The following is a 72,089-nucleotide window of genomic DNA, read 5'->3' on the forward strand; positions in this document are numbered from 1 at the left end:
CTGCAAAAACTTACAATACACAGATCTATGTCTTTAATGGAATAGAAAGGGAAATGGAATTATCAAACACATTCTAAGAAGCTAGAATTAGACTCTTCCCTAAATCACATAGGGACTCACCAAAGAAAAAAAACTATAAATCCAACTCTTTGACAAGGAATGATGCAGAATTTCTTAATAAAATTCTCACCAACCAATTTCAGCAACTAACAGAAAAGTCATATTGTATATTCAAATAGAATTCATCCTGAGATACAATTGGATTCAATATTCTTGTCAATAAACATCATACAAACCACCAGCAGAAGAAGGGACAGAAACACATGATTGTCTATATGGATGTAGAAATAGCTTTTAACAAGCTCCAATACCACTTTATGATTAAAAGGTCTGAGAAGCTAGGAATACATGGAATATTCCTCAATATAATACATAGTATGTATATAACAGAGATAATTAGCATTTACCTAACAGTGGAAGCATGAAGACATTAAAATCAGGAATGAGAAAAAGATGTCCACTTGTAGAGCACATGGGCAGCAAAGATGGCGCTGAGAGGGGGTTGAGTGGGCAGAGCCTAATTTACTGTGAGCTCATGGGCAGCAAAGTTGGCGCTGGGAGAGAGTAGAGTGGGCAGAGCCCAATTTACTGTAGAGCACATGGGCTGCTAAGATGGTGCTGGGAGAGAGTAGAGTGGGCAGAGCCCAATTGATCTTCCAATCAGTGCCTAACCAGCCTGTGAAGGCTCAGGTGCATGATAGGGTGTGACCTTGACAGTAATTGGTTCCTCTTCCTCCTTGCTATGCCACCCGCCCTTTTTGGCTTTAAAAAGGGCTGCTCTCTGTTAATAAACGAGTTTTCTTCCTGCTGGATTTGGCTCCCCGCTGTGTCTGATTGCCTCCCAGGCTGAGGGAGGCTGGGGAATGGGCGAGCGCCGCACTTACCTTTCCTCGGACCCGTCCGTCTTTCATGGGACGGACGAAGACCCAACATCTACTCTCTCTACTTTATAGCAAGAGCAATAGGCAAGAGAAAAACATAAGTATTCAAATGATTTTTTCCCTTTCATGCAATTGTTTCTAACATATTTATAGGAAGATTTCTTTGTTGCTTTGTATGTCCCATGGTATAACTCATGCTTTCACAGTATTTGATGTTGGTACAATTTGTGGAGGGGAAGGGAAAAACGAAATCATTTAACTAGGGATACAGGTTGACCCATTGCAAAATGAGATATATAAGTCATTATGTCGAAAAACGAACTTTACAACATTGGTGGGGGGTGGGGGGAGGTTTGGGTGGGGAGAGGAGGGAGTATGGGAAGGTATTGGAAGGGGAAACACAGAGGAGGCAACAATGCTTGATAAGAAATGTACTTGTTATCTTGCCCATGTAATTGTAACTCTTCTGTACGGTATTCTCACAATAAAAATATAAATAAATAAATAAAAAGAAAAACATAAAGGAGATCCAAATAGGGAAGATGTAAAACTATCCCTTTTTGCAGATGAAATGATCCTGCATTTAAAGGACCTTATAGCTTATTTCAACAATCTCCGATGAGTTAATTGCTTTCAGAAATATTCATTTGTGCCAACAAATACAGATTTCCTTTGATTTTAAGTACGGTCTGCTATTAGGACTCCCACAGACACCAAAATCAGAGGATGCTAATTAATCTGATGAAATGGATAATAAATTTTTTATAATTAATATAACATGAAGACTTTAATATTAATAACATTAAAAACACTTATATTCACATTATATAATATATTGAAATCCTTTAGTTTCATCAAGTTTTAGAATATTTATAACTAAATGTAAATTGTTTGCCAATAGTTATTTGATGATGTATAAAAAATGAGAAAAAGATTTGCATACATATTACTACAGATGCAAACAGATTCATTTGGTTATTTATGATCCTTCATTTGTTGGTTTCATTCATGCATGGAAAACATGCAAAGAAGTTAAAATTGCACACTTGATTTACTAAAGGCTTAATTACATGGAGTTTATGTTGGGCTAAATAGATTTTATGAATTAAATTGTTTTGTCCCATCCTTTCTCCCTCCCTTTCTTCTTTGCTTCCTCCTTCCTTCCCTCCATCCCTACCTCTCTCTTTCTCTCATTCCTTCCTTTCTTGCTTTCCTTCTTTCTTCCTTTCCTTCTTTCTTTCCTTCCTTCCTTCTTTCTTTCTTTCTTTCTTTCTTCTTTCATCCTATATTCCTCTGTTCCTTTTATTCAGAATATTTCTTATGGCTATAGAAAAAATCCCAACTGTTGTACTCTAAGGTGTTATGAGTAATTATAAATATTAACTAGATTAATAATGATTTTAATAACCCATGTTATATCTTAAGACAAATCATACTAAAAACAACTTCTCAAATGTTCCAAGATATGTAACAAATATTACTTTTCATGATATTGTTTATTTCTTCAAACTAAAATAAGCATTTAGACATAATATTGTATGCGTGTGTGTTTTGTTCTTGTGATTTTAACTCAAGACCTATCCCTTAGTTGTTGTTGTTTTTTTCCTCAAGGATATTGCTCTATCATTTGAGCCACAATTCTATTTCTTGCTTTGTGTGTGTGTGTGTGTGTGTGTGTGTGTGTGTGTGTGTGTGTGTGTGCGTATGTTGTGATGTGTATGTGTGATTAATTGAGATGTTTCTCACAAACTTTCTTGCCAAGGATGACTTTGAACCCCAGCTTCCTGAGTAGCGAGGATTACAAGCTTGAGACAGCCATATTTAGCACAGATTTAATATATCTAAGAATAAAATAAATTGTATTATTTGAATTCTAGAGGCTCAATTTAACAAATTAACATTTAGATATTTATTCAGTTATAAACCTGAAACTGCATTGTGAATAATATTTTTCATTTTTATGAAAAAATATGCACTGAAAGGTTTAAATGACAGAATCTTTTGACAAATTGCAATACTCTATTATTCAAAAGCAAAAAAGGGATCGTTAATCAAATTTCTCATGTAAGCTAAAAGCAAAAGGCTCTGTCAAGCTGAATGAAGCAATTTTTCATTAAATTAAATATTATATACTATGGTCACATGATTTTCTATTCTTTTAAACCTAAACTTTTTTTAGGTTTTGTAGATTCATACATTTTGTGAGTATATAAAAATCTTAGTTACTAGTCATGTATTTCTGAGGTTTGATTACTAAGTCATTTCAGAGAAACACTGAATTTCATGTATTTTATGTCAACAGTGATTTTTAGAAATTGAATCAACTTCAGTATAAGATAACTAAAGCAAGATATTTAATCACTTATCCAATTATTCCTATAGACTTGAAGATAACTAATTTTTGAATGCTAGGAAATTCATATTATACCTACTCTAAAGAATAATTCTGATAAATGATTGTGATAGTATTTATTTTTCCTTCAACTTGAAGGAAAGAACCTCACTATAGATGACAAATACTTGAATGGAAACGCCATAAAATTGTGAAAAATTCAAGTCATTATGAGTTAGATGAAATAGTGATTTTTGAAGATCACAAAATGAAACCTCTAGGAGCTTCCTTATCTGTTAAATAAAATGTATTTGCGCTCAAAATATTTCATTCATCTCTCCAGCAATGTTATAACCAAACCACCTCTATGCCAAATAGCATCTCTGGTATTTAGGAACAGAAGTTATCACAATTGTATAGAAAGATCTACTCACCAGTCTAGAAATTAAATCTGAAATAATAAAGGATTAGGATTAATAATTAGGTTTCACTATGTTGCCATAAAGAGGTGAAACCTTTCACGTGGGCATAGTTATAGAGATTAGGTCACTGACAACTTGTGATCAAAGAAGATTTAAGATCCTTTCTTCCTCTTCCTTTGTTTACTTCTCTGTCTCCTTCTCCTTTTCCTTCTCCCTCCCCTTCTTCCCCTCCTCCCCTTTCTCCCTTTCTCACTCCTATTCTTCCTTTTCTTTACTTCCTCGCTTCCATGAATACAAATACTCCATCACATGTTCCTGTACCACCACCAACCAAAAGCAATGGGGATAAGAAATGTAAATTGAAATGTATAAAATCAGAAACCAAGATTAATCTTTCCTCCTTTGAAGTTAATTTTATGAAGTATTTTGTCATATTAATAGGAGACTGACACAGCATATTCTCATTTATTATAAGGGATAAGATTTACTGAAAATAAATCTGGCCACCATTGTTCTAATGAAATAATTGATTAAATTAATATTATATTTGGACAAATCTACTTTAAAATTTCAGATATACTTCAATAAGAGGCAAAAAAATGTGTTCAGAGGGAGAGAGTGGAGGAGAAGCTAGAGGCTAAACAAGTTCTCACATAGAAAGCAGTTTTACTGTTCCAGTGAACAGTCCTGGGCTAGGGAATCACACCAAGTGTCCCATCACAGTACAGAGAATTTGGCAAGAGAGGGAAAATCCAGGCAAGGAGACAGATCATAGCACTTGCTTGTAGCCGCAGTTGTGGCAGCTGCAGCAGCAGTGGCAGCGGCCATAGTGGCCATACCTATAACACAGAGTCCAGGACAAAGATGCCAGACACAGCAGGACAGCAGATTATACTCAACACCACTAAGAACTGACAAGGAGCAGATATCTTCATACTGCAGATCGCAAACCAGAGACAGCCCAGGAACCAAGACTCTGATGTGAGTCGAACTCTGACATCCTCACTCCTTCTCAAGGAGCAGAGGAAGTAAGGCCATACCTCCCTGCCACCACCCCCGGAGATCTCCATCTTTGATACTTACAAAGGCCCATTTAAACAGCTATCTCCAACTCAGGTCTTGGGAGAAAACAAGATCCATTTAGGAGGTCACAGGAACCAGACCTGACTTGCCAGGCTCAGTTCCACCCAAGAGAAGTCACCCAGTCCAGGCAAAGAAGCCCCACCCTTGGAGGAGTGACTTTCTTCACTCTGTAAACAGAGCCAGAGGCTGCCCCTCCCTGCAGCAGCTGAGACAATCAATTGAAATTCAGAAAACATAAACGCTGAGAATGGCTCCAGGCTAGGCTATGTCTCAGGAGCTAGCACCTCAGGGAAAAGCAAATGTTTGCTGAAAGGCCTCAACCCTACCCAGAACCTAGCCTCATCACAGCATCTCCAAACTAGAAGAAACAGCCATCTCCCTCTTTTGTGATAGTCAAAGCAGATCTCCCTCCCACTGAACTAGCCTGGGAGGAGGATCACAAAATTATGGGTATTGCCGAGCATTTTTCTGCCTGCTCAAACAAACTGACTTAAGCAACTAATCAAGCCACAGGAAAAACAAACACCACAAGCAGACCAGAGATTCCACCAACAGACTAGTTATGGACACAGGGGAGATAGAGTATCTTCACATTCTACCCCCCCCAAAAAAAAAAAATCAGAGAAATCATTTTTGTACTTTTCTTCAATTTAAAAATTTTTAAAAATAATGTTTCTATTAATCTTTTTTTCTTCTCATCATTATTATTTTAGGTGTAAGTATGTGTGTGTGTGCTTTTTTAAAAAATCTCTTCTGACCTTCTGGTAATTATTTTTTTATTCTTTTCATTTTTTCTTTCTTTTTTGTGAGACTTAATTATTATTCTGATCATCCCCAGATATTTACCCATCGTCGAATATTAGACCTTATGCCCCGTTATGTACACATTTAATCCAGAAATTTATTACTCAGTTCACAAACTCTTAGGCTAAAATTCTTTAAGAGCAGTATTATCTCTCTTTATACATATATAATTTTCAAGTAACTAATTTTAAGAATTTTTATTTTTTAGTTTTTCATGTCTCCTTTCTATGCCTCCCTTCCTCTCATCCTATCCTTTTCTTCTCTCAATATCATCTTCAAACACATAATTTTTAAGTGTTTCACTTTTTAAATTTAAATTTTTGTATTTACATTTTTTCTTTTTTTTTCTTAATCTCGCTTCTATCATTCTGTCTAATCCATTTCCCTCTCTAAGATTTGGACTTGGTTAAATTCACTCTCATTTTACCTCTCCACATCCCTCTAATCCTATTTTTGCCCACATTTCTCCCTAAAATTAATAATTTGTGGTTTGCCAAATTCTTCTTTGCTGTTCTTAGCCCATTAAGCCATAGTTGTTTGATGCTGACTAAATTGTATGTGTTTAAAAAGATTGTATCTGCAGACTTTTGTCTGTGCAATTACAGAACTTCGATGATGCTTGCCTTAAAATTTTGTTCTAGCAAAAAACTCGTGTTACTTTCATACCAACTGGGCAGAAAAAGCCGGACAAACACAAAGAAAATGTCAAGTCCAGTTATCTGAACTCCCACTCATGAAAATCAGTTGACAGCATAGTTAATGAATAATCCAGAAGAGAGTTCCCAAAATCTCTACAAACACTACTGGTAAACATGGTGAATGAAAAGACAAAACCTGCAAAGGATTCAATGTGAGCATGATAGGGAGAAAGAGGCAAACCAAAGATTAATACTGGAATCTCATGAGAGTGAGGAAGCTACTCAAAGTTTGATACAGGAATTGCATGAGCAGGCTGAGAACAGTCAAAGAGAACTACAGGAAATGCATGAACATGAGGAAGCTAATCAAAGTTTAATAAAGGACTTGGGAGAGCGGGATGACAATAGACAAATATCAACAGATGCATTCATGGAATCCATAAACAGAAAGCTGGAAGAATTCAGGGAGACCACAAAGGGAATGCTGAATGGAGCCCAACAGAAGGAATGGGTACAAGGAAACCATAACCAATCAACTACGTGATTTGAGAATAAACACAACACCAAATTAAGGAGGTAAAGAAGTTCATACAAGATTTAAAACAAAGCTCCAACAAAGAATTTGAAGCCGTAAAAGCTGACCAATTAGAATGAAAAGAAGTAAAAAAAAAAACAAAGTAGAAAGTCTCTAAAGTAGGTTAGATCATGCAGAGGAGCAAATCTGAGGGATTGAGGACAGCCAGGTTATTACAGAGAAAGAACATACAACTATCCAAGACAAATCCAAGAAATATGATAGATCTATTAAACATTTGGAAGACACTCTCAGAAGGCCTATAATGGGTGTAGAGGAGTACCTAGAGACAGAATTTAATGGTCTAGGAAATTTGGTTAACATGACCCTAGCAGAGAACTTCCCAAACATGCAAAAAGATAGGCCGATTCAGATACAAGAAACTTTTAGAACCCTAAATAGACCAGACTAAGGCAGGATATCTCACCATTACATTATAATCCACACAGGATCAATTCCAAGGAAAAAATCCTTAAAGCTGTCAAGTAGAAAAGATCAACTACTTACAAAGGGAAATTAATTAGAATCACCTCAGATTTCTCAGTGGAGACAATTAAAGGAAGAAGAGCCTGGAATGATGTAGGCCATCTCCTAAGGAAAAACAGCTATCAGTCAAGCATATGGTACCCAGCTAAGCTCTCCTTCATAACCGAAGGTAAAATAAAAACGTTCCATAGCAGAGAAAAACTGAAACAAAATATCTCCAACAAACCAGACCAATAAAAATACTTAGTGATGTGCTACACATAGAAAACCAACAAGACCACAATAAAGACAAATAAACCGCACCCAAACTGAGAATCCAAGAACTATAGGAAGAATCCAGTTGCTCCAGCCCCCAAAAAGGCGGATAGCATTGCAGGAACTCCCAAACACCTCTCAGTCCTTACTCTCAACATTAATGGGCTTAACTCTCCAATTAAGTGACAAACTGTCTAATTGGATTAAAAAGCAAGCTCCTTCTATATGCTGCCTTCAGGAATCACACCTTGCTCATACAAAGAAACACATTTTGAAAGTCAAATGCTGGAACAAATTCTACCAAGCAAATGGCCCCCATAAAGAGGCTTGAGTGGCAATCCTAATATCTGATAAAATAAACTTCAAATTACAATTAGTAAGAAGACATAAAGAAGGTTGCTACATACTAATTAAGGGATCTCCACTTCAGGAGGATATTACAATTCTAAATCTCTATTTGGCAATCAACGGATCACCCAGATTTGCCCAAGAAACACTACTTTCCCTCAAATCTTACATAGATCCAAAGACATAAATTGTTGAAGAATTTAAATCACCACTATACCCACGAGATACATCAAGTCGGCAAAAACTCAACAGAGAAACTGCAGATCTAAACAACTGCATGGATCAACTATATTTAACAGACATCTACGAAATATTTCACCCAGCAGCATCAGAATACACGTTTCTCTCAGCATCACACGGAACAGATTCCAAAATAGACCCCATTTTCAGTCATGAAGCAAACTTGTCCAAATTCAGAAACATTGAAATTTTACCATGCATTCTCTCAGACCACAAGGGAATAAAATTAGAACTCAACTCCAAAAGCCACCAAAGAAAGTCATGTAACACATGGAGGATGAACAACATACTGTTGAATCACCAGTGTGTCATGGAAGAGATTAGTAAGTAAATTCAAATATTCATGATATTCAACAAAAATGAACACACAAATTACCAGCTCTTCCGGGACAGAGCAAAGGCAGTACTCAGAGGCAAATTTATAGCTCTGAGTTCCTACATCAACAAATTGGAGAGATCTGAAAACCAACAATTTTATGAGATATCTAAACCTCCTTGAAAAAGAGCACCAAGATAAACTCCAACCCAGTAGATGGAAAGAAATATTTAAAATTAAATAGGAAGTAAACGAATTAGAATTTTAAAAAATCCATAGAAAGAATCCACAAAACAAAGAGTTGGTTCTTCGAAAAAATTAACTAAACTGAAAGACCGTTAGCAAATCTTATCAGAAAAAGAAGAGAACACACCCAAATAAATAAATTCAGAGATGAGAATGGAAACATCACTTCAGAAACAACAAAATTCAGAACATTATAAGGGAATGCGTCTCAAACCTTTATATTAATAAGTTTGAGAACCTGGCTTAAATGGACCTTTCCCTAGCAAATATGGACATGACAAAAATAAATCAAGATGAGATAAACCACTTAACAGCCCCATATCAAGGATTGAAATAGAAGCAGCAATAAGAGACCTCCCATCTAAATCCCAGGACCAGACGGATTTACAGCGGAATTCTACAAGTCTTTCAAAGCAGAGCTCAAACCAATAATCCTCCAACTCTTCAATGAAATTGAAAGGGAAAATTCACTACCGAACTCATTCTATGAAGCCATAATAACCCTTATTCCAAAAACAGGCAGGGACTCATCAAATAACAAGAACTACAAAATTTTGGCCAATCAACTTCAAAAATTCATCCAAAAAATCATGCATCACGATCTAACAGGTTTCATTTCAGAGATGCAAAGCTGGTTCAATATACACAAATCAATTAATATAACTCATCACATCAACAAAGAGCAAGGATAAGAACCACATAGTTAACTCAACAGATGCAAAAAAAGCATTTGACAAGATCCATAAAACCCTTTATGATGATGGGTCTGAAAAAATTAGGAATCCAGGAAACATTACTCAATACAATAAAGGCTGTATATGACAAACCTACAGCCAGCATTATACTTAATGAAGGAAAAATAAAACCATTTCCTCTTAACTCAGGAATGAGACAAGGATGTCCACTCTCTACTTCTCTTCATCTTAGTATTAAAATGCCTAGCTACCGCAATAAGACAAGATGTAAACATAATGGTGTTCCAAATTGGGAAAGATGAAGTAAAACTCTTTGCAGGTGACATGATTTTCTATTTAAAGAATCGCACGGACTCCACTTCCAAATTACTGAAGCTAATTCAAAACTGGCAAAGAAGCATTGTATAAAATTAACCCTCAATAATCAATGGATTATCTGTATGACAACAATAAGTAAAGTGTGGGTGAAATCAGGAAGGCAACTCCATTCATAATAGCCGCACAAAAAATAAAATACGTAGAAATTTACTTAATCAAAGAAGTGAAGGGCCTTTATGATGAAAACTTTACAAACCTGAAAAAGGAAATCAAAACAGAACTTAGGAAGTGGAAAAACCTCCCATGATCCTGGATTGGAAGGATCAACATCGTGAAAATGACAATACCTGCCAAGGCTATCTACAAATTCAATGTGATATCTATCAATATTCCAACCTCATTCTTCAACGAAATAGACAAGGTAATCCAAAAAATTATGGAACAATAAAAGACCCCGAATAGCTAAAACGATCCTCAACAGAATGATCACTGCAGGAGGAATATCAATACCAAATTTCAAACACTACTACAAAGCCATAGTAATCAACACAGCTTGGTACTGACACAAGAACAGACCTCAGGCCCAATGGAATAGAATTGAAAACTCTGAAATGAACTCACAGACCTATAGCGACTTAATCCTCGATAAGGGAGCTAAAAAACTAGAATGGAAGAAAGACAGCCTCTTCAGTAAATGGTGCTGACAAAATTGGTTAAGTTCTTGTAGAAAACTAAAGCTAGAATCTTATATATAACCCTGCAGCAGAATCAACTAGAAATGGATCAAAGACCTCGGGGTCAAAGTAGAAACTCTGAAAACATCACAGGACAGAATAAGAACTACCCTGGGTCTCCTTGGCACAGGACGACATTTTCTTAATAGATACCCAGGAACACAACAATTCAAATAAATGTTGGACAAATGGGATTGCATGAAATTGCAGAACTTCTACATATCAAAGGACATAGCTAGCAAGATCAACAGAAAGCGCACGGATTGGGAGAAGTACTTCACTAGCCATACAACGGAAAAGGGTCTCATATCTAAAATATACCTGGTACTCAAAAAATTGAATCCCCCAACAACAAATCTTCAAAGAAAGAACTGCCCAATAAACAAGTGAGTGAAAGTCTTTTTTTTCTTTTAAAATTAAGTTTTTTATTGTGAAAATACTGTACAGAGGGGTTACAGTTACATGAAAAAGGTAATGAGTACATATCTTTTTTTTGGTTATTATTTTCTTTATTTTTTATTGTGAGAATACTGGACAGAAGAGTTACAATTACATGGGCACGATAAAGGTACATTTCTTATCAAGTATTGCTGCCTTCTTTTTGTTTCCCCTTCCCATCCATTCCCATAGTCCCCCTACCTCCCCCAATCCGATCTTTACCCCCCCTCCCGCCAAAGTTGTAAAGTTCCTTTTTCGACATAACCACTAATGTCTCTCCCCCACAGTATAACCACTGTTTTCACTGTATTTGATGTTGGTATAATTTGTGGAGGGGAAGGACAAAAACAAATCGAGCTAAAGTCTTAACGAGAAAGTTCTCTGAAGAGGAAAGAAGGATTGCCAATAGACACATGAAGAAATACTCAACCTCCCTAGCCATAAAAGAAATGCAAACCAAAACAACATTTAGATACCACCTCACCCAGTTAGAATGGCTATAATCAAGAACTCTAATAAGAACAGATGCTGCAGGGGATGTGGAGAGAAGCGAACCATACTGCATTTTTGGTGGGAGTGTTGTTCAACCACTTTGGAAAGCAGTATGGAGGTTCCTCCAAAGATTCCACATAGAGCTCCCCTATGACCCAGCAATCCCACTTTCAGGCATTTACCTGAATTTTCACAAAACTATAAGCACAACCATGTTTATCACAGATTTATTTACCAAAGGTAATATATGGAACCAACCCACATGCCCCTCAGTGGATGAATGGGTTAAGAAAATATGGTATATATACAAAATGGAATTCTATGCCTCCATGAGAAAGAATGGCATTGCCCCATTTGTAGGAAGTGAAAAGACTTGGAAAAAATTAAATTATGTGAAGTAAGCTAGGCCCAAAGTAATGTAACTCCCATGGTTTCCCTTATTTGCAGTAACTAATTTATGTCTGAGACCAGCAGAAATGGTCATTTAAGTTGATGTTAGGCGAAATGAACCCCAATATAAGGATTCATTTTTTTTCATTCTTGCGATTGTTCCTAACATACCTATAAGATGATTTCTTTGTTGCTTTGTATGTCCATCCTCCTCGGTGTATCCCCTGCTTTCACTGTATTTGATGTTGGTATAATTTGTGGAAGTGAGGGAAAAAAGAGATTGTTTAAAGAGGGATACAGGTGGACCCATTGCAACTATGAGATGTACAATAATTGTACATTTTTTGTACAATATTTGTACAATCTTTGTACAATTTTTGTACAACTTTGGCTGGGGAGGTTGAGGGAGAGATGGGAAGGGTTGAGAAGGGGAAACAAAGGAGTAGGCAACAATGCTTGATACAAAATTTACTTATTACCTTGCCCATGTAATTGTAACCCCTATGTAAGGTACTCTCACCATTAAAAAAAAAAGAGGCAAAAAAATTATCTGTGTGGTTTCCTATGAAAAGAAAGCAGAATACAATCTGTTCCTCAAGGAAATTGACCCATAACTGGCAATACTGTCATTTTCATAAATGATGTAAGAAGACAATAGAACAAATTTCACCTCAAACTTCCTGATATAAAATCAACTTTGTCCCCTGTAAACAACCTTTCAATTCTATCTGTGTCTTGTTCCCCAAATGATTCATATTTTATTCTTATCATAGTTTTTAAATTAACTTTAAGTAGTTGAATGGGAATTGAAGTTTGACAAAGTAGTTTATGAATAGTGTTTAGTGAGTTTTTTTTTTTTTTTTTTTTTTTTTTTTCTCTCCTGAGATTTGAACTCTGGGTCTGGGCGCTGTCCCTGAGCTCCTTTGGATGAACGCTAGAACTCTATCACTTGAGGCACAGCAGCAATTTCACATATTTCTGAGATTTAATTGGAGATAAGAATTTCACAGACTTCCTGCCAGGGTTGGCTTCAAACCTCAATCCTCAGCCTCCTGAATAGCTAGGAAAACAAGCGTGAACCTCTAGTGCCTGGCTTAATACAATGCATCTTTTTTTTATTTTTTGGCTAGTCCTGGGGCTTGATCTCAGGGCCTTGGCAATGTACTTGAGATTTTTTTCCCCATGCTAGCACTCTACGACTTGTGTCATAGTGCCAATTCCAGCTTTTTTTGTTTATGTAGTACTAAGGAATCAAACCCAGGGCTTCATACTTGCAAGGCAAACAGACTATCATTAAGACATATTTCATGGCTAATACAATGCACCTTGAGGTTCATTATCCCTCATCCCTCTCAATCCTATTTCATCTCTCAATTTACATAATTTTGTAGAATATTCACTGGCTCTCAATGTCATACGTAGTCACTCAGAGGATATGTCACAGATAATATTTTATTGATAGTCTTATTCATCAACATACTAAACTCATTCATTACAGAATTCTCTGATTTTAAATTCTAAATTATCACTCAGATTCACCCACTACTATTCTAAAATTTTTCCTAAGGTTAATGTAAACGCAATGTACAATTCTTCCATAAAGTACAATGATTCATAGAATGTCTAAGAGTTGGACTATGAACATCTCCTTCAGTTCTAGAACATTTTATCGTCACTGTCCTCTCAAAATACTTCAATATATAGTAGTATTCACTTCCTGTCATCATTTGAAAATACCCTCCACTTGACCAAACATTACTTCATAGTTACCAATACAGATGTGCCAATTTAAAAAAGCTCATATAATTAGTACATTTCTTATCAAGCATTTTAGCCTCCTCCTTTGTTTCCCCTTCTCATCCCTTCCCATTCTTCCCCCGCCCCCCCACTCAATCCTCCCCGCCCCCCCCCCCCCCGCACGAAAGTTGTGAAGTTCGTTTTCGACATAACGACTTGTACATCTCATTGTAATTAGAAAACGTAGTCTAGGGCTGGGAAGATGGGTCAGTAGTAGAGTGCTTGCCTTGCATGCAGGAGGCCCTGGGTTCGATTCCTAAGCACCACATTAGCAAAAAAAAAGCTGGAAGTGGAGCTGTGGCTCAAGGGATAGAGCACTAGCCTTGAGCTGAAGAGCTGAGGAACAGCGCCCAGGCCCAGAGTTCATGCCCCACTATGGGACGCCCCCACCAAAAAAAAGAAAATGTAGTCTGTTTTATCCATTTTTCACATGCAATATTAGTGTTTCCCAAGTAAGTAAGTCCATGTAAATTTTTTCATGTTGTTTTGCATGCATGTGTATAATTGTATTACATCCTCAATGGGTATTTCAATAATTTATTATATTCTATTGTAAAAGGTTTTGCAATATCTATTCTTGTACATGTGTCTCATTTGACATAAGTTGAAATATATCTTGTATATAAAATTATGATTGAAACTGCTGGATTATAGAGGCAACTCTATATATAATATCTTAAAGATTGCCAGTATGTTTAACAAACTGACTATATCACGTTAAGTGCCAAGCACCAATGTATAAGGATTCCAATTTCTACATAGTGGTTGTGCAAGTCTATCTTATTGATGTTTCTATTTCCATTAATCTCTATATGTATGCAATGTCTAGGCATGATATAATCTTTTCATGTTCTTTGGTTGTTGGTATATTATAACAGAGATGTGTGTTTCAATTTTTTGATAACATATTCAGGAAGGTTAAAGTTTTTCATTGGCATTAATATTTATAAGTTTTTGACAATTTCTAAAAATATCTGACCAGCACTCTTTGACTCATTGACAAAGGAATATAAACTGAAATATATTTCTCTGTCCAATATTAAAGTTGTTAGTGTAAAATTTTTATGTTTCTAGAGGAAAGATTACATAGCTCAATGTGTCTATAAGGCACCAGATTGGATCCACATAATTATTATCAAGGAATATTTAATAAGGAGTAAAACCAAATATTTGTGGAATGATAGTCTCTTTAATAAGTGGTGATAGGTTAGCCAGAATGGGGGAGAATTAAAAATGAACATTGACTAGAACATAACAATTTATTCTAATATTAACTTCAAGCAGGACTAAAACATGGCATATAAAACAAAAAGAGTGAGTAAATGTAAACAAAGAAAGATGTCTTGACAATTTTGGAAATGAAGCATTCTGAACTTAGGCATTAAACTTATAGGAAAGGAAACTTGATATAGTAGAACTCAATAAAAGTGTAAAATAAAATTTGGTCTGTGAAACCTCATATACAAGTAGTGAATATTGGGAGCAAAGGGCTCATGTATCTCATCCTAGCTACTTGGGAGGCTGTGATTTGTGTATTGCTGTTTGAAGCCAGCCCATAAAATAAAGTCCCTGAGAATCTTATCTCTGATTAATTTACAAAAATCAGTAGTGAAGCATGACTCAAAGGGTAAATTGTTAACAAAATGCAACAAATCTCAGAGGCCCTGAGTTCAAACCCCAGGACCATACATACATGTTCAAAATTAATAGTAGTAATACTAAGAGTGATGATGATGCTGATGATGCTGATGCTGATGCTGATGCTGCTGCTGCTGATGGTATTGATGATGATGATGAAGGGTACTCAGAATCAAGGATAAAATATTTGCAAATCCTATACCTGAAGAATACCTCAAATTGAGACTCTACCTAGAACTCTCAAAACCTAATATTAAAAAAATTTGAAACCAGCAAAATACATCTTGTGAAAAATATGCACAAGAAAATCATCATTAGTCATAAAATAAATGCACATTAAAACTAAAATGACATCATAAAATATGGATGAGAATTACTTCATATAATACAATAATGACCATACTAAATGCTATCAAGAAACAGAGAAACTGTGGATGCTGGCAGGAATGTCAAATGGGAAAGCTACGCCTGAAAACATTGTGACAGGTTCCTAGAATATGAAATATGCAACCCATAGCATAGCACAGGAATTGAGCTCTTCAGGCTTTGTCTCACAGAAATAAAATGTAACATTCACTACAAAGCACAAACACAGAGGTTTATAGCAGCATTAGTTCCTCTAAAAAACGGAAATCAATTCAGGCTTTCTTCAGGTGAATGGGAAAAAAATTGTGCTACATTCTTTAATAACAGAACCAAAAGGCAACTAGAGTGAATGCAATACAATATTAAGGCATATAATAATTGGGAATTATCTATCATATATATGAAGGCAATCTTAAAAACTTATTTATTGCATGATCTAGAAGTCAAAGAAAAAAAATGTGTTACCAGAATGAAACAGGTTTGGGATGGGACATTGAGAAGTAGTGGGTTTAATTAGAAAAGGATAGCATGAGACAGACTCATTTTTGGTAAAGAAACGTATCTGTAAATATAGTATATTCATATAGAGTTGATAACATTATATTGGACTTAATATGTGAACAAAATAATTGAAACAACTGAATTCTGCTTAAGGTTCTTTTGAAATATTAATGTCTACTTGTGATGTCTTACAATAAATATTTAAAGAAACTGGGAAAAGTATTCAAGGGATATGTCTGTGTTCTTATAACATCATTAAGATCCATACTAACCTCAATAGAATTTAATGATATCAAGAAAACAGAAGTCAATATTGAATGGTTACATTGGGAACTAATCTGAGTCCACGCTTGAGATGAAATATACTTTGCTAATTAGAAAGCATAGATTTAGAAGATTGATATCAGGGGCAAGTTTTACAAAAAAAGTGAGAAATTACAAAACCAAAGTAAGCTAGATATAGTGTTATTTCCCTGTTACTCACGTTTGTGGAAGCCATAGGTAAGAGCTCATTGCTCAAGGGAGGCTTGGCCTGAAAAATAATATAAAGTGGTTAGAGCCTTAGCAACTTCAAGCACCAGTATTGTCAAAGAGAAAAAAAGAGAAGAAAACAAAAAAAGAAAAGTAAAGGATAGAAAAGGAAACTATTTGCTCTTCATTCTTGTAGTTTCATGTCATTGGGTACAAGAATTGAGAGTATTTTCTTTACTGTTTGAGAATTCAGGCCTCTCTAATATGAAAACATTTATTTCAAGTAATTATTGTATTACTATTATTTATTAACTTTTTATTAGGCCTTTTTGGAGATTGAACCCATGGCTTTGTATATGTTAGTCTATTTCTACAACTGAGCTGTACCCCAGATCTCTTGTATAGTTTTGGGAATTGTTTATGAATTCTTCATTAGTTAACTATTCTACTTTCCATCTTATCTTTTCTCTCCATTTTCTTCTATACATTTTAGTTTATGTGTTGAAAACTTTCCTCAATTTTATCTTCTAAACTTAGAATGTTGCTGTTGAGTTTACAGTGAAGTCGGTTGTTTTATGACATCTTATAAATTATATACAGATATATGTATTTCACATGTATGATTGATTCTTAGAGTTCATTGCAATAAGCATCACTTTATCTGGTCATATGCACATAGCCATTGTGATCCTCTCCTAAGAATAGCTTCAATTGTTCTTGCCATGTGAATGCTTAGAGTGCTGTTAATCATATCCAAGTTCAATTATTTGTCATTTATTACCTGTTGCATTACCTTGTAGATATATGGACATATCTAGTTATGAGAAATGAGGAAAGCCATGCAGCATATATTTAATTGGATCTGGCTTATTTCACTTAATATCATTTTTCCCAGTCTTTCCATTTCTTCACTAATGGGGTAATGCAATTTTTTTCCAATGGAAGCCCAGAATTCCATCAATACAACAGAATTGAAGATCCAGAAATTAATCCATGCCTATAGGGACATAATCTTTGACAAGGAAGCCAGAAACACAGGATGGAAGAAAAACAGCCTCTTCAAAAAGATGTGCTGATAGAATTGGCTGTACACAGGAAACTATGGACCAAATAATCTCTAACATGAGGTTCTTTTTAAATTAACAAGCACGATTTTAGATTTTTGTAGAGTGGGATGATGCATAGTTACTGGCCAAGTCTGCTATGTCAGGTAATCCATTCTGCTCTTTCACATGTTACCCAATAGCCAGGTTTCAACACAAATGACTACAATGAGATTGTCCAAATTATACTGTGACTTTTACCTCTCATGAATCAAAATTCTGTCTAATAATTTCTGTCTTCCAGATGTTTTCACAACATTTCTCATGATCTTTTCTACTATCTTGTCTTCATTATTGATGCTCATACTACTTTTTTGTTGTTGTCTTGTGTGTATATGCAATTTTTAGGTCTTGAATTCAATGTTTAATGGTCTCCCTTGTATTTTTTCCTCATGGCTGATGACACGCTATTCCTTGAGCCACATCCTCACCTTCTGCCTCCTGCTGGATAATTGGAGATAAGTTTTCACATTTTTGTCTGATTAAACTGATATTGAGCTAAAATATTCAGGTGTTAGCTTCCTGAGTTTCTATGATTCTACACATGAACAACTAACACAAAGCTTTGTTATACTATTGTTTTAATTATGTGTTAGAAGAAAGTGGAAGTATATTTGTGTTAAGTGTGCAATTTTCAAATACAAGTTTGAATCTAGTTGATATTATGTAACTGTTATCAATTTTAACAGTTAAATCAATGAATATTACACATTCCCAAAGAAATATAATTGAAAAAAATGCATAATTATTTTCTTTAAACAAGTAATGGGACTATGAATTTCTTTCACTTTACAATTCATGTTTTATATAACTTTAATTAGCAGACTTCCATTACTAAAAGTAAATATATTAATTTTATACTACAAGAAGCAAAGTGATTATAGTTAAGAATAGATATTTCATCACAGTCAGAAGAAAAGTTTTTGAGCATTCTCCCAATAAAGAAATGTTACTTGCAGAAATTAATGGATAAGATGTGGCTTGATCATTAAACAACATATAAATGAATGGGATTACCACTCCATACTTCATAAATGTGTAAAAAAAAAAATATGTTGCTAGGCGCCAATGGCTCATGCTTGTAAACCTAGCTACTAAGGAGGCTGAGAGGTGAGAATCATGGTTTAATGCCAGCCTAGGCAGGAAAGACCACTAGACTATTATCTCCAATGACCCACCAGAAAACTGGCTGTGGCTCAAGTGGTAGAGCACTAGTCTTGAGCTGAAGACCTGACGGACATTGTCCAGGTCAAGATTTCAAGCTCTATGTCCAACAAAACTTAAAAATAAACAGTTGCAAATAAACAAATATTTTGGCATAAATATTATATTAGGGTCATACAAGTGAGTTTTCTTTTTCTTTTTTCTTAGATACGAAAGAGGAACTTACTTCATATGCTCCTCCTATTGATTATTAATTAACACATGTTCTTTAAAGAAATATCCTATTAAGGAAAAATTATATAGAATTAGAAAATATAATAATACTTAAGATTCAGAATCATTGTAGCATTCACATTGTAGCATTAACAAATATGTTCCCTCTATCTGTTGGACATGTTTCCACTTCGGAAACAGTGTCCTTTGAATTATGAGTATAGTGTCCTTTGAATTATGAAAGGCTATCACTTGATATAATCCAGTATATTCTTGCTTTTCTTTAGCCACTAATGCTTTCCATTTAGAAACCTTTACTTATACAATTTCATACATTTTTACGTTTATCTCTTATAGGTTTTTACATTGCACATTTAGTTTGATAATCATTTTTAATTTTAAATTTTTGTATTAGGATTGAGGTAGGCCAGGCAGCAGTAGGTCACGCCTGTAATCCTAGCTACTCAGGAGTCTGAGATCTGAGGATCACGGTTTAAAGCCAGCCCGGGCAGGAAAGACCATGAGACTCTTATCTCTAATAAACCACAAGAAAGCCAGAAGTGGTGCAGGGGGCGTAAGTGGTAGGGTGCTCGCATTGAGCTGAAGAGCACATGGACAGCGCCTAAGCACAGAGATCAAGCCCCATGAGTGACAAAACAAAAAACAAAAAAAAGGATTGTGGTAGTAGTCTAAGATCATTCTTTAAATCACGAGAGACAATAGTTAGTGCCAATACACCCATTTAAGATTCTATTATTTTCCAAAGTGGTTGAACAAGTTTACACTCTCACCAACAATGAAGTAAGGTCCCCTTCTGTCCACATCCCCTCCAGCATCTGTTGTTATTAGAGTTCTTGATTTTTGCCATTCTAACTGGAGTGAGGTGGTATCTCAATGTTGTTTTGATTTGCATTTCTTTTATGGCTAGGGAGGTTGAGCATTTCTTCATGTGTCTATTCGCCATCATTCTTTCTTCTTCAGAGAAGTTTCTCTTTAAGTCATTAGCCCCACGTATTTATTGGGCAGTTGTTTCTTTGAGGATTTGTTGTTGGAGGATTTAAATTTTTTGAGTTCCAAGTATATTTTAGATCTGAGACCCTTGTCCGTTGTATGGCTAGTGAAGATCTTCTCCCAATCCGTGGGCTTTCTATTGATCTTGCTAGCTATGTCCTTTGCCATGCAGAAGCTTTGCAACTTCATGCAATCCCATTTGTCCAACCTTTCTTTGATTTGTTGTGTTTCCGGGTCTCTATTCAGAAAATTTAGGCCTGCGCCAAGGAGACCTAGGATTTCTCCTATTCCATCCTCTAATGTTTTCAGAGTGTCTGCTTTGGAAAGTAGTATGGAGGTTCCTCAAAAGACTGCACATAAAGCTCTCATATGACCCAGCAGTCCCACTTTTGGGCATTTACCCAAATGTTTACAAACAAGACCACACTAAAGCTACCAGCACAACTATGTTTATTGCAGCATTATTTACCATAGCTAAGATTTGGAACCAACCCAGATGCCCCTCAGTAGATGAATGGATCAAGAAAATATGGTATATATACACAATGGAATTCTATGCCTCCATCAGAAAGAATTACATTGACCCATTTGTTAGGAAATGGAACGACTTGGAAAAAATTATATTAAGTGAAGTAAGCCAAGCCCAAAGAAACATAGGTCCCATGATTTCCCTTATTTGCAATATCTAGTATACGTATGAATCAAGCAGAAAAGGTCAGATACGGTGATGTTAGGAAAATGAAACCTAAGGTATGTATTTTAAATGTTTTTTTTTCTTTCATGCATTTGTTTTTAACGCAATTATAAGATTATTTCTTTGTTGCTTTGTATGTCCTTCCTCCACAGTATAACCCCTGCTTTCACTGTTTTTGATGTCAGTATAATTTGTGGAGGGGAAGGGGAAAAACAGGTCGTTTAAATAAGGATACAGGTGGACCTGTTGCAATAATGAGAAGTACAAGTTGTCATGTTGAAAACGAACTTTACAACTTGGGGGGGAGGATTGGGTACGGGAGGAGGGAGGATTGGAAGGGATGTGAAGGGTAAACAAAGGAGGAGAATACAATGCTTGATAAGAAATATACTTACTCTCTTGCCCATGTAATTGTAACCCCTCTGTCCATATTTTCACAATAAAAAAATAAAAATTAAAAAAGATTCTATTATTATTTCATAAAGTTATAGTATAGTTTTCAAAATCTATTAAACATAAAACTGAGAATATATTTTTGACAAATCTGTTACAGTCTTCTATGTGTCTGCTCTTGTAGTAGAACTATGTTGTCTTCACTACTAAACATGGTAAAAAGGTTCAAAGCTAGTATGAAGGCTGAAGATACACCATTTTACATGATTGTTCTGACTGACTTGTATTCCTTGAATTTACATACGAGTTTATTGAGCAGGTGGACCAATATTCTACAGAGATATCTACATGTTTGATAGTCACTCATATTTTGTACCTTGTAAAAACACAAGAAACCAGATATTATATATAGGAAAATGTCTTCAGAAAATAATTGAAACAACTAAAATTAATTTAGGAATGAGTTAAGATTTAGATAACACTGTAGCTTAACACAGCTGAATGATAACAAGTTGAGCTGTACAACAGAGGAGATTAAGAGGGGAAATAATGATGGACCACATAGGAGCTATATGTCATTGCTATTGTGTTTCAAAAAACAGAAAGACTTCAGAGAAGAGAAGGAGAAAAATTAAGTGTCCTGATACAAGTTTCTTTTTAATCCATCTTATAGTTTGTACTAAAAGTCAGTGAAAAGTTAAAAATTAAAATAGGAATTAAAACTTTGTATATACCTGTTACAATGTAACGAAATTGAAATAGGAATATGATAATTAATTTCTAAAGAAATAAGAGAAAGAATAGTTAAACTCTAAAAGGAAAAAGAATGAAGAGAGAAAAGAAGCAAAGTAAAACCTTTATCAATAACAAACACAAGAGTTTGGAAGTGGAAAGGCAGTGGAAATATTCTAAATAACAATAAAAATTGCTAGTGTGGAGGTTCCGGGAAGATGGCAGAGGAGAAGCTGGAATGTGAACAAGCTCTCGCATAGAAAGCAGTTTTAGAGTTCCAGTGAACAGTCCTAAGCCAGAGAAACACACCAAGTGTGCCATCACAGGACAGAGAGTTAGGCCAGAGAGGGAAAGCCAAGGCAAGAAGACACATCTGAGTGCTTGCCAGCAGCCACCGCAGTGGCGGCGGCAGGGTCGTGGTGGAGACCGCAGCCGCGGCCATACCTGAGCGCTCACACAGAGAGTCCGGGACGAAGGAGCCAGATGCAGCAGGCGAGCGGATTCTACTAAACATCAGCAAGAACCGACAAGGAGCGGACATCTTCATCCTGCAGTTTGCAGACCAGAGACAACCCAGGATCCAAGACTCGGCATGAGTAGAAGCCCCACGTCCTCACTCCTTCTCAGGGAGCAGAGGAGGGAAGGCCACCCCTCCCCCCCCCCAGCACTGGTATCTCCATCTTGGATACCGACAAAGCTCGGAGGAGCTGCCAGCTCCAACTCAGGCCTTGGAAAAAAACGAGTCATTTAGCAGATCACAAGAACTTAACAGCAAAGTGACCAGCCAGACTCAGCTCCATCCAGGGAAAAGTCACCCAGCTCGGGCGCCAGCCATTGGAGTGGCTTTCCTCACTGGGTAACCAGAGCCAGAGGCTGCCCCTCCCTCTAGCAGCCTCAACAATCAATTGAAAAACAGAAACTCTGAGAATGGCTCCAGGCTGGGTTCTGTGAGTTTATTTATTTATTTTTTCACAAAATAGGGCCAGGGAAAACCTACTGATTGTTGAAAGGCCTCAACTCTACCCAGAACAGAGCCTCACCACTGCATCCCCCTCTTTTGTGATTCTCAAAGCAGATCACCCTCCCATTAAACTAATCAGGGAGGGGGATCTCAAAATCTTGGGTAAAGCAGAGCATTTTTCTGCCTGTTCGAACAAACTGACTTAAGAAACCAATCAAGCCACAGGACCTCAAGCTGACCAGAGACTCCAACAAGAGGCTGGTTACAGACAAAAGGGAGATACAGGATTCTTCCCACCCCTCCCAAAAAAATAAAAAAAAAAATCAAAGAATTTTTTTTTTCTTCTTCTTCTTTTCTTTTTCTTTCTTTTTTTTTTGGTACCTTATATATATAATTTTTTTTCCTTTTCTAAAAATTTTATTAATCTTTAATTTTTGCGTTTTTTGAAAAAATAATTGTTTTCCAGGAACTTTTTTTTCCTCTTATAATTTTTATTTTAGGAATACGTGAATGTGCGTTTTCCTTTCTTCTCTTGTCTTCTTTCTCTTTTTCTTTCTTTCTTAACTATCTTTTTGTTTTTTGTCTAGCTCTACTGAACTTCTGATCTTTTTTTTCTCCCTTTCTTATACTTTTCACCTTTTCCTCTCTTTTGATCTTTATGTGACTTAACTCTTGTCCTGCACATCCTCAGATAAACCCGTAGTTAAATACTAGACAATATCCCCCATTGTGTACACACTTAATCCACAAATTTATTACTCAATTCAAAACCTCTGAGACATAAATTCCTTAATAGCAGTACTATCTCTTTATACCTATATAATATTTTAAGCATTTTTTTAAGTTTTTCACTTCTCCTCTATGTCCCTTCCCTTCTCTTAATCTACTCACATTCCTCTCTAAATAGATGGTCTTTTAATCTCCATAATAATATTAAATTTTACGTTTCTATTTTTTTTTCGTTTCTATTCATTTACCTTTCCCTTTCTTCTTTTTCTCTCTCTCTCTACTTGCATCCTACCCAACCTATTTCCTGCATTGGAATTAGGACATAGTTAACTCTCCCTGTGCTCTCCACACCAATCTATTCCTATTTTTTACCCACATCTCTCCCTAACCCTAATAATTTCTGGTTTTCCAAATTCTTCTCTGCGGTTCAAAGCCCATTAACATATAGTTGTTTGATGTTGAATAGATGTATCTGTTGAACTAGATTGTATCTGTAGACTATTGACTGTACAAATGCAAACTTTGATTGATGGTTGCCTTAAGATAGTGTACTAGCACAAAACTGGTGCTATTTTCATATCAAATGGGCAGAGTAAGCCGGAAAAACACAACAAAAATGGCAAATCCGGATATCTCAATTCCCAATCTTGATAATCAGGGGTCAGAACAGATAATGAATAATCCAGAGGAGAGTTCCCAAATAGCTCTAAAAACAATGGTGGCAAACATGATAAATGAGGAGTTTGACAACTTACAAAGGACTCTGTATGAGCGTGAAAGGGAGAGAGAGGAGGCATCCCAAAAGCTTATACAGGAATATCATAAGCGTGAGGAAGCTACTCAAAAACTGATACAGGATTTGTGTGAACAACTTGAGAATACTCAAAGAGAAAGGGAGGAATGGCGTGAGCAGGCTGAGAACACTCAAAGAGAACTGCAGTAATCCCACGAATGAGAGGAGAGAGAAGTACAGGAATCCCATGAACGAGAGGAAGCTAATCAAAGAGTAATACAGGAATTGAGAGACCAGGTAGAGAATACACAAAGATCACTAAAGGCATTCATGGAATCCATTAACAAAGAGCTGAAGGAAGTCAGGGAGATCACAAAGGGAATGCTGAATGGAACCCAACAGAAGGAAGGGGAGTCCAAAGAAACCATAACCGATCAACTAAGTGATTTGAGAACAAACACTGAACACCAAATTAAGGAAGTAAAGAAATTCATAAAAGACCTAAAACAGAGCTTCAACAAAGAACTTGGAGCCATCAAAGCTGACCAATTAGAAGGAAAAGAGATAAAAAAAAAAAAGTAGAGGGTCTTGACAGCAGGTTAGACCATGCAGAAGATCGAATCTCGGGGATTGAAGACAGCCTAGAACATACAACCATCCAAGACAAGTCCAAGAAATATGATAGATCTATCCAACACCTGGAAGACACCATTAAAAGGCCTAATCTAAGGATAATGGGTGTAGAGGAGCACCTAGAAACAGAAGTTAATGGTCTAGGAAATTTGTTTAACAGGATCCTAGCAGAGAACTTCCCAAACATACAAAAAGATAGGTCTATTCAGATACAAGAAGCTTATAGAACCCCCAATAGACCAGACCAGAATAGGACATCCCACCGTCACATTATAATCCACACAGGATCAACTCAGACCAAGGAAAAGATCCTTAAAGCTGTCAAGGAGAAAAGGGTAATCACCTATAAAGGGAAACCAATTAGAATCACCTCAGATTAATCAGCACAGACAATCAAAACAAGAAGAGCCTGAAATGATGTATGCCATGACCTAAAAACAAACAACTATCAACCAAGAATACTGTACCCAGCTAAACTCTCCTTCATAACTGAAGGCCAAATAAAAACCTTCCATAGCAAACAAAAATTGAAACAATACATCTCCACCAAACCAGCCCTACAAAAGATTCTTAAAGATGTCCTACACATAGAAGACCAACAAGACCACAATAAAGGCCAAGAAACTGCACCCAAACTGAGAATCCAAGAACCATAGGAAGAACCCAGTTTTTGCAGCCCCCAAGAAGGTGGATAACATGGCAGGAACTCCGAAACACCTCTCAGTCCTATCTCTTAATGTTAACGGACTGAACTCTCCAATTAAGTGACATAGACTGTCTAGTTGGATTAAAAAACAAGACCCTTCTACCTGCTGCCTTCAGGAGTCACATCTTGCCCGTAAAAACAAACACATTTTCAATGTTAAAGGCTGGAACAAAATGTACCAACCAAACGGCCCCCATAAACAGGCGGGAATTGCAATCCTAATATCAGATAAAATAGACTTCAAATTAAAATTCGTGAAAAGAAATAAAGAAGGTCGCTACATACTAATTAAAGGATCTCTCCTTCAGGAGGATATTACAATTTTAAGTATCTATTCGTCAAACAATGGAGCACCCAAATTTATCAAACAAACACTACTTTCCCTCAAATCCCATATAGATCCAAAGACATTAATTGTTGGGGATTTTAACACACCACTCTCCCCACTAGATAGATCAACTTGGCAAAAACTCAACAGAGAAACCGCAGATCTAAACAGCTGCATAGATCAACTAGACTTAACAGACATCTACCAAATATTTCACCCAGCAGCATCAGAATACACGTTTTGCTCAGCAGCACATGGAACGTTTTCAAAAATAGACCACATTTTAGGCCACAAAGCAAACTTGTCTAAATTCAGAAACATTGAAGTTATACCTTGCATCCTCTCTGACCACAAGGGAATAAAATTAGAACTCAAAACCAAAAGCCACCAAAGACAATCCGGCATTATATGGAGGCTGAACAACACACTGCTGAATCATGAGTGGGTCATGGAAGAGATTAGAAAGGAAATTAAAATGTTCATGCTATTCCGGCATCACATGGAGGCTGAACAACACACTGCTGAATCATGAGTTGGTCATGGAAGAGATTAGAAAGGAAATTAAAATGTTCATGCTTTTCAACAAAAATGAACACACAAATTACCAGCTCCTCTGGGACACAGCAAAGGCAGTACTCAGAGGCAAGTTTATAGCTCTGAGCTCCTACATCAACAAGTTGGTGAGATCTGAAACTAACAATTTAATGACACATCTAAACCTCCTTGAAAAAGAGCAGCAAGGTAAACCCCAATCGAGTACACGGAAAGAAATAATCAAAATTAAATCAGAATTAAATGAATTAGAATCCAAAAAAACTATAGAAAAATCAACAAAACAGAGTTGGTTCTTCGAAAAACTTAAAAAAATTGACAGACCCTTAGCAAATCTTATCAGAAAAAGAAGAGAACACACCCAAATTAATAAACTCAGAGATGAGAATGGAAACATCACCACGGAAACAACCAAGATTCAGAACATTATAAGGGAATACTTCTCAAAACTTTATGCTAATAAGTATGAGAACTTGACAGAAATGGACCTTTTCCTAGCAAATATTGACATGCCAAAACTAAACCAAGATGAGTTAAACTATCTTAACAGGCCCATATGAAGCACTGAAATAGAAACAGCAATAAGAGACCTCCCAGCTAAGAAAAGTCCAGGACCAGATGGTTTTACAGCGGAATTCTACAAGGCCTTCAAAGCAGAGCTCACACCAATTCTCCTCCAACTCTTCAATGAAATTAAAAGAGAAAGCTCACTACCCAACACATTCTATGAAGCCATCATAACCCTCTTTCCAAAACCAGGCAGGGACTCATCAAAGAAAGAGAACTATAGACCCATTTCTTTGATGAATATTGATGCAAAACTTCTCAACAAAATCTTGGCCAATCGACTTAAACAATCCATCCAAAAAATCATAAACCACGATCCAACAGGATTCATTTCAGGGATGCAAAGCTGGTTTAATATACGCAAACCAATTAATATTATTCATCACATCAACAGGAGCAAGAGTAAGAACCACATGGTTATCTCAATAGATGCAGAAAAAGCATTCGACAAGATCGAACACCCCTTCATGATGAAGGTTTTGGAAAAATTAGGAATCTATGGAACATTCCTCAATACAATAAAGGCTGTATATGACAAACCTACAGCCAGCATTATACTCAATGGTGAAAAACTAAAGCCATTTCCTCTTAACTCAGGAACAAGACAAGGATGCCCACTCTCTCCACTTCTCTTCAATCCAGTATTAGAATGCCTAGCTACAGCAATAAGAGAAGATGCAGACATAAAGGGGATCCAAATAGGGAAAGAAGAAATAAAACTCTCCCTCTTTGCACATGACATGATCTTGTATTTAAAGAATCCCATAGACTCCACTCCCAAATTACTCAAGCTGATTCAAAACTTTGGCAAAGTAGCAGGTTATAAAATTAACCCCCCAAAATCAATGGCTTTTCTGTATGCCAACAATGAGAAAAGTGTGGCTGAAATTAGGAAAGCAACTCCATTTGTAATAGCCCCACAAAAAATAAAATACCTAGGAATTAACTTAACTAAAGAAGTGAAGGACCTCTATGATGAAAACGTTAAAATCTTGAAAAAGGAAATCAACACAGAACTAAAAAAATGGAAAAGCCTTCCATGGTCCTGGATTGGAAAGATAAACATCGTGAAAATGGCAATACTTTCCAAGGCTATCTACAAATTCATCGCAATACCTATCAAAATTCCACCCTCATTCTTCAAGGAAATAGAAGAGGCAATCCAAAAATTCATATGGAACAATAAAAGAGCCCGAATAGCAAAAACGCTCCTCAACGGAAAGAACACTGCTGGAGGAATATCAATACCAAGTTTCAAACTCTACTATAAAACCATAGTAATCAAAACAGCTTGGTATTGGCATAAGAACAGACCTTAGGACCAATGAAATAGAATTGAAAACCCAGAAATGAACCTACAGACCTATAGCCATCTAATCTTCGATAAGGGAGCTAACAAAATAGAATGGAAGACAGACAGCCTCTTCAGTAAATGGTGCTGGCAAAATTGGTTAACTACATGTAGAAAACTAAAGGTACATCCTTCTATATCACCCTGCACCAGAATCAACTCCAAATGGATCAAAGACCTTGAAGTCAAAGCAGACACTCTGAAAAAATCACAGGATGAAGTAGGAGAAACCCTAGGTCTCCTTGGCGCAGGCCAAAATTTTCTTAATAGAGACCCGGAAACACAACAAATCAAAGAAAAGTTGGACAAATGGGAATGCATAAAGTTGCAGAGCTTCTGCTGGGCAAATGACATAGCTAGCAAGATCAATAGAAAGCCCACGGATTGGGAGAAGATCTTTACTAGCCATACAACGGACAAGGGTCTCATATCTAAAATATACTTGGAACTCAAAAAATTAAACCCCCCAACAACAAATCCTCAAAGAAACAACTGCCCAATAAATAAGTGGGCAAAAGACTTAAAGAGAAACTTCTCTGAAGAAGAAAGAAGGATGGCCAATAGACACATGAAGAAATGTTCAACATGCATAGCCATAAAAGAAATGCAAATCAAAACAACATTGAGATATCACCTCACCCCGGTTAGAACAGCAAAAATCAAGAATTCTAACAACAACAGATGCTGGAGGGGATGTGGACAGAAAGGAACCTTACTTCATTGTTGGCGGGAATGTAAACTTGTTCAACCACTTTGGAAAGCAGTATGGAGGTTCCTCAAAAGACTTCACATAGAACTCCCCTATGACCCAGCAATCCCATTTTTGGGCATTTACCCAAATATGTACAAGCAAGACCACACTAAAGCTACCAGCACAACTATGTTTATTGCAGCATTATTTACCATAGCTAAGATATGGAACCAACCCAGATGCCCCTCAGTATATGAATGGATCAAGAAAATGTGGTGTATATACACAATGGAATTCTATGCCTCCATCAAAAAGAATGACATTGCCCCATTTGTTAGGAAATGGAAAAAATTGGAAAAAATTATATTAAGTGAAGTAAGCCAGGCCCAAAGAAACATAGGTCCCATGGTTTCCCTTATTTGCAATATCTAGTGTATATACGAATCAAGCGGAAAAGTTCAGATAATGTGATGTCAGGAAAATGAACCCTTAGTTATGTATTTTAATGTTTTTACTTCCATGCATGTGTTTCTAATGCATTTATAAGATTATCTCTTTGTTGCTTTGTATGTCCCTCCCCCACAATATAACCCCTGCTTTCACTATATTTGATATCAGTATAACTTGTGGAGGAGATGGGGAAAAACCAGTTGTTTAAGGATACAGGTGGACTTGTTGCAACAATGAGAAGTACAAGTTGTCATGTCCAAAATAAGCTTTACAAAGTCGGTGCGGGGGGTGGAGGGGGAGGAAGGAGAAGGATTGAGATTGGGGGGGAGAGGGGAGGCTGGGAAGGGATGTGAAGGGTAAACCAAAGGAGGAGCCTGCAATGCTTGGTAAGAAATGTATGCATTATCCCACCCATGTAATTGTAACCCCTCTGTACAGTATGTTCACAAATAAAATAAAATTAAATTAAAAAAAAATTGATAGTGTGGATAGAATATGGATCACATGTAATCATATATAATTTTGAAAAAGCATACTAGGAATGAAAGTTTGAAGTCATGGTTTAAGGCACTATTTGGATTATAACTAGACAGTATAGCTCAGTGGTAAAACATTGGCCTTGAATATGTGAAGCAATGGTGTGATCTCCCAAGCACTACAAAGTACACACAAAGCACACACAAAAAACCACATAAACACACACACACACACACACACACACCACATACACACATTCGAAGTATTGATTTTATCATATTAAGCGGAGGAAATTATCACAAACAGTAAAAGTATGTTAATATTTGAAATTATAATATTACTTGTACTATTTAAAAGTTTAGTAGAAATAAAATAGTCACAATATACTTGAATTTTAATAGATTAAATTGAAAAGTAATAGAAGACATGAAAACCTTAGCAAATAAGTTTTAAATAATAAACATTTTGAAACATCTGTTCTTTTATTTTGACAAAAGATCGATGTTACTGGTGTTTTAACTCAAGATTTAGAATGATAGCGTGGTGTTGTATATAACGCTAGGGATGGCTATATCTATAATTCACTCTGAATAGTTTTATGCTAAGGTCTCATAGTTTCCCAGTGTCCCCCGAATTACAAATCCTATTTACATTTCCCACCATAGCTAGAAAATGGATGCAACAAATCACCATGCCAAGCTCAAACTTTTTTTAAATTCAAGTACAAATATTTCCAAAAAGCCTTTTTAAATAAAGTATGTGCTTTTTGAAAAAACAGTAAGTATTTGTTTCATGGACAAATATGTTTATAACTATAAGAAAATAAATGTATTTAAATTCACGAACCATATAAAAATTAAGAAAATAATTTTCAAATAGCCACATGTTAAATATTTTAAAAGCAAAATATATGCGTCTGAATAATTTACATGTGTAAAAATCATGCAAAATTAAATTAACTGATCCTACAACTCTGAAAAAAAGAATTACCCCAAAGAAACAAAAGGAAACATTTAAGTTCCAAATTTGAAATTTAGAAAATAAAATGAATTAGGGGCTGGGAAGGTAGCTCAGTGGTAGAGTGCTTACCTTGCATGCATGAAGCCTTGGGTTCCATTCCTCAGCACTACATTAGCAAAAAGAAAAAAAGCCGGAAGTGGTGCTGTGGCTCAAGTGATAGAGTGCTTGAGGGACAGGGCCCAGGCCCAGAGTTCAGGCCCCACAACCAGAACCCCCTCCCCCCAAAATAAAAGAAAAGAAAATGAAGTGCACTCTTCAGTTGACCTAAGTGTAAACATTCTGTATATCAATTTTATAATGAAAATGCATGAACAAAGAAAGCAAAAGTACCCATTGATCAATAGCAACAGCAAAAGCATAGAGTAGTTCTGGTTTTGAATGTACAAAAATATCGATTGGAGATATAACAATGTTCCTTCCCTAAGAAATGTGCTCATTGCCTCATTTATGTAACTGTAACCCCTGTGAATATTACCATTATAATAAAATTAAATTTAAATTAAAAATAAACCAAATAATATACCAATTAAGAATTCTTAGAAGCCATTGGTTAAAAACTTTGTAAAAAACTGCCCTAAATACCCACGGAATATACTTTGATGATACTAGTTAAATACTTCAACTTCAGCAGTAAAGCAAAAGTTTAAAAACTGTTACAAAGTAAACTAATAAATCAGAATATATTACTAGTAATCATAAGACGAATGTATAGTGGTAGTCAAATATGTAAGAAATGAGGCAATTTGCCATTCATTTGCACTTACTAAGTGAGAAAGAAATTTCTAGGTATTTTTAAATTATCATATGTTTAATGAAGAAACTATTCTGTTACATCATATGATAAGCAGATAAAGCTGATATTAGAGCAAAGAACAGATTGTATTAAGTTTTTGGATGTTAATGTACATACCTATTTTGGTTGTGGGAAAATGTGGGTATTTCAACCTGGGGTATATTGTTCTTGCAGGCCGGCATCATATCAGTGCTTAATTTTATGATAGGGGTTCCCTTTCCACAAGAACATGCCCCTGATCTGTCCTTTTAGCCTTCCCATCATCAATGGCATCAGAGTTGCACACCAACCTGTCTGCTTGCTATCTTGACAGGCCTGGATCCACAGTCCTTCCAATCTTAGTCTCTAGATAGTGCAGGATGGTGGAAATGATCCAATTCACCCAGATATAGATTGAGAAGTAAGTCCACTAAAGTTTTGCCTTGGGATCTGTTCTCAAGCCTCCTAAGTAGTTAAGAGTACGCATGGGATCCCCTGGTGCCAAGTAGTAAGACTATTTTTAAAGCAACTAGTCATATATATGACTTAGGCTTTTGAATACCTCAGGAAAAGATTAAAAGAGCAGAGAAGCACAGAGGATAGGCAGAATTTTAACTAGCTACTTAGAGGCTGAATAAGCTTAGCTTGCTACTCTGGAGTCTGATATCTGAAGACCACTGTTCAATTATGACAATACAATCGATTATCTCAAAAAAAAAACAAAAACAAAAACAGAATTGTAGCAAAAGAAACAAAAGGAAAAGTGAGGAACAACTCAACACATAGATTCAAATGAAACAAAACAACCCAAGAAACCACAAATTAATTCAATACTCAAGAATCTGCAGGAAATGAAAGACGTAAAAAAAATAAGCTATGACAAGCTTATGAAATTCGTAACTACATGGGTGTGCACTGTTGTGAGGACAGTGGCTAAAGCCCAGACTGAACAGAAAGTTCTCTACACAATGCCATGCACCTGTTATTCTAAAATCCAGGAAGAATACCATCAAGTGGACTGAGGCCAAGTTCATACACAAGTAGGAGGCCAGTATCTAGCTAAAAAATAATCAGGATAACTTAGGGCTGGGGACATGACAAAGTGGTAAGAACACCCATTGAAGGGGCAGAAAACACTCAATTCAAACTCTAATATTAGGGGTATTAAATAAAAAAGCTATGATTTTAAATAATTAAAACAATTGTAACACCTGAGTATTTGAGTCTAGAAAAATCCATGCAAGAGATAGAATGAACCAATGTTCCAAAGCTACTTTAGTGATAATGTTTAGTGATACTTCAGACAAAACAGAGTTACCTTGCAAATGAGCATGAATGTGCATTTGGGTGATGGAAATACTCTACTTACACAGGTGTAAATAGACTTTTTTGGGTAGATTGTAGTTCTTGAACTAAGAGCCTGGCTGAGGTCCCTGAGCTTTTACTCTGAACGCTACCACTCTAATACTTTGAGCCACAGTTCCAATTCTGATTTTCTGTTGTTTGTTTGGAGATAAGAGGTTCATGGACTTTCCTGCCAGGATGGCTTCAAACCATGATCATAAGATCTCAGCCTCCTGAGTAACCAGTATTCCAGGCATGAGACGTCGATGTTTTTAATAATTTAGTAAATTGTATAGTTACAGAAGTTATAAATTATCATTGTAACATGTATAATATATGTGTGTAAGCACAGATCAATGCATACAGTTAGAAATATATTAACGTATTTTTGCATCTACAGGAGATTTATGAAATCATACTTCATTAAAAAATAAAATGGAAACAAAAGTTAATGAGGAGCAAAACAAAGGGAATTGTTACACGTTTCTTGTTGTTGAATGGAATATGAATTGTGAGAATCAGTTTGGGAAAACTATCTCTACTTTAACAAAATGGATAATTGCTATTAATTCCAATCCATCTATTTGCCCATATTGTGCATCCTCACACCTGAGTGTCAAAATCAAACCATACTTTTTGCCTTTGTATTTAACTCACCTATTATAATTTAGAGGATAGATGAAGTAATAAAATAAAGATTAAAATAATAGTAAGTGAGGCTATGAGTCAGAGCTGAAAAAGATTTTAAATATGATAATAATTATTTAAATTGCATATTTCTTACTTTTAATCTGTTGTTATGTCACTCATTCCCACATTAGGAAAGTACATAGAAGGTTCTCACTAAATTATATGCAATTATTAAAATGTATTGAAAGAATATGGGCAGTGTGGTTTTAGCTTATTGAGACCTGTATGGGGTAGTGTGTTTTTGAGGACTTGCAATACGTTGTGATGGAGATGAAGGGAAGGATGTGCTGGAAAACTGGCTAGAGGATTTCTCCCAGAAAGATAGTGATGAATTCTTCCAAAAGATTACAGTAAAATCACTTTCCCAACCATGCTCACTACTGCACTATTCACCGGAGCCAAGTTATGGAAACAGCCCAGATGCCCTTTGGCGGAGGGATGGTTGGCAAAAGTGTGTCATATATACGTAAGTGTATTGTACCTATCCATTATGAAGACTGTTACGTTATTTGCAAAGAAATGGCTAGATCTAAAAATACGTTAAGTAAACGAAGTCAGAGTCCAACACACAAAGGAACCATGTTCTGTCTCATATTTGGAAGCTGGAACTTTATACAAGTTTACACAGCAATATTAACCAAATCATGCTATTTGTAGAGGAGTATTTAAGAGATGTAATTTTTTATAAAATTGAACTTTTAATCCAACAAAATGAATACCAGGAAACTATCACTTGGAAGATGTGAGGGCAAGTCAAAGGGAAGGAATAAAGAGAGTTATGGAGGAAGAAAGTGAAGACATAATATTCAATGCAGATAGTATGAAACTAGAAAAAATTAAAGTGTGGTGAGGTTTAGAAGGGTAGAGAAAGTTATATAAAGATCCATTATACTTAAAAACATGATTTATTTAATGGAAATTCCCTTGTACAATTAGTTAAGATAATAAAAATATAATTAAAAACAATGGAGACATCTGATCTTAAACTGTGTTCTCTTAAACCATCAGTCAATATAATAGTTTCCTCCTCAGAAATTTTCTTTGCAAGTGTTTTCCTCATAGTGACAGAAAAATGATCAATGCAATGAATACCAATACATCACATTGCATATCATAAAGAGACACAATAAAAATCACAGTAAAAATGTTAGAATTCACCACATGAGAAAATAACAGGTAGAATTTTCCAAATGTTAATTGATTGTTTTTCCAAGTACTTTACCTATGATATCTAATTTAATCCTCACAATAATTCCATAAAGTGAAACTACTTGGATTTCTAATTCTCAGATGATGATATTGAAGTCTTCAGAGTTGTAATTACTAGTACAACATTGCACACATGGTAAGTGTTAGCCTGAGGTCCATCTCCGACTCTATCAATTAACCTCATTCTATTTTACGACTAAAATACCAGTACTTAGTCTACAAATTCTAGGTAAAATTCCCAGAATTATTGTGTACACTCATAATATTTCACTTTATCTTTGTTAGAAAATAGGGAACTGTAATATGAAAACACAAAGTTCATAATCAATGCATTTACCTCCCTGGTGAAAGGAAGTGCTAAAGTATAATATTCTTGATTTCTAGGTCAAAATATCAGAAATGATATTCTATCCCTTCACTCAAAACTGCACTGCCTGGGGACCCTATCGCTGTTTAACACTGTCTTACTGAAAGAATGACCTCCCCAATTCCTGATGGAAACAAACTGTAGGTCTTATGGACCAATCATTTCCACATTGTAGCTCAACTAAATTGTTTACCATTAGACGTATTTTGATTGCTTTTTATACTCAACATTTTGTGAGAAAGGTACTACTTTAAAATGCTATTACAGCAAGACTGATATAAAAATCACCTTTGACCCCAGATAAATATTTTACCTTTCATGTACCCAAAAATGCAGTCTGACCTATCATTAATGTTAGGAATGAGAGGATAAAAAATCATAGACAACAAGACCTAAGCATGAATTAAAGCCTCTCCAACTTGTGAATACAATTTTTTTAAAAAGACATAAAGAGCTGGGAAGGTGGCGTAGTGGTAGAGCGCTTGCCTTGCATGCATGAAGCCCTGGGTTTGATTCCTCAGGACCACATAAGCAAAAAGAAAAAAGCCGCAAGTGGCAGTGTGGCTCAAGTGGAAGAGCACTAGCCTTGAGCTGAAGAGCTGAGGGACAGCGCCAAGACCCAGAGTTGAGGCCCCACTACCAGACTCCCACCCTCCCCCAAAAAAGACATCAATACTACTACATTTGTTCAAAATTTCTTATGATACTGAAGATTCAATTGTAAACTGTTAACACTTGAAAATATCTCATTTTCTTGGGAGTAGAAAACAAAACATAAGATTAATACTAATCATTTTCAAAGACCTTTATTTATACTACAAATTCACTCTTATAAGTGCAAAGATTCTAAAAATAGCTGAAGCATAGTGTCAAAAAGCACATAATTTAACTTCATCATGTACAAAGGACTGTGCTATTAGAAAACAAAGTTACACTAATAATTAGCTCACCCAATTCACTTCTATTCTTTTATTCTATATTTTTAGTTTCATAAAAACTGACTTTTCATAAAATGATGCATAAAAAAGCCTATATACACACGTACATTTTCAGATTTTAACAATGTTTATTCCAGAAATATCTTTTGCTGTATACTCCATGAACAGAAATAACACTAAAATATTCAAAGGGTTTTCAGAAATTGCAAGACTCGCTCTGCGATGTTATTTATATTGGAAAAGATATTCAAAAAGCCTTATTTGTTAAAGTTGTGATAGTTACTCCCACAAAAGAACTATTAATGAAAAAACCTTTGTATGTAAAATACAACTTCAAATGCATCCACAATCTGGGGGTGACATATGCTTTTTGTTTGTTTTTGCAATGTATATCTAACAAACATATCCACAATGCTGATTTTCAATCAATATGATGGAATATTCAAACCTAAAAAATACGGGATTTATTATCTTAGTGTGAATAGATACGATCTTACAAAGAAAGTTATTTTCAACAGAAATCCGGAAAGAGTTTATCCACCTTAATTTTCACAGGAATAACCAGAGAGTAATACCTGTTTTTCAAGTTGGTCAAAATCACTCCATGAGTATATCTTAAAAGTATATAGAATTTAAGAGGTCAAATACATATTTTGTACTAACAGTCATCTTACAGCAATAACTTACTACCTAATTATACGTGTATCTTCTTGCCTAACATATACTAAGAGCTGAAAGTGGCCTCCTTTATCTAACTTAATGGTGTAAATTCTTTGATTATGATGATGCTGTTATTTGACAAATAAAATGTACAGATGGGCGTTTCCACTGAAATGACAGGAAAGAACACTGATAAATAACAACATTGGAGCACAGCTCTTTTCAGCCTCACTCAGTCCACATTGGCAAGCAACACTGCAACCGCACACACACACACACACACACACACACACACACACACATACACATACACACCCTTATGCGCACATGTACACACACATATACATGCATGCCAAATTCAGGGTTTATTGTACAAAATAGTTCAAATAAAATATTAGTGATTAGGAAAAATGATAATTTGCCTTATTACAAAATAATACATAATCCAGTCACCACGGTTGTTACATTTTACCTGTCTCTCCACATGTAACCACTTAATTTATTTTTACTTCATTCACTCATTCATTCATTCATTCATTAGTTTGATGCTAATATTAGAGCTTGAACTCAGGGCCAGGCTCTGTCCCAGAATTTGTTATTTTTTTTATTTTAGTTTTCTCAAGGCTAGCATTTTGCTGCTTATACTAAGCTCCATTTCAAGCTTTTGTGGTTACTTTCAAATCATAATCTAATGAACTGTTTTTTCTTGGTCTGGTTTCAAAGCACAATCATAAGATTTTATCTTTCTGATTAGGTAGGATTAAAGACCTGTGCCACCCGGGTGGCTCCTACTTTTTTCAATACTTATGTAATGCATATACTTAGATAGTAATTTAAAACTGAGAGCATAGAAGCAAGATGTACAGTGATGATATTGTCCTGTCAGAAATTCAAGTTAGTAATGTAAATTTCTTCATAAGACCATACACAAAAAATACTTAAGAAGAAATATGATGATGGTGATGATGATGATGATGATGTGTGTGTGTGTGTGTGTGTGTGTGTGTGTGTGTGTGTGTGTGTGTGTGCTGTTACAATATGTTTCACATATAAGCACTGTGCAGGGGTGTCCAGACATTCACAGTAATTGCGTGAATATCTGTCTTGAGCTACCAACTCATGGACAATGTCTAAGTGTCCACTCTAGGCTTCCTGATGAAGAGGGGTATACTCATCCTCATCCCTAGTATTCATATGAGTGGCCTTTTCGGAAAGTAGTCTCCACAATGTAGTAACTGCAAGGCAAACACTCTAACACTGAGGAACATTGCCAGCCAGAGGATGAAGATTCTTGTCTGTAATTTGGTCAAAGCTATGTCTCTTTATGTAGGCGACTAAAAATATATTTACTAATTTCAAGTAAATACATAAATTCTATTTCCATCTCTTTTAAAAAGTAAAAAAATTGTTTGCTCTGTAAATTGTTAAGAAGCATGGATTTTGCGGCTAGCTAGGTCATTGCACATCTGTATCTCTTTTCCTCTCTCTTTCATGGTTCTCATAGACAACATGGTTGTTCCATAATAATCCTAATTTATTTTGCTTTTATATTTTTGGTTGCATCATTTCACTTTCTGCTCTGCCATTTCCCAAAACAGCACCACATAAACAGAAAAATCCAGAAGTGGTGCTGTGGCTCAAGGGGTACAGCGCTTGCCTTGATTTGAAGAGCTCAAGGACAGTGTCCAGGCCCAGAGTTCAGGCCCCAAAACTAATTTTTAAAAAAAGAATCTAAATACTTGATAATTCTACTAACAGGTCTGACTGAAATCAGTTGAATCACACTTTTCCTGTACAATGAAGGAATAGGTCCAGGCTAGGAAATCAGAGGGAGAAGGCAGGCAGATTGTAAAAGATTGTATCTGTGACAAAACTTTGTGGAAAATGGAATCCAGGATTACTTACTGGTGATTCACTTCTACTTGAAGCATGATTCTGAACTATTGCTTGCTGATTCTGAACTATTGCTTTGATCATTATAATCTCCAAGTAGAAAAAGTGAAATTTAATTGATAGCAAAATACATTTTTATTTCTCATTAAGCATCTTCAATCATCAAAATCACCTGAAGACAATAGTCAGGCTTATTTTTAGATGAAAACAAGTGTCTTTTAAAAAAACAAGAATTTAGGTAGTCATACAAAGGACTTCTATTTTACTACTCACTATATATTTTTCTAATGTTGCATACCAACCTTAGAAAACTACTAGAAAGCTCTTAAAGCCCATATGTTGAATAGTGAGTTCTCTTACACTATAATGTGGTATTTCCCAAATCATTTACATAGAAGGCATTGTTTCCTATTTTCTCATTCCCAGAATAAGCTGCACATGAAGACACCACTGGTCCTCATTTTCAGTCTGTACCTTTGAATACTGAGGAAAATCTTTCCTCTGCTCTCTATCAATTCCCTACTCTCCAGTTAGAATAATTTAGAATAGTAAAAACAGAAAAAGAGAAAATACATCATGGTGAAAAAACATATGCAGAAAATTCACCAGATTTTTCTGACCAGTTCAACCAATGTGAACTATTGGGGAAATATATTGACATCTCATTCCCACTGGCACTCAAAGTCTCTGGTTAGGTAACTCTGACGAAGACATGGAACAAGAGAAAAAAGTGAGGAATGGTATCAATTGTAAGAAAAAAATGGAGTAGGATCCAAGCAAATTTCTTCTTTGGGATGCCGAAATTAATCGGCTTACTATGGTGCAGAGACTACATCCCAAAAAGGCCACCCAGATGAATAATAGGAATGAGGATGAGTATAACCCTCTTCATCGGTTAACCTAGAGTGGACACTTAGACATTGTCCATGAGTTGGTAGCTCAAGGCAGATATTCATGCAATAGCTCTGAATGGCTGGACACCCCTGCACAGTGCTTATATGTGGAATAATACCAGAGTGGCTTTTTTCTTACTTCATCATGATGCAGATACCAATGCCCAAACTAAAGGCCACTTGACCCCTTGCATATTACTGCTAGGAATAGAAATAGCAAAGATACCTTGTATCTACTTCTGTTGAACCACTGTATCAAACCAGGTCTGAAGAACAACTTAGAAGAAACTGCATTTGATATTGCCAAAAGGGTAAGTATGTATCACTACCTCTTTGAAGTTGTGGAAGGCTGTACAAATTGTTCTCCTAAGTCGTAATGGTTTGAATAAGTTTCTTAAATTTCAAAAATTCCAGTCCATCCTTTGTGTCCCTACAAATTTTTTTTTCACAATACAAAGCAACAGCAATACCTCACTTTAAAAATTCATGGATTCCTTGGTATTCTTCAAAGTGAATTGCCTGACTTTGATGTCCAAATGTATTCAAGAGTTGTTTGTATACCTCTATAATGATTTCAGCAGAGTTTGTGATTTTTTTAAATCAGAAATAATTTTAAATTATCTGTTGAAATGAATAGTATAGACACTAAAGATGCAAAGGAGGAGGGTGCAATGCTTGATAAGAAATGTACGCTTTAACCTGCCTATGTAATTGTAACCCCTATGTACAGTGTGTTCACAAAAAATAAAAAATAAAAAAAAACAAAAACAAACAACAACAACAAAAAAAATGTTCCTGGTGCTTTTCTGAAAAAAGTATATCTATGTTTGTATAATGTCCATAATCTATTTCATTCGCTCCTAGATATAAAACATTGAATTCTACATTGTTATATAATGTATAGGTTCATTAATAAATGCATCCTTTCAGATTGCATTCCATATAGAAGAAGTTTAAGATTCCTTTTTTTCCTAGGTCCTAATATTATTTTATTTCTTTTGGATAAAATGACAATGTTATCTAATTTCAAGTTTTGTAAAGGTTATGCTATGTAAAAGCCTTTCTAAGGTGAATATTTCATACAATGATGTCAAACTAACCTTTAATTCTATGAATTACATGTATTGTTACACTTGTATTTTTGTAATCAACCTTTTAATAACTCTTTTTTCATTTCTTGCATCAGAAGAATGAAAAATAAGTAATAATTCACAAATTTTCCTATCATCCTTGTGCAAGTGCCAAGTTAATCTCTGTATTGTTGTAATTTGGGTAGACCTGCTGCTGAAGCATGTAGAATCCTCTAAATTTAAGTACTTAATGATGCAATCTTTATACAGGCATATATCCATGGATGCCTATTTGTAACAAGGATTCCTTATTGTTCCTAAAAATGCTATTGATCTTATTTCTCTAAAATTCTGTGTATAGCGGAAAAAAACTGATATCGTTTGGTAGATTGATCACGTTTATATTTTTTTGTCAATGACTATTTTGTCGTTTTCATTTTAAATTTGATCATACTTTGAAGCCTTTACAGCTAATTCCAAAAGTGATGGCTTTTCAATACTTATTTATCAACTTAATTAGCTTTGTAGAGCTAATGGATTCAAAGTAAGCCTTGCTTAAGAGCTACTTCTAAACTTCTGCAGCTTAAATTTTCCCAAATGAGGTCTTGCTAGGACAAATGTCTACCTGAACCTTTACCCTTCTTCCATGTAGGAACAGACCAACCACAATATATTACCCTGACAGCATAGATTGTCTTACTGAAACAAATCTAATCTTAGTTACTTGGGATCATAGAGAGATGAACCATTTAGACCGAATTGTTCAGAATGGAAGGTATTTTATCAAAATATAATTGTTTATTATACTTATCATTTCAAAAGTATCTAAAGCCAAGAAGGTGAAAAAATTGTTCATATGCATGATTACATACTGTCCTGGCCTGTGTATCATCCAACTAGGCAGGAACTTACACTACTGATTTCTATCACCAAATATTTCCATAGCTCCTGGAGCAGTCCATATGTTTCTCCTAGATATTAGGCCTTAAATTAGTAATATTTTAATCACAGTGTTTCCTCTTGCCTCTAGGCTGTAAATCTACAAATGTTAAAGCTGTAAGTCTAACTCTACCAAAAACTGAGGTAGAGGTATTGGAATAAAACTTTAAAACAGAGTTGCCTTTGATTCCCTAACCACAACACAACAATGTAAAACAATTTTTATATTATATATACGTATATATTTTATATTTATATGTGCTGATTTTAAATTTCATACAGTGAATCTTACTAGAATTGATAATTTGACAAATATATTGACATTTATTCCCATAAATGGATTGGAATATAAATAATTAGGTTTAGAATATATATTAGAATATAAGAAGTATCAATGCAATGTCTTCGCTATAAACTTGTGATACCTTCTAAGTGTTCATGGTCTTCTGAATTCACATGGTAAAATAACAGTATTTTTCTCTGCTAATCTATAAGGGATTTTACTCTGATACTCTGTTTATTGTTTTAACCCGCGGGACCCAAAATGCTTTAATCCATATTTCTGAAGTATTCTTACTGATTATACCCAAATTTTGCTTAAATGATGTCTAAAAGCTATTATTCTTCTGCAGGACCCACGGTCCTAGGATACCAGGTCCCAGTTATCTGCACGATCAGATAACAAGGGCAAGACTTCTCACATAGGCCCATGCGAAATGCCAGCAGAAAATAATTGAAGACTCACCTTGATTTCTAATTTCCTATAACATTTCAAGGCCCCAATTCCTTTCAAGAATTAGCAGTAATCAATTGTGAAATGCATGGCAACTTAAAATGAAAGATGAGATCACAAAATCTGAGAGAAAGTACTGTAATTCAAACTTTCAATTTACAGATGACCAGCCCATCTGAGTGAACAAAATCACAAATGAACAAGATTATTTTTAATACCCCTCTCCTAATGATAAATGAAAGATTTCAGTGCAGCCAAAAAAACAGTTTCTGGAATGATAGATCCATAATTGTTCTACCAAGGCTAGGAAAACTTGATTTAGAGGTCAAATATAACTTAGAAAAACATTAACTAAGAAGATCCTTAGTGTTTCAAAACACTGGTACTTCAGTAAAACTAGGTTCTGTAGTATAAAAGTGTTGTCATTCTCAAATCCATGATAACCTACATTTAATCTCCTGAAAGTATATTCATTTTCAAATAAACTATTTAAAATCACATTTGCCAAAATAAGACTTGACAAGTACATGATAGCAACATTACAAGGATTTCAAGTGTAGGGAGCAAGTTACAATAGAGTTGATTTACGTACCCAGCACTAATACCAAACAAGTTCAACCATTCATTAAAGTGTAGAAATAGTACCCCCCACCATTTATGTTGTTCAGTAGGTGAATTCCAGAAATGTGTTATATAGATCAGCCTCCCATATTTCAAACTCAATTATTAGCTAATAAAGAAAATTTCATCACATAAGAAGGTACATTTTAAAAAGTCACTAATAGTTGCCTTATCATGTGTTGTTTTATGTTTTCCCTATCTGTCTATCATAGTAAGAAATATGACTTTAAGTCTTGAATATGGGTACTGAAGAGAGATGTGACAAACATAAAATCTGTCTTCTATTTCTATCATATTCCTCTAAGTAGTAAATTTTAGTTTTCTTCTTTTTCCAAAACTTATAGGTAGTAGAAAAAATTATCCTACGTAAAATAAAATAATCACACACCATTGTACAAAGCCATTTATAAAAACTGGTAGTTAGGAATAAATTCTAAGCCATTTTTAAACTTTCTTGTTGACTAAAGATTAATCTTCCAAATGAACGAGAATAAAATCATGTCTAAGTGCCCCACATCTCCATTCTTGCAAATTGTTATTGCAGATGAATGAATTATGGAAATATAAGCTGACATCAGTTCAAGTATATGTGGGATTGAAACAAAGGAGGAGGCTAAAATGCTTGATAAGAAATGTACTCATTATCGTGCCCATGTAATTGTAAATCCTCTGTACAGTATTTTCACAATAAAAAAATTTAAAAAAAGAAACTCCATGGAATGTATATAAAACTTTCAAAATATTAACAGACAGTTTAATAGAATGACTATCAGGAAATTGAAACCAGAGAAGAACAATAGTAAAGAAATAGAATGAATGAAAAATGGAACAAGGGCAAGTACAGCTAGAATACTCAATGTACATATAAAATAAAGGAAGTGGAAAATCTGAACTAAATGTTGGAGAAAGGGTTGGTTGAGACTGATAGAAGGAGCGACTCTGATCAAGGAGCATTAGACAATTAAATAAACATATTTAATTGTAACACACTTGCACAACCTTTTGAAATTCAGTAAAAAAACACAACAAACAAAAACACTCAAAAATCAAGACCAAACAGCAATCTCTAGAGAGTATGAATATGACCTCTCAAAATTTTAAGCAGTTAATGAAGGGCAGTCTTTGGAAAAGCAAACAAAGCTGTTCAATGAGGGAGTTTGGGGTAGGGGAGTATTTAGAACAGATTTAAGAAGATTGTCTAAGGTTATAAATCACCTATATCTACTGCAGGTATTTTCTTCTGCGAGTGCTATTTGTCTGAACTGGATACTCCAGTACTGAGGCACACTTGATAGCTTATGAAGACAGAATGGAAGAAATAAGGTCCAGAACCTACTACTCCACTGGAGAGAAAACAGTCCTCTATGTTTTCTCTCAATCTCTTCACTCCTCCATTTTCATACTTTTAATAACGTCAAGTGATTTTGAATTATATCTTTCCTTCTTTGTTTTCGCAAAGGAATTGTTCAAAATAATTAACTAAATATTATTTGCCATTTTTTTCTATCATGCTGTTTACTTCTCCAAGCGAGTCCATTAAACTTCCCATTTTCATTTGGTTGCCACAGAAACACAACAACAATGTTAATGAGTACCAATGCTAATGCAAAATTTTGCCTCCAAAAAACCATTTCAAGAACCTATAATCACAAATATTTAGCTATAATTTTTTTCTTTTTTCTTTTACCTTGAAATCTTCTTGTGTCTAAAGTGTCCAAAAAAATAAGTACTCCACCACTTTTTGGTTCAATCACTTCTAACCTCAAAGATATATTTTGCTAACAAGATGCTTAGAGGAAACTTAAGAATACTCCACTTTTATCTTCTCTCTTAAGACTCCTTAGATACCATATCAGGAACATTGAAATTATTCTTTGCAAAATTATTTCAATAGATTATTTTTCTCTTGGTCTTGTATTTGCTCAACAAGATGTATGGAGAAGAATAGAGTTAAATCACCGATTCCTTGGATGACATTGTCTGTTACAAAGGACAATATTTCTATGTCCTACTTCTATGTCCTACTCTTAGGTCTTGCCTGATTTACAATTAATCACAGCTTCTTGGCTTCAAGTCTAGTGAAGCGGAAGGACTTTAAGGCGTCCTCCACTGCTACATCTTCATGGTTTCTTTGATAACTCTTTTATTTTGAGGTGGAATTTATTTTCATGTCTTCATTCAATTTGTTCTGCATTATACTGAGTCAAATAGGCTCTGTAAAATCACTTTAGGTAGCAAAAACATTAAGACAATCTATATCAAAAATTTTTGGCCCCCTCTACTGCTGAAACCAATACGCTTAGCTCGTGCTTCTAATAACGTGTTTTCTTACCTTTTCAGTTTGCTCAATTCTTTTCTGATCCCCAAACCTTTTGGCTTATGTAATAAGAGAAGTCTTCACTATCTCATGTTAATAAGGATATTATATTTTTGGGCTAATTGGAAATTGAAATCATTGGTTTGAAGTATCCAATCAGATTTTTTTCTGTGTTTCAGTGCTTCTCGTGCAAAGATATTGTGGAAAGTATTAAAACAGAAAAGTGTAAATTCATTACGTTCTTTCATTGTGAAGGGCACTTTCTCCCTACATATTTTGACCCAAATTATTTTTTTAAGAGAATTACTGTTTAGTAATTAAAGGTCAATTCACAAATTTTGATGTCTTATTTAAAAAAAAATCTTTGAATTTAAATACCACTACAACCGTGTTTCACACAATAAGAGTATATTTCCTGGTCAAGGACAATTCTCATGGGAACCTACAGAACTTACAGCAAGGTTTGTGAGGTTTGTTTGTTTACTGTGAAAATGAGCCATCTTACCCACATTGCTCCCTCTCAGCTAAGTCTCCATGGATTTCTATGCATGAAAGCCTATTTTCCCAGGCAATTTTAAATTTTCTTAATAGGCTAAGTTAAAAAGTTTGAACAATTAAAATTTACCTGTCATAATTTTAAAACTCTTTTGAAATTCCTTTATCAGAATCGCGAATTTACCAATCCTAATTCCACCTTTACCATCAAAAACAGTTAACATGTTGTTTTCATGATATAGTATCCATGAAACTATTATTTTCCAGTGGCTTTGTTATACATATATATGAACATATAAGCTGATGCCGAGCAAAATGAACTCCAAGATATGGAAAGAGGTATTTATTTGCAGTTGTTGTTTTTATTGTAATATGTGGTTTATATTTTCCTTGGGTTTTTCCCCTATGGTTTATCTCCGACTGTGTTTGATTTTGGTACCCTGTGTATTGTGTATGCATTTACCTTAATTAGGGAAGGGAATAGGAACAACAAATGGCGAGACAAAGGACAAAGGGCAAACCAATGCAATAGCAATACTCACAAGACAATATGTTGGAAATGTACATTACAGCTTGTGAGCGGTTTTGGGGTGAAGGAAAACTGTGAAAAAAGTGAGAGAGGGGATAACAAGTTTGAAAAGTTATGTATTCACTGCCTTACAATTGCTAACCCACTACACATCACTTTCACATTAAAAGTAAATTTAAAAAATCAGCTGCATGAAATAAAATTTCACTGTATTGTTATACTAAATATTATTCTGTATGTAGTAACTTTAAAAAAATCAGCAGTATTTGGCATCTAATTTGATTTAATTACCCCTTCTTTTTCAGAGGGCCATCAACTTGAATGTTATCCAACTAGACAATTTTTCACAATATACTTGCCAATATTTTCAAAAAAGAATAAATTAGTACATTCTCATACTAAAACCGAAAACTGTTTAATTCTATGGAAACCCATTACTTTTAAATTCCTATGACTAATAACTACTCACTTTCAAATTCTGAACATTCCATACTTGAGAGATTCAAAATAGTACCTGTTTGCATGTTATGAAATTCTGCAATAGTTGCATTTTCCAATGGGGTGTTACAGATTGCGAAGTGAACAGAAAAATAGCCACATTCTGGTATAGAATAAAACTATAAAGCATCCGTTATAATTAATTCTTCAAGAGTAAGCAATAGTTTATCAGATTAAGCTATTATTTCTATGACCATCAATCCCAAAATTTACGCCATATAGTCATCCTAGACCAACAGTTTCCAACTCATAGGGTGCACCTCAAAATTCCCTTAATTCACATTACAAATAACTTATCTCTATTGAGAAAAAATACTACACCTCTGCTATTGTGATTCCCTCCTTGTTCTGGAAAGAACACCACAATACACTGGGTTGCATCATTTTTCCTCCACTGGTATACTTTTTTAACTATCATAGATTTCAGGATGTTAAGATCAGAAGATTACAGTTCAAAGCACACCCGGGGAGGAAGGTTCCCTAGATTCTTATCTCCAATAAACTTCCCAGCAAAAGCCAGACATTAGTGGTACTGAGGTTGAAGTTGTAGGGCACAAGCCTTGAGCTTAAGAGTCTCAGAGACAGTGTCCAGGTCCAGAGTTCAAGCCCTATGACAAAGCAATAAAACAAAAACAAAAATAAAAACAAGCCCCAAACCTAGCATTTTTCTCATTGTATACAGAGGCACATAATTAAGGAAATTGCTTCCTGTGTTACATACAGGTAGAAGAAAGAAGATGTCACACAATTATTCTCTTCATACTATGTTATATTAAAGCCTCAAAAAATTGCTTTTTCTAAATTTATAAATTAATATAATCAATTTGTTGGAATCTCGGTCTACATTATTCACATTATCATTTTATACATGAACAGTTAGAATTATCTATTAACTGAGTTCTAATTATATTATAACTCTCTTGAAACAATATGCTAGGCAAATAGAATGCAAGAAACATTTGTAAATTTGTCAATCAAACCCTCTATTTAAAGAGAATTTTGTAGTATCCTGTAGAATATGAAATTACAAACAAAACCAAATATTTTTTTTTTGGTCGTGGGGCTTGAACTCTGGGCCTGGGCGCTGTCCCTCAGCTCTTCAGATCAAGGTGAGCGCTCTACCACTTGAGCTGCATCACCAGTTCTGGTTTTCTGGTGGTTTATTGGAGATAGGAGTCTCACCGTCTCTCCTGCCCGGGCTGGCTTTGAACCTCGATCCTCAGATCTCAGCCTCCTGAGTAGCTAGGATTACAGGCGTGAGCCACCAGTGCCCAGCTAAACAAAACCAAAATATTTATTTGAAGTCTAAACTCCAATTTACCAAGATCTATAAAGACCTACATTAGATGAACTTTGTTATTCTCCAGGCTTAAGCTTTTGTAATCCTTCATCCTTTCATTGGAATCCAACAGAATGATGATTACTTATTATTTCAAATTTTGGATGGGAATCATGAACCATTTTGCATCTACGAATGTACTGTAATGAAGAGAGCATTTAAAACAAAACTGAGGATTATATACCAGTTGCATTTCAATTGAAAAATTGGCTTCTCAAAACATAATGAAGAAATTAACCCAAACTTCCAACTGTGTATTCCTTTCTTGTTTGGTTTGTTCTATTAAGACAAAATTATACTACCTGGTCCAGGGAAGGTATCAGTAGTAATACCAGTCTCTAATCTCCTGTCAGTCTGAGTGCTAGAATTCAAGACTTGTATCACATTGCCCCACCATAGTTTCTTGGTTTATTTATTTATTTATTTATTTATTTGTTTATTTATTTATTTTTGGGTCCATTAACGGGGCCAGACTCTGGGCCTGGGTGCTGTCCCTCAGCTCTTCAGCTCAAGGCTAGTGCTTTACCACTTGAGCCACAGAGCCACTTCCAGTTTTTTTCTTTTTGCTTATGTGGTGCTGAGGAATCGAACTCAGGGCTTCATGCATGCAAGGCAAGAGCTCTACCACTGAGTCACGTTCCCAGCCCCGTCTTGGTTTATTTAATCTAGATACAGACTAGCAATTCTGAACTTCTCCAGTGATATTATCCACTAGACTTCTCAGACTGTTCGTGTACTATTTTCAAAGATGTTCTAACATTTGAAACAGGGTATGAACATTTCAAATGCACCTGAGGGGCCTCTGTTTCATTCCTCCATGGATCCAATCCCTTTAATATTGATTACTTGACTCTCTTACTATCTCTGGTCCCTACCTATGTAATATTCTCAAACTTTTTTGAAGAAAGTTCACTTGAGGACTTTCTAACATTAAAAATTATCACTTCATTCTAGTCCTACTGAGGACATATTTTCTATTGTTTTCTAACTTTTCTACATATTCTGAGAGTTGCCTCATTTGTTAATTTGTGTGTGCACATATAAGTGCCTCTGTGTGTATGTGTATGTTAATATGTATGTATTCAAAATCCTCAAGCTCTTATTCATCATTCTTGCTCATGACTGTTATTCCATCACCTGAACCATTCTTCCAATCTAGGTTTTGGCTGGTTAATTATAGGTAGTGTCTCAAAAACTGTTCTGCCTTGGCTGGATGTAAACTGAACTTCCCAGACACCTTTACATTCTTAGGTTTCATTTATCCAGTAGAATCAACTTTTAAACTACAAACATTTATGTGAGTATAAAGTCTAAGCTGTAGCCCAGATTTTTAACTCAAGAATTCATATAAAGTTAGATGAACATACACATTACATATGCTGAGTGTACACTGTTAGATATGTGATCCTAAGCTGGGTGGGGAGATCTGAGGATTGGGTTCAAAGCCAAACTGGAGACTCTTTTCTCCAATTTACTGCAAGAAAACTGGAAGCGGCACTGTGGTTCAAGTGGTAGAGCATAAGCCTTGAGCGGAATAGCAGAGGGACAGTGCCCAGGCCCAGAGTTCAAGTGCCAGGACCACCACCAAAAAAACGTATATAAGTAAAGGAAAGAAAAAAATGTGATCTTATCCACCAGGTCATGGCTAGTATAATCACTGCTCCCTCAAGATGGAATTTTTTTTCCAATTAAGTCCATGCTCTTATATCTGACTTGCATTGGAAACAGAATTATTCTTCCATTTTACTTTCTACAAAGTTGTGTCATTAACAAGCGTGATTTAGAAAGGGAGTGGCCTCATACTTCATGTTCCATGTAGGAGTAATAATTTTTCTATAGCATGCTCATAAATCTACGTATTACACTTGGCTTCATTGTTTCAAAGTGGTCTTATTTGTAGAGTCTTCTATAGAGTATTGAAAACTTATACTTAAACAGAATTTCTTTTTTTTATTATTGCTATTGTTAACATGAGTTAACAAATTCATGTTCACATGGAAAATAATGTGCAGCACATACACTCACAAAAAAAATGGTCTGAGAACCTTCTTCCACTATAAAATTAGCCTTAATTTACAGAGAATTTACAAAGTTTGAACTCAATATCCTCATGGATAATGTATTTATAAGAAATATAAATTTCATATTTTCTCTTCACTAAGTTGTCTCTGAAAAATGTGTTACCACAGGTCCAAAGGTGTCCTTGTATTATTTCGGTAAAGCCAGAAAATATTCATTATACCTCAAGCAGCACCATAGATTATTCCTGGAAGTAACTGTTACTGGATGTGGAAACTGATCCCAGGAGAGGAATGGAACATAGCAGATTGACAAAGTTAACTTGTGCTTTCCTTTTTACTGTAAAAGAAGAGAATCCGAAGGCTTGAAGGAATCTCTGTCCCTGACTTTTTCTAGTGTGCTTTTGCTCATATATAATTTTTCTGTAAACTTCTAATTGAGAGTACTACAAAAAGATATAATGTGCCATTTGAAGGCCAGCATAGAACAAAAGGAAATAACGTTGTTTTAAATATAATCTACTGCAGGGGCTGGGAAGGTGGCTCAGTGGTAGAGCACTTGCCTTGCATGCCTGAGGCCCTGGGTTCGATTCCTCAGCACCACATAAGCAAAAATAAGCCAGAAGTGGTGCTGTGGCTCAAGTTGTAGAGTGTTAGCCTTGAGTTGAAGAGCTGAGGTAAAGCACCCAGGCCCAGAGTTCAGGCCCACGACTGGACCCCCCCAAAAAAAATTCTACTGCGAAGAAACAAAGACATGGATGTTTTAAAGTGTTTTATGGATGGATATTTCACCACTGAGATGATTCTTTTGTTGCAGGAGTCAGTTATCAATTCCTTATTTTGGTCCTGAGTTCTCCAGAGCAATAAGGATTCCAAAAAAGCATCCAGTGCGTATGATCAGCAAAAGGAGCCACTTCTCAGACCAGTATTCCTTTAAGGAGGGTCCCAAGGAAATATCAGATTTTGTTTGCTTTTGTGTTAAGCTTGTGTTGGTTCTGGGGCTTGAACCTAGAGACTCGACCCGGTCCCTGAACAGTTTTCTTTCCTGCTCACCTACCGCCAAAGCTAGAACTCTACTGCTTGAACCTCCACTTCTGGTTTTTTTGCTGTGTAATTACAGATAAGAGTTTGACAGACTCTCCTGCCTGGTTTGGCTTTAAACTAAGATAGTAAGAAAGCCAAGTGACATGAACTTCTCTTTTCAAACCAGAAATATTACATGAATTTTACTGTAAAGCTAATATTTGATAATTTTTTCTTTCTTTTTTATTGTGAGCATACCGTACAGAGGAGTTACAATTACATGGGCAAGATAACGAGTACATTTCTTTTCTTTTTTTTTTTTTTCAGTCGGCCGTGGGGCTTGAACTCTGGGCCTGGGCGCTGTCCCTCAGCTCTTCAGCTCAAGGCGAGCGCTCTACCACTTGAGCTACAGCGCCACTTCCACGAGTACATTTCTTATCAATCATTGTTGCCTCCTCTTTGTTTCCCCTTCCCAACCCTTCCCATATACCCCTATTTTCCCCACCCGATCCTCCACCCCTCCAAAATTATAAATTTCTTTTTTCGACATAACAACCTGTACATCTCCTTGTTGCAATAGGTGCATGGGTATCCCTAGTTAAACGCTTTGTTTTTAGAGAATATGTTCAGCAAAGAATCCATAACATAACTCAGTAAAAGTAAGTGCACTGAATCATTTTGGAATTTTGTTTTATTTTGCTTGGGAAAATCATTGATCTTGTCGTTCCTTTTGGGGAAACTTAAAGTCATATTTCAACTTTTTTGTTGGTTGTGGGGCTTGAGCTCTGATCCTGGGTGCTTAACTACAGCACCACCTCCGGGTTTCTGGTGGTTAATTGAAGGTTAGGGTCTCATGGACATTCCTGACCAGTCTGGCTTTGAACCACAATCCTCTGGTCTCAACCTCCTGAGTAGCTAGTATTACAGGTGTAATCCACCAGCACCTGGCTCATATTTGCATTTATGTGCACTGAATTGACACTATGTAGACAAAGAATGGAAATTTTAACCAAATGACGACATTGCAGCATTTCAGAAAAATTGAAGTAGCAATAAATATGTCCTCCTTTTCCATTTTGTTACATTAATGACTGATGAGGTATGAAACCCTTACATTAGCATCCTCTGCCATCTGTATAGGTATATTTAGTATCAGGAAATGTTTATAGAGAAATATAGAAAGAATGAGATTTTTAGAAAGCAAAGGAGATAAGGTATGAAAGAATAGCATAGAAGGAGATACACTTATCACATAGAGATTAAGAGCTAGCCTAAGAGATTTAGAATGCTAAAGGCAATGAGGAAAAGCCTATGTGACAACTAGTCCTACAATAGCCAAAAATGGTTCTCTAGAACAATTTCTGGTATACCTTAATTAGTATAATTTATTCCTTCTATCTGGAGTTTTCCTTATTATCTGTCAAACCTATTAATTAGCCTCTGCCTTTTTGGTGCCATACTGACCAAAAAGATTTCAAAATCACACTTAGCCTAACCTTCTCTTTGTGATTAGCAGTGACAACACAAATCCTGGAATAGTTGAATTTCCAGAATTAAACTTTACCTGACATCTAAGCACATTCCTGGCATTAATTGCTGTGACTTAATGAACAAAACTTTTTCAACAAAGTATCCTCATATAAGTTACGTACATGAATTAGGGAGTGTTGTCAGGTGTCAGTATGGAAGGAACAATTATATATTCCAAGTATGGTATCTTTATTTTGCATTTACTAACTAAATTTGTTTTCTTTTGTTGTTGTTCTTTTTGCCAGTCGAGGGGCTTAAACTCAGGTGTAGGGAATTTTCCTGAGCTTTTTTTTTTCTTTCTCAATGCTAGCTCTCTACCACTTGAGACACAGCACCACTTCCAGTGTTTTTTATTTTTAATGTGTTACTAAGTAATTGAACCCAGGGTTTCAAGGATCCTAGGCAATCACCTTACCATGAAGCCACATTCCCAGAGCCCTATGCTTAAGATGGCATTACATTTTCATTCCATAACTATGTATCATAATTTTGGCCAGGTGTTAGAAAATGATGTAGAAAACAATACAATATAATAAGCCTAGTAAGGCTGGATGGACAATGAATAACTTTCATCGTCTAGCCAGGGAACAGAGGGGCTTATCTCATGGAGCTTTTACAACGAGCTGAGCGATACAGCTCCTGACCCACAGCCCACCTCCAGAATGATAGGGCCACCTTGGGTTCCAGCCACATGAGGATGCTTTGCCACCTCCACCAGCACCCATTCAAACAGTTTTTGTGAAAGAGAGAGAGAGAAAAAGTCAGAATTACAATTAAGTCTGGTGCCAGTGGCCCAGAATTCTAATCCTAATTACACAGGACACTAAGATATGAGGATGATGGTTCATAAGCAGCCCAGGAAGGAACGTCTGTGAGACTCATCTCTAAATAACCACCAGAAAATCAGAAGTAGTGCTGTGGGCTCAAGTGGTAGAGCACTAGCCTTTTGCTGAGGCTCTCAGGAACAGCACCCATGCCTAGAGTTCTATCCCCATGACTGACAAGAAGTGGACTTCCTACCACAAGAAATGGACTGAATAGCACCCATTGTCCTAGGGAGCATGGGAGTGAAGTCAAGCAGAGCTTCCTGTGAAGTTGAAATCATAAGTAGGTCACCTGGCTCCTCTGTGCCTTGTTTTCACCAGCTGCAAAACTAAACACAGTGAAGGATCCTCTTCCTCATGGGGATAGGGTAATGCTGAAAGAGAGCCATGTTTTGTTTCATAATCCCACATCTGTTGCACAATTCTTAATAGGCCCAACCTGAGCCCTTTCTGGCTATCTTCCTGTCATTTGCTCACAGAATTGCCGAGAACCTTATCTGAAGTTTGCTCCCTCTGTGCCTAGCCATGCTCCAGAGATCCCTCTGTATAAATCCCTTGTTTCCTCACAACTGTCCTGTGAGGAAAATGAGGTCTTATGGTTGCGACCCTACCCTCAGCTTCACCTGTGGTCAAGAATCGTCTGCTGTGATTTTTCTGCCTGCTCAATTTGACTTAAGAAACCATTCAAGCCACAGGAAAATCAAACACCACAAGCAGACCAGAGACAGGTTAAGGACACAAGGGAGATACAGGATCTTCCATCCCCCCCCCAAAAAAAAATCAAAGAACTCTTTTTTTGTACCTTTTATAAAATTTTTTTTTAACTTTTTTTTTAATTTTTAACTTTTAAATTTAATTTTTTTTTGTTTTCTATTAACTGTTTTTCTTCCTCCCATAATTTTTATTTTAGGGATATATGTGTGTGTACTTTTTTTTTTCTCTTTTTTCTTTAAAAATATTTTGTTTAGCTCTACTGACCACTTGTCCTTTTTTTCTTTCCTTCTCACTCTTTTCACTTTTTCTTCTTTTTCATTCTTCTTTGCGTGACTTAATTGCTGTTCTGCTCATCCTCAGATATGCTAAAAGTCGATTATTAGACCTTATCCCCATTGTGTACACACTTAATCTAGAAATTTGTTACTCAATTTATAACTTCTTAGACTTAAATTCCTTAATAGCACTACTACCTCTTTATAACTATATGATATCTTAAGCATTTTTTTAATTTTTTTTTATTTTTTGTGAATGCACTGCACAGAAGGGTTATAATTTCATGGGCAGGTTAATGCGTACATTTCTTATCAAGCATTTTGCCTCCTCCTTTGTTTACCTTTCACATCCCTTCCCAGCATCCCCCCTCACCCCCCACCCAATCCTCCCCGCTTCCCACCCCCCCCCCCCACACCAACATTGTAAAGCTCGTTTTCGACATGACGACTTGTACTTCTCATTGTTGTAACAGGTCCACCTGTATATTTTAAACATTTTTATTTTTAAGTTTTTCACATCTCCTTTCTATCCCTCCCCTTCTCTTATTCTATCCACGTTTTTCTCTGAATATTATGTTTTCATTTTTGCATAAATTTGTTGTCGGTTTTGGGGCTTGAACTCTGGACATGAGTGCTGTCACTCAGCTCTTCAGCTCAAGGAGAGCACTCTACCACTTGAGCTACAGCGCCACTTCCTCATCTTTGCATAATTCTTAAGTGTTGCTCTTAAATTTTAATTTTTGTTTTTCTATTTTTTCTTGTCTTTTTTCTTTCTCTTACTTCTTATTTTCTCTCTCTCTACTATCATTCTATCCAAACTATTTCCCGCTTTGAGATTAGGATTTAGTTGTTAACTCTCCCACTGCCTTTCCACATCAGTATATGCCTGTTTTTACTCATATCTCTCCCTAAACTTAATAATTTCTGTTTGCCAAATTCTTCTTTGCGGTTCATAGCCCATTAATACATAGTTGTTTGATGTTGAATAGGTATATCTGTTGATCTAGATTGTATCTGCAGATTTTTGACTGTGCAACTACAGACTTTGGTTGATGCTTGCCTTAAAATAGTGTGCTAGCACAAAATTAGCATTACTTTCATCCCAAATGGGCAGAAAAACCTGGAAAAACACAAGAAAAATGTCAAGTCCGTGTATCTCAACTCACACTCATGATAATCAGGGGTCAGAAAAGATAATCAATAATCCAGAGGAGAGTTGCCAAAAAACTCTACAAACACTACTGGTAAATATGGTAAATGAAAAGATTGAAAACATGCAAAGGACTCTGAATGAGCGTGATAGGGAGAGAGAGGAGGCAAAACAAAGGTTAATACAAGAATATCATGAGCGTGAGGAAGCTACTCAAAGATTGATACAGTAATTGCGTGAGTAGCTTGAGAACATTCAAAGAGAAATAAAGGAATGTCTTGAGCAGGCCGAGATCAGTCAAAGAGAACTACAGGAATTGTGTGAATGTGAAGAAGCTAATCAAGAGTGATACAGGAATTGAGAGAGCGGGATGAGAATGCAGAAAGATCACTAAAGGAATTCATGGAATCCATAAACAGAGAACTGAAAGAAGTCAGGGAGACCACAAAGGGAATGCTGAATGGAACCCACCAGAAGGATGGGAATAACCAATCAACTAGTTGATTTGAGAATAAATACTGAAAACCAAATTTAGGAAGTAAAGAAGTTCACACAAGATCTAAAACAATGTTCCAACAAAGAATTTGAAGCCATCAAAGCTGACCAACTAGAAGAAAAAGAAATTAAAACCAAAGTAGAAGTCTTGATAGTAGGTTAGACCATGAAGAAGATCGAATTTTGGGGATTAAAGACAGCCTAGATATTACAGAGAAAGAACATACAACCATCCAAGACATCCAAGAAATATGATAGATCTATTCAACACGTGGAAGACACCATCAGAAGGCCTAATCTGAGGATAATGGGTGTAGAGGAAAACCTACAGACAGAAGTTAATAGTCTAGGAAATTTGTGTAACAGGATCGTAGCAGAGAACTTCCCAAACATGCAAAAAGATAGGCCTATATAGATACAAGAAGCTTATGGAACCCCAAATAGACCAGACCAAAACAGGACATCCCACTATCACATCATAATCTGCACAGGATCAATTCAGACAAAGGAATGGAGCACTAAAGAACTCAAGGAGAAAAGAACAATAACCTATACACGGAAACCAATTATAATCATGCCAGATTTCTGAGCAGAGTCGATTATAGCAAGAAGAGCCTGGAATGGTGTTTGCCATGCGCTAAAGACTAACAACTATTAACCAAGAATACTGTACCCAGGTAAACACTCCTTCATAACTGGAGGTCCAATAAAAACTGTCCATAGCAAAGAAAATTTGAAACAATATATCTCCACCAAACCAGCCCTACAAAACATTCTTAAAGACGTCCTACACATTGAAAACAAACAAGACCACAATAAAGGCCAAGAAATAGCACCCAAACTGAGAATCCAAGAACTATAGATAGAATCCAGTTGACTCAGCCCCCAAGAAGGTGGATAAAATGGCAGGTACCCCCAAATACCTCTCAGTCCTATCTCTCAACATTAACGAACTTAACTCTACAATTACACGGCGTAGACTATGTAGTTGGATTAAAAGCAAGATCCTTATATCTGCTACCATCAGGAGTCACATCTTGCCCATAAAAACAAACATGAAATGCTGGAACAAAATCTACCAAGCGAACAGCTCCCATAAACAGGCGGGAGTTGCAACCCTAATATCAGATAAAAAAGATTTCAAATTAAAATTCGTGAGAAGAGATAAAAAAGGTCGCTACATACTAATTAAGGGATCTCTCCTTCAGGAGGAAATTATAATTCAAAATACCTATTGGGCAAAAAAACAGAGCACCCAAATTGATCCATGAAACACTACTTTCCCTCATATCCCACAGAGATCCAAAGACATTAATTATTGGGGAATTTAACACACCACTTTCCCCAATAGATAGATCAACTCAACAAAAACTGACCAGAGAAATTGCAGATCTAAACAACTGCATAGATCTACTAGATTGCATAAACATCTACCGAATATTCACACAGCAGCATCAGAATACACATTTTTCTCCGCAGCAGCACATGGAACATCTTCCAAAATAGACCACATTTTAGGACACAAAGCAAACTTGTCCAAATTCAGAAACACTGAAGTTATACCTTGCATTCTCTCAGATCACAAGGGAATAAAATTTAAACGCAACACCTAAAGCCACCAGAGATAATCCTGTAACACATGGAGGCTGAACAACACACTGCTGAATCATGAGTGGGTCATGGAAGAGATTAGAATGGGAATTCATGAACACAAAAATTACCAGCTCCTCTGCGACACAGCAAAGGCAGTACTAAGGGGCAAGTTTATAGCTCTGATTTCCTACATCAACATATGTGAGAGATCTGAAACGAACCATTTAATGAGACACCTGAGCCTCCTTGAAAAGCAGCAGCAAGATTATCCCCAATCCAGTAGACGGAAAGAAATAATGAAAATTAAATCAAAATTAAATGAATTAGAATCCAAAAAAAAACCATAGAAAGTATCAAAAAAACAAAGATTTCTTACTTCGAAAAAATTAACAAAATTGAGACTCTTAGCAAATCTTATCAGAAAAAGAAGAGAAAAAAACCCAAATAAATAAACTCAGAGATGAGAATGGAAACATCACCACGGAAACAACCAAGATTCCGAACATTATAAGGAAATAATTCTCAAAACTTTATGCTAATAAGTTTGAGAACTTGGCAGAAATGGACCTTTTCCTAGCAAATATTCACATGCCGAATCTAAACCAGCATGAGTTAAACTATCTTAACAGGCCCATATCAAGCATTGACTTAGAAACAGTAATAACAGAACTCCCATCTAAAAAAAGCCCAGGACCAGATGGCTTTACAGCAGAATTTTATAAGGCCTTCAAAACACAGCTCATACCAATACTCCTCCAACTCCTCAATGAAGTTGAAAGAGAAAGTTCACTACTGACCTCATTTTATGAAGCCATAATTACCCCCATCCCCAAACCAGGCAAGGACTAATCACAGAAAGATAACTATCGACCCATTTCTTTGATGAACATTGATGCAAAACTTCTCAACAAAATTTTGGCCAATCGACTTCAACAATTCATCCAAAAATCCCTACACCACAGTCAAACAGGATTCATTCCATGGAACATTCCTCAATACAATAATGGTGGTATATGACAAACCTACAGACAGCATTATACTTAATGGTGAAAAACTAAAGCCATTTCCTCTTAACTTGGGAATGAGACAAGAATGTCCACTCTCTCCACTTCTCTTCCATCTAGTATTAGAATGCCTAGCTACAGGAAGAAGACAAGATGCAAACCTAAGAGGAATTCAAATAGGGAAAGAAGAATAAAATTCTCCCTCTTTGCAGTTGTCATGATCTTGTAATTAAAGAATCCCATAGACTCCACTCCCAAATTACTCAAGCTGATTCAAAACTTTGGCAAAGTAACAGGACATAAAATTAACCCTCAAAAAGCAATGGCTTTTCTGTATACCAACAATGAGAAAAGTGTGGCTGAAATTAGGAAAGCATCTCCATTCTTAATAGCCCCACAAAAAAATAAAATACCTGGGAACTAACTTAACCAAAGAAGTGAAGGAACTGTATGATGAAAATTTTAAAAACATGAAAAAGGAAATCAGAAGAGAACTTAGAAAGTGGTAAAAACTCCCATGCTCCTGGATTGAAAGATCAAGATCGTGAAAATGGCAATACTTCCCAAGGCTATCTACAAATTCAATTCGATCACTACCAATATTCCAACCTCATTCTTCAAGGAAATAGAAGAGGCAATCCAATAATTCATAGGGAACAATAAAAGACCCCGAATAGCAAACATGATCCTCAACACAAAGAACAGTCCTGGAGGAATATCAATACTAAATTTCAAACTCTACTACAAAGCAACAGTTATCAAAACAGCTTGGTACCCGCACAAGAACAGACCTCAGGACCAATGGAATAGAATTGAAAATGCAGAAATGGACCTACAGACCAATAGCCATCTAATATTCGATGAGGGAGCTAACAAAATAGAATGGAAGAAAGACAACCTCTTCAGTAAATGGTGCTGGCAAAATTGGTTAACTACTTGTAGAAAACTAAAGCTAGATCCTTATATATCACCCTGCACCAGAATCAACTCCAAATGGATCAACGACCTTGGAGTCAAAGCAGACACGCTGAAAACATTACAGGATGGAATAGGAGAAACCCTAGTTCTCTTTGGCACAGGCTGAAATTTTCTGAATAGGGACCCAGAAACACAACAAATCAAAGAAGGGTGGGACAAATGGAATTGCATGAAATTGCAGAGCTTCTCCATGGCAAAGGACATAGCTAGCAAGATCAATAGAAAGCCCAAGAATTGGGAGAGAATCTTCACTAGCCATACAACACACAAGGGTCTCATATCTAAATATACCTGGTACTCAAAAAATTATATGCCCCAACAACAAATTTTCAAAGAAACAACTGCCCATTTAATAAGTGGGCTAAAGCCTTAAAGACAAACTTCTTTGAAGAGGAAAGAAGGATGGCCAATAGACACATGAAGAAATGCTCAACCTCTCTAGCCTTAAAAGAAATGCAAATCAAAACAACATTGAGATACATCATCTCACCCCAATTAGAATGGCTATAATCAAGAACTCTGATAACAACAGATTCTGGAGCGGATGTGGACAGAAGGGAACATTACTTCATTGTTGGTGGGAATGTAAACTTGTTCAACCACTTTCGAAATCAGTATGGAGGTTCCTCCAAAGACTCCACAAAGATCTCCCTATGACCCAGCAATCCCACTTTTTGGCATTTACCCAAATGTTCACAAATAAGACCACACTAAAGCTACCAGCACGACTATGTTTATTGCAGTATTATTTACCATAGCTAAGATATGTAACCAACCCAGATGTCCCTGGGTAGATGAATGGATCAAGAAAATGTGGTATATACACACAATGGAATTCTATGCCTCCATAAGAAAGAATGACATTGCTCCATTTGTTAGAAAATGGAAAGACTTGGAAAAATTATATTAAGTGAAGTAAGCCAGGCCCAAAGAAACATAGGTCCCATGGTTTCCCTTATTTGCAAAAACTAGTATATGTCTGAGTCAAACAGAAAAGTCAGATAAGATGATGTTAGAGAAATGAACCCTAACACATGTATTCAATTTTTTTTCTTTCATATGATTGTTTCTAATACATTGATAAGATTATTTCTTTGTTGCTTTTTATGTCCCTTCCCCACGGTATAATCCCTGCTTTCACTGTATTTGATGTTGTTATAATTTATGGAGGGGAAGGGAAAAAACAAATTGTTTAAAAAGGGATTACAGGTGGACCCATGGCAACAAAGAGATGTAGAAGTCAAATGTCCAAAATGAACTTTACAACTTTGATAAGGGGAGGGGGATGGTCCAGTAGGGAGGCGGGGGGAGGATGGGATGGGAAGGGGAAACAAATGAGGAAGCTATAATGCTTGATAAGAAATGTACTCATTATCTTGCCTATGTAATTTTAAACCCTCTGTACATTAATTTCACAATAAAAAAAAAGAAAAAAGAAAGAATCAGCTCCTGTGGTCGAAAAGTTTGGGAAAATCCATCTAAATCGGTGACTGTGCATGTTGCTACATGTCTACCATCCCAACTACAGAGTACCAGGCCTGGTGGAGCATATCTGTCACAGATAGGAGGACCTCGATCCAGCCCAGCCAGGGCATATATTGAGGCTCTGTTTCAGAAATGCCCAAGACAGAAAGGTGGCTCCTCAGAGCCAGGGAGAGGACACAAATAGGGGGATATGGAGTCCCCAGGTGGTGTCTGACCCAGGGTAGGGGTGGTTTTGGGGCAGCCCCTCACATGTGCTGCTGGGAGAAGTTGCTTGAGGCTGCGCCAGGTGGGGCGAGCAGTTATGGCAGTGGCATTGCAGACACATGGCCGCAGAGCAGAGAACCAGGGTCAGGGACCAGGTTGGGGCTTTAAGCTGCCTGGCAGGGTGCCATTGCCTGATGTTTGAAATTCCGAACCTTGGGAAGGCGGGGAGGGGGCTGGGGTGTGGGCAGACATTCCAATTTCCTTCTATATTCGACTCCTTGGGTCTCTTCCTCACCAACCAGCCATCTCTACCTTCCTCAACTGCTGGTAGTGATGTAAATTAACAGAGGGAATCCTGGTGCTACTAGGCAGAATGGAATGTGGGCGTGGCCACCATTATTGTATCTCATTGGTCAGAAACAACCATGAAAGAATGGGGGTGTGGCCAGAATCCTGTGATGCAAGCAGCATGGGCTGAGTCAAGAAGGTATCAGCTCCTCTACCCCTTATCCCAGGGAACAATGTCCAATTCAGATGGAGACAAGAGGGTGACCTGCTTTAGCCGGATGGCTGCACAGATTGTTGTGTATGTCTCTTTGTTCCCAGTCCCAGACCTTGAACTGAGTATATGGGCACAGTCTGTGAGCTGCTTTTGCTCAAAGCTGGCATTCCACACTGGAGCCACAGGGATTCTGGCTTTGTTGGCCTTGAAGTTGGACTTTCTTGCATAGGGTGACTTCAACCATGATCCTCCCATCACAGCCTTGTAAGTATAAAGGGAGACTGTTGAGAGCAACTGGTTCCTGCCTAATCCTTGGTCTTACTGATGTTCTTGGACAAACTGGTGTGTTCCCGATCCTCGGGTTTAAGTGATGGGAGCTGTAGCCCACAGTTGGAATCCGGGTCCTACCACCTCCAAATGGAAGGAGATCCTAAGAAACTTATATCTGTCCATATGATTATCAATGGAATATGATGTATGTCATGATTGAAAGAGCAGTTATTGAATGATTCTAGGATAAAATTATAAACAATTATGTTAGAGGACACTGATCAATGTTAGTTAATACTTTATGAAGCATTTAAACAATCACATTCATGCCTAAGAATTACTATACTATTACATAATATAAAGGTGCCATTTTTCTGCCACGACTGGGATTGGAACCTATGGTCTTGGTAACTCTGTTGCACTCTGTGGGAAGGGGAAGCTGGCCTCCTTCAAGTCAAGAAATTCCAGTCTGTTCCTTAGACCTGAAATAGATCCCCACCACTAGAAAACATCCTATTCATGTACAATTTACATATATGATTTATATTTATATACATATATTGACTCCATATATTTTTTATTCATGTATTGACCATTTTTTGACTATTATGGCACATAAAACATTGATTACATTGATTACATAAGATATAGGTCTGCATATGTATTCCACTTCATACCTGACACCCAAGACTTTCACAGAAAAGGAAAACATGTGTCACCATCAACTTCTTACTACACAATTCATTTTTACAGAGTGCTGGCATCTGAACTCATGGCCTACAAGGCCCAATTCATGAATGGGTGAGTGTCAACACGCCATCCTGGGGCAAATTGATCTGACAGGCTCTTCCCTGCACCTGAGATCAAGCCCCAGGTGTTAGCAAAATAAGAACAGGTTGGCATGCATATAGCAGTACGCTAATAAATATGTATTTTTATAGAGTGTTAGAGATGTCTATACATTATTCAATTATATAGACTACATTCCTACAAATTCCTGGGTATTAATCATGCGTCCATGTAATTAATGTTATTGTTTTATTCCTTATACTATTAATGAAATCAATCAGTGTCCTGAAATTATTGTGTTCCTGTAAGTAATAATATCCTTTTTATGCTTCATAAATATTAAAGAAAATCAATTAGCCTCCTGAAATGATGTTGTCTAAAATTATAGGAGCATCATTCATGATCAATTCATTGAACCTTGACATTGATAACATTCCATTGTTCTTCCTATGGATAGGAACCACTTTCTTAGTATCTCTTGCCATTGGTTGGTGTTAGGAGGGGGATTCGAAATCAGGGCCTATATTGCCACGTGGGCCTATGGCTTCCCTTCAGCAATGCAAGGTGAAGTACACTTTGCAACAGTGTCATTCAGACCCATGAGGGTCACCGTGCAAAGGAAGAAAACATAAAAAGGCCACATTTTTTCTGTGCATTGCTTTCCCTGCAAGACTTGGAGGTCTAGGATCCCAGAAGCAGCTGTAGGTTTAGTGGCTGCACCCCAGACTAGGATGATCAAAGCTGAGGCAGTTGCCACAACCTGACTTCAAGTCCATACTGAGAAAAGTAAAATAAAAAATTTAGCTCCCTGGCTTGCAATTTGTGATGTTTATTCTAACAGGCTTTGGACTTGAACTCAGGATCTGGGTAAGTCTGCAGAAATGTGGATGAAGGGGAAGATCACTGTACTTGAGGATAAGAAAGTCAGTCCTGTTCACTAGTCCTGAATTCAAGGCCCAGCCCTGGAAATCATATTATTTATATAGATTGTGAAAGTAGGATTTATACTTACCTATAGATGTTCAGTCCATACATGTTTGGTGTGGTTGTTCATTGAATTTTTTGTTTTATTCATTTATTTACCATGATTGTACTATAATGATACCCATTCCATTTATTGCATTGATGACATCCTGTCACAGAGCATCTAGATTTGTGGAAATGTTCTCCATCATGCCAGTATTCTCAGGATCACCCAAGATATTCAGAGAAACGGAAAACAAGTTTCATACTGGGCTTCTTACTCCACAACCCACTTGTTGGTAGTGCTGGGACCTGGACTCAGGGCCTAGTAGGACCAATTGGCCAATAAGTCAATTTGAACACAAAAACCTGTGAGCAACTAAAGATCTAGGCCATTCCCAGGATCTGACATTGATCCCCAGGGTCGTCCACTATAGTCATAAATTAATAATTTTAAACATACAATCTATATTGTCATACATGTGTCAACAGAATCTTGGATTTAGAGAACTTCTCCTTATTTTGTCTCTATTTCATGGAGGTATTGTGTATTTTACTAAATAGGTAACAGGTATAACTTTGCTGACATTGATAGCAACCTGTTCCTATGCTTATTGTGTTGCCTATGAATTCCCCTTCTTGGTTGAGACTCAGGACTTTCACAGGAGAGCAAAACGTGTGCAACAACTGTCTTATGACATCAGGATGAAATTTTTGTCAGTGCTGGGATTTGAACTCAAGTCTGGGTAGTTCTGTTGCACTGTGGGTGAAGGGGAACCTCACCATCCTTGAAGAATAGAAGGTCCGGCCTGGTCTAGGGCCTGATTTGAAGCCCCAGCACTGGACAAAATAGCAAGCCCACCTTTTATAAAGATAGGATCTCTCTTTACCTACAGAAGTGGTATGCATCTTGCATTCAGTGTAGTTATTCTTTTTATTTTGTGTCTTATTCATGGATGTATTGTGCATTTTTTTGAATATGGTGACAGATATAACTGTGTTGACATGGATGACAACCAATTCCCATGGCTATGGATTTGCTTATATAGCATTCTCCATCCTCGATGAGACCCAGGACATTCACAGAACAGGAAAACATATGCAACCTTGGTTTTCTCACATCAGAATGAATCTTTTGGCAGTGCTGGAATTTGAACTCAAATCCTAGCAGGCCCAATTGGTGAATGGGTCATGGTAAGCACAGCAACCTGTGAGCCTCTAATGAGCTAGGCCATTCCCGGGACCTGAGATTGAGCCCTGGTGGGGGGCCTATATAGTCTTAAATTCATAATTAAACAATGGAACTATATTTCAAACATGGGTGGGCTGCATCTTGCGTTTGGTGTATTCGTTCTCTTTATTTTGTGTCTTATTCATTGATGTATTGTGTATTTTCTTGAGTATACGTTGACATATAACTGTGGTGAACTGGAAGACAACCTATTCCCATGAGTATAGAGTTGTCTATATATTATCCATCCTGGCTGAGAACCAGAACTTGCACAGCATAGGAAAACAGGTGCAACGCCTGGCTTCTCACATCTGGGTGAATTTTTGGCAGTGCTGGGATTCGAACTCGAGGCCTAGGAGGCCCAACTGCCCAATTGTTCCACGTGATCACACCAGACTTTGAGCCACTACGGAGATGGGCTCCTCCCAGGAACTTGAGGCCAAAATAGTGCTCAATGCATCATTGAAACATGGAATGTATAGTCACATCCGTGTGTGGACTGCATCGTGCATTGAGTGTACTTATTGTGTTTATTTTGTATGCTATTCATGGATGTATTGTGTATTTTCTTATGTATATGATGACAGGTATAACTGGGCTGATATGGATAACAACTTATTCCCATGACCACAGGGTGGCCCATGCATTCTCCATCCTTGCTGAGACCCAAGACTTGCACTGGAAAGGAAAACATATCAACAATTGGCTTCTGACATCAAGATGAATCTTTTGGCAGGGCTGGGATCTGAACTCGGGGCCTAGCAGGTCCAATTGGTGAATGGGTCCACATGAGCACACCAGCCTGTGAGCGACGAAGGAGCTAGGCTTTCCCAGTACTTGAGTTTGAGCCCCCCTGGGGGGAGAGTGTGGAGCACAATAGTCATCCATTAATAAGCTGAAGGTAGAATGCAAATAAGTACATATTTGTATAGAGTAGGATTGATGGTGACATGTGATGGAATCCAATCTGTGAGTACCTATATTTGGATCTTTTCTGATGCATCCATTTCATGTCTGTGATTATTATTGTCATTCTTCATTAACTCTTCTTTACAAATAATCTATACCCCATGAGTCTTGAGTATCATTTCCTACTCGCGCCATGCATGAACTACTCATTCAAGGAGGAAATCGATCGCTAGCCATGACTCTTCCTAGGTCCAGAAACGAGTATCTCAGGATCCCCCGCCATTCCCTCCTCCTAGGGGGACTGAATTCAAGCCTCAGTCCTGGAAAAGATACTCCTTATAGACATTTTAATGATAGAATTTATACTTCCGATCAGATGCTCAGTCCTTATTGGGTTTGGTGCATTTATTCATTTTACTTCTTGATTTATTCATTTATTTACCATTTATTTTATTGACTCTGATGACACCTATACCATTTATTACATTGTTTACATTCTATCAAATAGAATCTAGATTCTATATGTGTTCTCCATCTTGCCTGGCAATGTGAGGATCTGAACTCAGTTCCTAGCAGGCCCAATTCATGAATGGGTGAGTTTGAGCATGGGAGCCTCTAGCCAATGAAGCTGTAAAGTGGTTTCCAGGCGCTGAGATCGACCCTCAGGTTTGGCCAAAACAGCGATACATGGATAGGCAGACAGTGGTATACAAATAAATATATATTGTTAAAGAGTGCCAGAGCTGTCTATCTATGATTGAATGACATGAACTACGTTCCTACCAACTCTTAGGTATTTATTATCACACCATTGAAGGAGTATTATTCTTTTCATGCTTAATAAACTATACGTTAAGATCAATGAACATTCTAGGACTATTGCATCCAATTTTAGACTAGACGGATGCATGAACTACTCATTCAATCGGTATTCCCATGCATAGGAATGAGTCTCGTGTGATCTCCTGCCATTGGTGTCAGGACTGGGATTTGGACCCAGGGCTTATGTTGACAGGTTGGCCTATGGCTTCACTGATAGCCCACCAGCCATCAGCAATGGCAGGTCAGGTACACTATGCAGCCATGTCATTCAGACCCAGGATGGTCACCATGCCAAAAAAAAAATCGTAAAGTGCCAGCCCTCTGCAGCTCGCCAATTTTTGTGCTTTCCAGCTTCTTTTTTCTTCTTGCAAGCCCTCTGGGCCAAGGATCTCAGGATCAGCTATGGGTCTGGAGACTGTCCCCCAGCCTTGGAAGATCCAAGCTGAGGATGTGTTTCCAGGACCTGAGTTCAAGCCTCATGGATGGTCAAAAAATAAATAAATAAATAAAATATTAGTTATTTAACTACATAAAAATAAAGCTCCATGGTTTGGAATTTCTGCCATTTTCCTTGCTAGCCTGGGATTTGAAATCAGGGTGTTGGTAAATTTGTAGCTATATGAGGGAAGAGTTGCCACTACTTGAGTTGGAACCCGTGTCAACCAAAAATGAAAAACTAAGTCACTAACCTCGGCAGAGTGAGGTAGTTGTGGTGATGGAAGGGAAGGGATGGTAGGGGAAAAAAAGGAGAAGTCAACAATTGTCAATAGGAAATGTACTCATTACTTTGCTCCTGTAACTGTAACCCCTCTATAAAACACTTTTGCGATAAAAAAAAGTACAAAAAAAGAGAAGCACTTTAGAGGTAAGGAAAGGATGTCTGAATAGTTGTACAAATTCCAAATTGCTTTTTTTTTAATGTTCAGTATGGAACTGAGTAAACATAACTGCTTCCATTAAAAAAAAAGTCACTGTCTTGGAAATGGGGCCAGTATTTCTGCCATTGCTAGGATTTGAGATCACTGAGCAGGTAACTCAATTACACCATGGGTGAAGGCGAAGCTCACTGTCCTTGAGGAAAAGAAATTCAGGCTAGAGTTCCCAGGCCCTGAATGAAGGCTCTGCAATGCAAAAAATGTTTCTATACATGTTTAATATATGATATACACTTACATATGTATGTTAATTTCATATTATGGTTTTTATTATTGATTTTGTATTTTATTTTACTTTTATTCATTTATTGATTGATTATTGTATTTAGTATTATTATATACACAATATTACAATTTGCACATCTATAATAAAATTCTATACAATAATTTAGGATATTGACTCATTTTTATTAATATTTTATTAAGTGTTGAAACATAATACATAAGTAAATGGAAGCATTTGTCATAGTCTTCACATGTTTAGGCTCTTCCCCAAGTATGAGCTTTGTACAATCTTTGGACATCTTCCTATTGGGATTTCTTTAAATGATTTATAGTCAGAAACCTTTTCCTGAGGATAGGCAAGTGAGGGATAAAATTGTAAGAGTGGGACTAGAAATGTGGCTTAGTGGGAAAGAGCTCGCTTAGCATGCATGAATGCCAGGGTTTAATCCTCAGTACTACATACTCAGAAAAATCCAGAAGCTGTGGAGTGGCCCAAGTGTCTATCTTCGAGGAAAAGGAGCTCAGAGACAGTACCCATGCTCTAAAATCAATCCTAAGGACTGCCAAAAAAAATAGATGAGATGTCAGTGGCTCACACATGGAACTCTAGCTTCTCAGGAGGCTGAGAGCTGAACATCACAGTTCAAAGACAGCCTAATCAAGGAAAGCCTGTTAGACGCTTATCTCCAGTGAACCACGAAAAGACCCCATGTGGCACTGCGGCTCAAGTGGTAGAGTGTTTGCCTTGACTTGAGGGGCTAAGGGACGGTGCCCAGGCTTGAGTTCAAAACACACAATTGGGAAAAAAATGAGGGTTAATCAAGGTACTTTTCCTATTTTCTAATTATCAGAGCATTCTTTGGAAAATGAACACTGATGTATACTAGGATTGGAGTCAGAGCTTAAGGTTCAAGTGTAACACATCCATATGCCCAGCCTCTCAGACTCTAGCATTGTAATCTTGTGTCCTACATGGTTCTTAAAGGTCCAATGTTGAAAGGCTTAATATGCTCCCCAAGCCCTTTGTGATAAGCAGTTGACTTGTATTGTCAAAGTCATTACAATTCTGAAACTAGCAGAACACCAGTAGTTCAAGCCCGTTATCCTAGTTCAGGAGACTGAGGTCTGAGGATCACAGGGTGAAGCCAAGCAGGCAGAAAAGGATATGACACTCTGACTTCCACTTCTGAAAGGTCAGATGTTCAAGAGCTTCCTGTGTTTCCTTTGGTGATGAGAAGTACTTTCACTCTAAATGTTCTTAGAGTTCTTGATCTATAGAAGCAAGAAAGAAACATTATTGACCCATCCTGGGTTCAGATGAAGTTCTCAGGATCCAAGCCCTAGCCCTGGTAGCAGGAAGAACTCCAGTGTATCATTGAAATTGAAGGACAGAAAACAGTTTCAAATGCCAGGCTAGGTGCAGAGACCAGGCCTACAAGATTGGGAGGCAGAATGTACACATTCAACAGGTAAATGAGCGGCAAAACCATTTTATTTATTCCAGGCACTGCCAGCAATGGGGAGAAACCTGAAACATTTGTTAGAGTTACACTAGGGTCAGGCTTTTCTCAGCCTCTTCAAAAAAAGACTAATTAACCTTTCTTCCACAGGTGAAGGGAGTATCAGGATATCTTTAGGTTAACAATAGAGAGCCAATTTAGTGGTGGAGAGGGGAGGAACAAAGTAGAAAAACCCTGCTCTCTGGTCTTAGGGAGTGGGTTTTTGACTCCCCATCTGTCAGATTTGAAGGCCTTTCTATCTCTGCCAGTCCTTTCTCCTTCCTTCATTCTCCACATAATTATTGCGAATCCCCAGGCCCACTAGAGTCAGGGTTGTTTCTCTTCTTTCTCCAAGCACTGGAGTTAGAACCTGGCTCTGCTCAATTGTCTCTGGGGCCCTTTGCTGCCTGAGAAGTGGGAAAGAGACAGTCTTCCTGCTCTGTGGTTGTGTGAAGGCGATGCTGGTGTCCTGGTACACTGCGTAAGGCCTAATGATTGGGAAATGTTCCCTTCTTTCCTCCTGAAATCCAAGACCAGATTCATCTAACATCTTTCTATCTTTCATTCTTCCTTTCTTCCTTTCTTCCTTCCTTTCTTTCTTTCTTTCTTTCTTTCTTTCTTTCTTTCTTTCTTTCTTTCTTTCTTTCTTTCTTTCTTTCTTCCTTCCTTCCTTCCTTCCTTCCTTCCTTCCTTCCTTCCATCCTTCCGTTCTTTCTTTCTTTCTTTCTTTCTTCCTTCCTTCCTTCCTTCCTTCCTTCCTTCCTTCCTTTCTTTCTTTCTTTCTTTCTTTCTTTCTTTCTTTCTTTCTTTCTTTCTTTCTTTCTCTCTTTCTTTCTTTCTTTCTTTGTCTGTCTGTCTACCTACCTACCTACCATTCTACCTAGGTGCAGGGCACATGGGCAGAAAAGATGGCTCTGAGAGATTAAAGTGGGCTGATTCCAATTTGCCTTACGTTCAGTGCAGAAACAGCCTGTGAAGTCTTTGGTGCATGATAGGGTGTAACCTTGACAGTGATTGGTTCCTCTTACTCCCCTGCCAGGGCACTCGCCTTTTTTTGGCTTTAAAAAGAGCTGCTCTATGTTATTAAACAAGTTTTTCTTCCTGCTTGATTTGGCTCCCTGCTGTGTTTGATTGTTCCCTGGGCTGACTAGACTAGGGAATGGTCGAGCACCGCACTGACCTTTCCTCGGACCCCATCTGTCTTTGGTAGGACAGACGAAGACCCAACATCTGGCGCCCAACGTGGGGCAAGAAAGGAAAAGATACAGGCCGAGGCTAAGCAGTCTCTTGAGGTAAGTGAAACTATAAGTATGGGTAATGCTGTATCAAAGAAGAAGGAGGAGGAGGCAACATTAGGCCTAGAAAGAGAACAGGAGGACTTGGGAAGTGAGAAGGAAAAGGAATGGGTCAAATTCGACTGAGAACACACTGAAACATGCACAGTGGAAGTCAAATGAGGGTGAAAGTTAACCCCTCTGACTCGAATGATCCTGACGGTCCTAGGCCCCCTCTCTATTCCCCCAATTGGAGGGGAGGTACGGCACCCTACGAGACCTGCGAGTGGGACTTGCAAGACCGAGACCCCTACCCCATGGAGGGGCCATGGGCTGGGGAAGTAACCTACTGGAAGACCTACCCTGGAAAGGAAGGGCCACCCGAGAGCCTGGACTCTAGGCCACAGGATTCCCTTCCCCAAGTGTATCTGTTCAATCTGTCACCAGGGTCTAACAGGACCTTGGAATGGTATCCATGGGAAGCTAAGGATTTTAAAGAGCTCCACAAGGCAGTGGGAGAGGATGGCTCAAACTCTCCTTGGGCCCAGACCCTATCACAGGACATTGCTTATAACCCATGTGTCCTTAAGGAATGGTTGGATGTGGCCAAAGCCGTCCTTACTAGTTCTCAGTTTATTAAATGGTGTGCTTTCTTTGAGGAGGTGTGCTTTCTTTGAGGAGGAATACAGAGTGTGGGTGGAGAATAACTGGCAGGCTCAACCCGCGATACCTATTACTTATGCCATGTTAGCAGGGATGGGGGAAGGGTACTCCACTGACGTCCAACAGGCCACAATACCTGGCCCGTACTGTGACCAGGTGAGGCAGGCAGGACTTGCCGCGTTGTACAAACTGGATGATGGGCCTACCGAGTCCCCCATAGCAGGAGTGGGACAAAAACCAGGTGAGCCTCTACCAGATTTCATATACCGAATCCAATCGAACATTCACCACAAGTTGCCAGCAGGGAACCTCCAGGATCAGTTTGTAAAGCTGCTGGTGTGGGAAGGGATGAATGCAGACCACCTCATGACCTG

At 36.8% G+C, this 72,089-nt stretch overlaps 1 pseudogene; it reads right to left on the reverse strand.

The window, feature by feature from the left end:
* Window positions 1-40,992: 40,992 nt before the first annotated feature.
* On the reverse strand, window positions 40,993-41,092 carry LOC122126350 (annotated as a pseudogene).
* Window positions 41,093-72,089: the final 30,997 nt, after the last annotated feature.

Source organism: Dipodomys spectabilis, unplaced genomic scaffold (genome assembly GCF_019054845.1).
Source record: "Dipodomys spectabilis isolate Male_0828 unplaced genomic scaffold, ASM1905484v1 ptg000275l, whole genome shotgun sequence".
Lineage (NCBI taxonomy): Eukaryota > Metazoa > Chordata > Mammalia > Rodentia > Heteromyidae > Dipodomys > Dipodomys spectabilis.